A 60948-nucleotide genomic window follows, 5' to 3' on the forward strand; every position below is an offset into this window, starting at 1 on the left:
ATTAACGACAATCCTTCACACCACCATGAGAGATGTGCATCAATTAATTTTTATTAACAAAATCTGTTGCACCGAGTTTGAAATGATAGCTTATTTCAAGTGACTTTCAACTCTCTCCATGCTGTTAAAAAAAGAAATTTATCAACATCAAATTAAGAGGAAGAAGAGCGTGAAAATTAGATCTGGCCAGCACACCTTTAAACCGAAAAACGGCGGCGATAGTGAGGAAGGTGGTTGCCGGATTTGAGAAGGAGATGGGTAAGAGGTGGAAGGCCGAGAGACACGAAGAAGAAAGAACAAAAGGGAACCAGAATGAAAAAAATGATTGCGTGAGTTTGGGCATTTGGAACACACACACACTTCAGAATCTTACTCTCATGAACTAACTTCTTTACCCACGCTTCATGAAGATGTAAGAATCCTTACTTATTTTTCACTACATCCATGTAGCAATGCAACGACCCTTGCTCACTCGACACCGTACTCGAGCTATATGTGTTGCTTTTGGACAACGACCTAACATTCACACTATTATGTATTTGATTTATGTCATAAAGATCTCTTTCATTGACTTCCAAAGGATGTGAAGTTTTAGAAGAGAATACATACAATTTGCCATAATAATATAATTTCCACTCAAATCCATCTAAAAACTTCAACACACACTAACTAAGAAAACATACATGCATGATGCAAATAGGTGTGGTTCAGAATCCTGTCCGTGTGAACATAAAACGCAAGTGGTACCATTACCAATGAGATCCTTGATGAGTTTCCTCTTATAAATATTCAACTAAATAGGGAGCCAATGTATTAACAGCTGCCAGGAAAAAGTTGTAATCTTGAAGAAATCCGTGTAGAAAAGGAAAAATAAGTAAATCTTCCTCGAACATACTATAATTGGAGATAGTGACAACTTTAATTTGTAATAAATTCTTCAATATCTTGATAAAATCAATAGTTTGTACACTATTACAAAATTGAGAAACTACATGTGCTTAATGTGCAAATGAAGTGAGCGTTTTTTTACCAAATATTGAAAAAGTCAGTGTAGAAAAGTGATTTTGTATTTGTTTTTTCAATTATCAATGTAAAAACTATAAATAAAACACATTAAAAAATACGGTTTGCTGTTTACATCATCGGCTCCCATCGTAACAAATATAAAATTTTCTTTTTTATATTTGTCTTCTTTTAGTCGATGTAAAAACTTCTTTCTCGTTTAGATATTTCTTTCATTTTCAATTGCACTTTTCTCATTCACCGGAAACCATTTGCTCTACCTAAATTGGTTATCCCTCGCCCATATGTGTGTCGCAGTACTAATTAGGACCCTCCATCCTCATATCTCATTTTTCTTGCTAATTAGGACCCTCCGTCCTTGACCTCCACTCCTCCTTTATTTGCATATGATTGAATGCATTATTATTGATGGATATATAAAATCTTTTTCCTATATATTTTACCTTTGGCCTTTGCCTGTGGATTTTTCTAATTTATTGAATGTATATTTTTTTGAAAAGACAATTTATTGAATATGTTTATTTTGTTGTGTTTGACTCAAATCGTTATCGCATATATATGTTTTTGTCTTATTGCTATGTGTGCATTTTTGTTCTTAAATGCATGATTTATATCATGTCCGCCTTTGATTTTTCTTATACTACATACAATGAAGAATTAACCAGAATTTAGTCAAATTAAAGAATTAGAGACGTACACCATGTAATCACTCAAGAAAGTGTATCGATGAAGTTGTGCACTTTGTTGATAAATTCACCTGATGTTTTCAATTCTTTAACTTTCAATTTTAATTTTTGTATACTTTGTTACATTGGTTACTAGGACATAACTGATATAAAAAAATCATGACTTAAATGCATTTTTAGTCTTCTCAATTTCAAATAAAAAAAATGAGGCTTTTTCCTCCATTTTAAAATTTTACTTTTTGGTCCTTCTGTTTTAATTTTTTAAGTTTTGGTCCCCACCTCAGGTTGGGGATAAAATAAAAACTATTTTTTATAATGGGGGACCAAAACCTCTTTTTCTTAAAAAAGAATGAAGGGATCAAAAGTTGTATTTAAACAAAAAAAAAACTTTTATGCATCGGTTATAATCTTATAATCGACATAAAAACAGTTTTTTAAATCAGTTCTATCCAAGTAAAATATCCTCAAACACGACATCAAAAGACTGAAAACTGATGAAACAAGTTTTTCTTACTAGTGATATACTACCTGCATCAGCAGTACTATGGGAATTCTTAAAATTGAACTCACCTAAACCGTTGCGTTTACTGGAAAAATAGTCTGAGATACAAGTTTAATTTTGCTTGGCAGTTGGCACTAATGGGACTTACCATCTAGTTTGGAGAATAGCCTAATTCCTTTTAACCAAATCTTTTTTGGAGGCATATGTAAGAAAGTTTACTGTGATCGCATGTTTGCACAATAATAAGTCGTCTAACACATTTGGCTTTGAATCCCCTCCATCAATCAGTTTTTTGTTTATTGGATGTATGGAATAGGTGAATTTGATAATTTGAATTATGAATAGATCACTCCTACTTTTTATTTTACCTGGATAAAACTCATTGCATTTCATTCATGATAATAAAATTCTCAATATCGGAGGAACACAATCAAGGAAGTTGATGGCTAGCATAATAACGAAATGCACTTGCCAAAGAACGATCAATTCTATTGGCTTGTCTTCTAATCAAACTATTACTCCAAAATTGTTATAATTAGATAAAGAAAAATCCCTACATTTATCAATCAGCTCTCCAAAGTCAGTATTGTCCAAAATCCATGCTTTATTCCTCACTTCACTTGTGCACAATCTGTCTATATTTATGTGATTAATTGGTTCATGCTTCTCTTGGTTCAGCCCTCCCTTGGAACCATGTTGTGTAAGCTTTGACTGGCTCACCTTTGTCATTCCTTCCGTTCCGCAAGCTCCAATTTCGTAGCTGTTTCTTCGAGTATTGTTGCGTCGATGTTGTACTTGAATACCACCAACAAATAATATGCATACATATATGCACATTAATGTCAGCAAAAACAAAGACTTTGTCAATAACAGAGACATTGCTATATATAACATTATCATGTTCAAAAGGGTTAGACCATTTATAATATAAATATGTATACAAACTCACATTTAGAATCATAACAACTCAACAATTTCTTTTTTATACATAATATATAAACATTGTATTTGACAAAAACAGAATATATAACAATATTTTTGACTGGACATAATATATATAAACATGACTATATAGTGATTGCAATGTCTCTAACCATGCTGTTTATCTCCCAATAGCTAGCTTTTGATAATGTTTAATTAATTTTCTTTTGCTAACACAGGTGTGCATTCTGAGTTGTGACCTATTCTACTTTTAAAACTTAAACAACTGATTAGAGACATTGCAATCACTGTTACCAAAAACTAAAGTTACATTATAATAAATGTTAGACAAAACCGTGTTTAATTTGATCATTCCATTCCATACAGGAAAATTCAATCATTTTGACTTTTCTATTATTAAGGTTACAAGGAGAATAAATACATACTAAACAAAATCAAAGGATTTGTATACCGATGAACCTGAAAAAAAATAGCAAAGCCATGGCTGTGCACTCAAAACAGTTGCTGCTGATGGTGGCTGCTGTCATTTATATAAAAGCAGCGACTCAACCGATGTCACTACCAAACTGCCCAACAAAATGTGGTTCCGTCACCATTCCCTTTCCATTTGGAACCACAAAGAATTGTTCCCTCGACAACACCTTTCTAGTTAATTGCAACAAAACATCTTCAACTCCAACCTCAACACATGTTCCCTACTTGGATAAGAGTAATCAAAGTGTCCTAAATATCTCACTCAATGGTGAATTGCACGTTGCATGGCCAGTATCCAGCGATTGCTACGCAGAAAAGGGAAGACTCATAAACCAAACGCTGCGGGATATGAACATGACGCATTTTTACATCTCGCCAACTCGAAACAAGTTGACAGCAGTTGGCTGTGACACGATTGGAGCACTCTCAGCGATTGATTCTGGGGGAAACAACTACACCACAGGATGTGTGGCTTTGTGCAACAGGCTTGGTGATATTGTGGCCAACCAATCTTGCTCCGGTACTGGTTGTTGCGAGATTTCAATACCCCAAGGTCGTGTGTTGAGAGAAGTAGCCTATACTTCTGCAGGTATATTCAGCAATCACTCAGACGTACATGATTTCAATCCCTGTGGTTATTCTTTTGTGGTTGAAAGTGGAGCCTACAGTTTCGCATCCACAGACCTCCTCGAGTTAAAGAAGAAGGAGTTTCCTGTGTTGTTCGACTGGGCAGTAGGGAACCAAACATGCCAGCATGCTAAGAATGATCTTTCCAATTATGCATGTAAGGCCGACAAAAGTACTTGTTACAATTCAGCCGAGAGATCTGGCTACCTTTGTAGATGTGTGCATGGATATCGGGGAAATCCTTACCTCATTCATGGTTGCCAAGGTACTATATATTTCTTCTCCCTTGTTATGATCCGTGTTCACCATGAGGCTCAAGTTAAACTTGTCCAAACCTTCCTAGACATTATTTTTTTCGTTTTGTTCCTGATTTTATCTTGTTGACAGGCTTAGAGAAAAGACTAAGAGATTCGTGAAATGCTTGAGTGATTTGCACTCAGCTGGTTCCTCATTTATATACACTCCTAGAAATAAATACAATTTACATTTACATTTACAAGCAGATTAAAATAATGCTATTTACTGGGGGCATGAATGATATTCCGTGTAAAAGGATACAAACAGTTATGTGACGTTTAAATTAGTTAGCCAAAGACACCTAAGTTTCTTATGATCATAAGTTCATCTCTGAACTGAGATATGAATATGATATAGTCGGAATAACTTGAAGTTGAAATTGGTCTTTGTATTTTGTTGCTTGACGCTTAATCAAGGAAACTTGCAAATGTTTTCTCAGTGTCATTTTAATTTTTCTAGCACTTTTTGTACAAATTTCAATGTTTCTGGCTAAAAGTTATTTGTTTATAATTTTAAATAATCTAAAACTCGACAGTAAAAGGCAACTATTGTTATTTGAAAACTCCACTATCCATCGTGAAAACAGAAATCGAAACTGACAAATTATTCTTTAGATATTAATGAATGCATGGAATCCAACAATTGTGTTGATGGGGCAACATGCGTCAATTTTCCTGGAAGCTATCACTGTTTATGCCCGGAAGGATATGAAGGAGACGGGAAAAATAATGGAACAAGATGCAGTTCAAAATCCAGTACCAAACAAAGGAAAGAGATCATATTGATCATTTCATTGAGTGAGTACAACACATTCTATTCTGGATTCATTCATAACAAAGATCATGCAAACAAAGTTTATTTTCACACTTAAAATTGTTGAAACTTGGAACATTTCATTGACAATCAACAACATATTCCATGTTATAAATTGGTGTTTTGCACTGAAACTCATGCTCAATGTATTCATTCCTTCAAGACCAGAACAGTGGCGTTTTGAGATGTTGACAACATGAAACTGACTTGAAACATCAACAAGCTACGAAAAGCAGAAAGGAAATGACTAAGTTTCCATTTGTTTATGTCCAGGTGTCAGCGCAAGCCTCGTTTTACTACTCGTGGGTAGCTTTTATGCGTATTGGGCATTGAAGAAAAGAAAGCTCATTAGACTTAAAGAACAATTTTTTCAACAAAACGGTGGCTTACTGTTACAACAACAGATAGTTAGGCATGGAGAGTCAACTGAAACAGCTAAAGTGTTCACTGTTGAGGAGCTAAATGAAGCAACCAGCAACTTTGATGAAGGTAAGATCCTAGGCCAAGGTGGTCAGGGAACTGTTTACAAAGGAATTTTACAAAATAAAAGAATTGTAGCAATAAAAAAGTCCAAAGTCAGTGATCCAAACCAGATTGAGCCGTTCATCAATGAAGTGGTCGTTCTTTCTCAAATCAACCATAGAAATGTGGTAAAGCTCTTGGGTTGTTGTTTAGAGACAGAAGTTCCCTTGCTTGTATATGAATTCATTCCCAACGGCACTGTTTACGAGCATCTTCATGATCAAAACCAAACTATAAAACTTACATGGAAAACAAGATTAAGAATAGCAAAAGAAACTGCTGGAGTCCTGGCATACTTACACTCTGCGGCTTCTACACCAATCATACATAGAGATGTCAAATCTACAAATATACTCCTAGATCACAATCTCACTGCAAAGGTTTCTGACTTTGGAGCTTCAAGGATTGTTCCTCTTGATCATAGTCAGATAACCACTCTAGTACAGGGGACATTAGGGTATCTTGACCCAGAATACTTCCTCACAAGCCAGTTAACAGAGAAGAGTGATGTTTATAGTTTTGGGGTGGTCCTAGCAGAGCTACTGACAGGGAAGAAGGCGCTATCTTTGGCCAGGCCAGAGGTTGATAGAAACCTTGCCGCGTACTTTGTTTCTTCAATGAAAGAGGGACGGTTACTTCATATTTTGGACAAAAGTATAGCTGACGCTGATATTGAGCAACTAAAGGAGGTTGCTCTTATTGTAGACCGGTGTTTAAGGGTGAAGGGTGAGGACAGACCCACCATGAAAGAAGTGGCAATTGAATTTGAGGGAATATTAGTTACTGAAGAGCGTCGTTGGGGAAGCGACAATTTATCTTCAGAAGAGACTGAAAACTTGCTTAAAACAGCACGGTCCATCAAAAACGTTGAAGATGTCGTTGGTGGAAGTGGCATTAATTCTTCTGAATCATATAGCTTAAACCAGATTTCAATGTCATTGATTGGTGGAAGATGATTAGTTGATATTAGTATTCAGGATTAGATGTTAATCTATCTTCATTATAATAGTGTTGTCGTATATGTTGTATTTCCACCTGTATTGGTCTATTGCGCATGATATTCATATTTGTATTGATGTAAATATAGGATTTGCAATTGAGTTTGTGTTATGCTTTGGTAGGTTTCTCAAGCAACATTAGTTCCACCTGTAGAAGCATATTAGTTCAGTAATATTTATTTTCATTCTTATGTGACAAATTTCTTCATATGCATAAATTTAATGAACTTAACTATTGTTTTGCTTAATATTAAAGGTTCATACAACTTAGATTTCTTGCTCTATGAAACTAATACAAGCACAAGACATCTGAGTTATATGGCAGTAAATCTTCATAAGAATTTATGACTGCTTTAAAATACACTTCTTTTACTAAAAAGTCACTTCTTTAAAATACATTTGAGTTATATGGTACAAAATTTTCATAAGGATTTATGTGATGTAAATATGAATATGAACAACAAGAAAAGATGCAAAGTATTTCACGGCTTCTTCCTTTAAATAAAATGATTTACACTACTAGAACTCAATATAGGGATTGGAAGTGGAAAACTCGTTAAGATTTTGAAACAAACGTGAAATTTGAGTTAATCAGTGAGTTCCAATTTATTCTGATGCCAGTTTGATTGAACAATTGGCATAATAAAATAGAAGATTAAATAAGAAGGGAACAAAATAAATGTGTGAAAATAGCACACATAGCAGGAGTTGTTTAATTTCCCTGTCATAAACCGATAAGTCACCCCTCGTTTAACATATACTATGTTGCACTTAAAAGTAAATTCACGGAGATGGACAACATAATTTGTAGCATGATACTAGATGTCATTACTGCATTTTGAATTCACAAGCTCACTTACATCACATCAGCATTTGACATTCAAATAAAAACTCCGACTTGAATAATAAACTTTATGCACTATACGACATTTGCAGATACATGCATATAACATATCTATGACTATGATTATGATTATTATCCGAAAAACAACAAAACAGAATAAAATGAAGGCATAGAGAAAATTAAACCAACTAACCATAGCAAGCTTCCTGTAAGCCTATATCTCGTCTACGGATGAATATAAACTCTCTATAAACATCCACTGTTGTCCTCTGTATTGACCTTTCAAGATTAGCACAAAGTTTGAAAATAAAAGTCATATTTTGTGGGAAAAAAAGTAAATACAACTCATGTTTCGTAAAAATAAACAGGAACACTGATTTTTATTTTGTATACTTTGTTACATTGGTTATTAGGGCATAACCGAAATAAAAAGTCATATTTTTGCATCAGTAACAAATTAAAATATTGTCAAACAATACATAAAGAAATTCTACATCAGTAATGAAAACTAATAAAAAAAAGTATTTTTTACTAGCGATATTTAATATAATATGTGAATTCTTAAAATTCAACTCACCTGAACTGTTGCTTTTATATCATTATTATATTATCATGATCAAAATGGTTAGACCATTGATAATGTAATATTTATACTAATTCGCATTTAGGATCATAACAATTCAACGGTTTCTTTTCTATACATAATATAAACATTCTTTTTGATAGAAACAGAATATATAAACAATATTTTTGACAGGACATAATATACAAACATGACTATATACATTTACTATTATAATGTATTTTTAGTTTTAAATAATATTAGTGATTGCAATGTCTCTAACCATGTTGTTTAAGTTTTATAGGTCGAAAGACAGAGTTATCTATCTCCAGTAGCTAGCTTCTGATAATGTTAAAAATCTCCTTTTGAATAAAGTGTGACATTGCAATCACTGTTGCCAAAAACTAAAGTTACATTATAATAAATATTAGACAAACCATCTTAATTTGACTTTTTTATTTTTAAATAGCATCACAAGAGGAATAAATACTAAACAAATCAAAGGATTTGTGTAACGATGAACCTGAAAAAAATAGCAAAGACATGGATGTGCACTCAAAACAGCTGCTGCTAATGCTGGTTGCTGTCATTTATACAAAAGTAACGACTCAACTGGTGTCACTACCAAACTGTCCAACAAAGTGTGGCTCTGTCACTATTCCCTTCCCATTTGGAACCACCAATAGTTGTTCTCTAGACAATACCTTTCTCATCGATTGCAACAAAACATCTACCTCAACACACGTACCATTCTTGCCGCAGAGTAATCAAAGTGTTCTAAACATCTCACTCGATGGTGAACTGCATGTTGCATGGCCAATAGGCAGTGATTGCTATGCTGAAAAGGGTAAACTGGTGAACCAAACATATCCGGACATCAACATGACACATTTTCAAATCTCACCAACTGGAAACAAGTTGATAGCAGTTGGTTGTGACACAGTTGGAATATTCTCAGCAATTGATTCTGGAGGAAACAACTACACCACAGGATGTGTGGCTTTGTGTAATAGGCTTAGTGATATATTGGCCAATGAATCTTGTTCCGGCACTGGCTGTTGCGAAATTGCAATACCCCAAGATCACGTGTTTACTAGAGTAGACTATGGTTCTGGAGCCATAACTAATCACTCAGCAGTACATGACTTCAATCCATGTGGTTATGCTTTTTTGGTCGAAAATGGAGCCTACAACTTTTCATCCACAAACCTCCTCAAATTGGAGAAGGAAGAGTTTCCTGTGTTGTTGGATTGGGCAATAGGGAACCAAACGTGCGAGCAAGCTCAGAAGGACTTTTCAAGTTATGCTTGTAAGGCAAACAAAAGTATATGTTATGATGCAGCAACCGACAGATCTGGTTACCTTTGCAGATGCTTTCAGGGATATTGGGGAAATCCTTACCTCATTAACGGTTGCCAAGGTATTATATATATTTTATCTCTTGTCTGGATCGTAATTTTGAGACATTTATATGATTCTTCTCATCAAAATATAATTTTATTGGAGAAATGAAGAAATGTAACTTCATTGATCCATACTTTATATTATCTATATAAAATGTTACCGTCAACGGTTGTAATGAAATATGGATAGGTTTATCATACGAATAGCGGCAATATTGAGGGTGTCAAACGGACACCTATATGTGTCCTGTAGAAATATAGAAACAAATATGTGACTTTCAAAGACATTGATGAGACTTGTGATTATAAATTCATCTCTGAACTTAGACATGGCCGAGTCAAAATAACTTACAGTTGGCTCTTAATCAAGCAAGCTTCTATTTTTTTTTTTATCATTTTAATTTTTCTATATTTTTTTGTACGAATTTTCAATTTTCCTGGCCAAATTGGATTTATTCAAAATTTTACATAATAAAAGATAACCAGTGAAGTGCCTCAAAATCTGTTACAAGCCGATATGCTATAGTATTTGGACTTAGAGTCGGTTACAATTCAGTTACATCAGTTTATGGCCATTATCGATTTAACTGATTCACTTGGGACTGCTATTAGTTCAGAGCTTGTATTCATGGGTCTATATAAATAGCGTGAGGTATCTCTATAGATGTGAAAAATCTAAGAATCTAAGAAATATAGATACGAGGCGTATTCATTCAACTCTCTTGTGAAAGGAAAAAAATTGAGAAGTTGAGGGATCAAAGGGAAGTGTGAAAAATAGGCGTATACATAACAGTAACTATTGTTCTTGGAAAACTCCATTGTCCATTGTGAAAACATAAATCAAAACTGACAAATTATCCTTTAGATATTAATGAATGCATGGAGTTCAATGACTGTGTTCCGGAGGCAACATGCATCAATCTTCCTGGAAGCTACCATTGTTTATGCCCGACGGGATATGAGGGAAACGGGAAGATGAATGAAACAAGCTGCATTCCAAGATCCAGTGCCAAATCAAGGAAGCAGATCATATTGATCATTGCATTGAGTAAGTACAATACACTCTATTTTCGATTTCAATTCCTTATCATTGCATTGAGTGAGTAAAACACCTTCTATTTTCGACTGTCAACATGTTTACTATCAGAAAGAAAATTGTTGAAACTTGAAAGACATTTTATTAGAAATAAACAACATAAATCCGTGTTGTGAATTGTTGTTCTGAACTGAAACTCAAAGCCAAGGAATTCAGTCCTTCAAGACCAGAACAATAGCATTTTGAGATTTGAATAATGTATTTGATGAATACATGAAGTTGACTTGGAACATCCATAAAGCATAGCAGAAAGAAAGTGATCATGTTTCCATTTGTTTATGTCCAGGTGTCAGCATAAGCCTCGTTGCACTATTGGTTGGAAGCATTTATGTGTATTTGGCATTGAAGAAAAGAAAGCTCATTAAACTTAAAGAACAATTTTTTCAACAAAACGGTGGCTTACTGTTACAACAAAAGATTGTGAGGCATGGAGGGTCAACTGAAACAGCTAAAGTGTTCACTGTTGAGGAGCTAAATGAAGCAACCGACAACTTTGATGAAGGTAAGATCCTAGGCCAAGGTGGTCAGGGAACAGTTTACAAAGGAGTTTTACAAAATAAAAGAATTGTCGCAATAAAGAAGTCCAAAGGCAGCGACCCAAACCAAATTGAGCCATTCATCAATGAAGTGGTCGTTCTTTCCCAAATCAACCATAGAAATGTGGTAAAGCTTTTGGGCTGTTGTTTAGAGACAGAAGTTCCGTTACTTGTTTATGAATTTATTTCCAATGGTACTGTTTATGAGCATATTCACGATCAAAACCAATCTATAAAGCTTACATGGAAAGCAAGATTAAGAATAGCAAAAGAAACAGCTGGTGTCCTGGCATACTTACACTCTGCTGCTTCTACGCCAATCATACATAGAGATGTGAAGTCTACAAATATACTCCTAGACCACAATCTCACTGCAAAGGTTTCTGACTTTGGAGCTTCAAGGATTGTTCCTCTTGATCATAGTCAGATAACCACTTTAGTGCAGGGGACATTAGGGTATCTTGACCCAGAGTACTTCCACACAAGCCAGTTAACAGAGAAGAGTGATGTTTATAGTTTTGGGGTGGTCCTAGCAGAGCTGCTGACAGGGAAAAAGGCACTATCTTTGGTCAGGCCAGAGGTTGATAGAAACCTTGCCGCGTACTTTGTTTCTTCAATGAAAGAGGGTCGGTTACTTCATATTTTGGACAAAAATATAGATGAGGCAAATATTGAGCAATTAAAGGAGGTTGCCCATATTGTAGAGCGGTGTTTAAGGGTGAAGGGTGAGGACAGACCAACCATGAATGAAGTGGCAATGGAATTAGAGGGAATACTAGTTTTTGAAGAGCGTCGTTGGGGAAGCGACAATTTATCTTCAGAAGAGACTGAAAACTTGCTTAAAACAACACGGTCCATTAAAAACGTTGAAGATGTCGTTGGTGGAAGTGGCATTAATTCTTATGAATCATATAGCTTAAACCAGATTTCGATGTCATTGATTGGTGGAAGATGATTAGTTGATATTAATATTCAGGATTAGATGTTAATCTATCTTCAGTATAATAGTGTTGTCGTATATGTTGTATTTCCCCTGTCTTAATCCATTGGACATGATATTTATATTTGTGTCGATGTAAATATGGGATTTGCAAGTGAACTTGTGTTATGCTTTGGTAGGACGTTTCTCCAACTATGTTGCTAAATGGCTTTTCACTCTCAAAACAACATTAATTCAACTTTTATAAGCATATCAGTTCAATAATATTTATCTTCGTTCTTCTATGACAAATTTCTTAATATGCATAAATTGTTAGAACTTGGGGTCTGCTACAATAATTTGATCAAGAAGATGATAAAAATGAACATGATGAAGAGTGCACATAAATTCCAAAGCGTGTGGGACACACTAACCTTTAAGTTCGATTCATCCCCACCAGCTATGTTAACCGGATGCAAAAGGGTGTATTAGCGAATCCCCTTCAGAATACTATGACTTGCATATTCACATCAAGCGTATAGATCAATGATAGTTTACAAAAGTAGGGTTGGAAGTGGAAAACCAGTAAATTTGACGGAGATGGACAACATAATATGTAGATATGCTAGATGTCATTACTGCATTTTGAAATCCCAAGCTCACTTACGTCAGCATTTGGCATTCAAATTAACACTACAACTTGAATAACAAACTTCATGCTCTATACGACATTTGCAGATACATGCATATAACATCTATGACTATGGTTATCATCATAAAAGCAAATTACTAAGGAGTTTTTCTTATAATATATTTTACGATTTATTACTGTGTATTTTTTCAATTCTTTCAATCTTTTTTTCTCGTGTTATTAACAAGAGACAATTTTATAAAATTACTCATAATTTTCTTTGGAATATAAAATTAACTATATTTTTTAATATGTGTGAAAATATCAAAACGATTTGTACTAAAATTTAATATGTGTGAAAATATCAAAATAACTTGTACTAAAATAGAGAGACAATATCCTAAAAATAATATAGGGAGGGAGGGAGTATAATATTGTAAAAATGGTTGGAAAAGAAAGAAAAAGATTGGATATTTTTTCAACTATCAATTAGTTTATCCCCTAAAAAAACTATCAATTTATTGGTTGGAAAAGAAAGAAAAAGATTGGATATTTTTTCAACTATCAATTAGTTTATCCCCTAAAAAAACTATCAATTTATAATTTTTTTTTGCCGCTAAAAAAACTATCAATTTATAATTTTCTTTTTGGCCGGGGTTTGAACCCTAGACCTTGCATATATTATGCAAGGTCCATACCAATTGAGCTAAGTGATGACCAATTAGTTTATAACTTAATATTATAAAAAAGAGTCCGGATTCTAAGTTTTGTGGTATTTAATTGATACACTCATTTTTCTTAAAAAAAAAAAATTGATACACTCATTTTTTTTAATAGCGAACAACAAAATCTAATGGTATTTAATTGAAATTGCTTACATTTTATAAAATTTTGATTTTAAAATAAGGTTAAATATGTTTTTGGTCCCTACAATTATACCAAACTTTCGTTTTAGTCACCCTAAAATTTTTCTTTTACTTTTAGTCCTCCGTAAATTGTCTATCACCACTTTTGGTCCATACATTTAAGACAACTCATGCGTAGTCTTCATATTTTTGAATGAAATGTGTATGAATGTTTAAAATATTATAAGAGTCTCTTTAAAAAAAATTAGAATTTTTAGCCAAAACATGGATTAAATATAAATTTTTAAGCGCTAAAAACATAAAAAATAATATTTAATTCTTGTTTTGTTTAAAATTCTTTTTTTTTTTGAGAGATTCATATAATATTCTAAACATTTCTTGAAATTTTCATTCAAAAGTATGAAAACTAGAGACGAGTTGACTTAAAAATAAGGACAAAAAATGGTGATTGAAATTTTTTGAGAGACTATAAGTGGAAGAAATTTTTTAAAGGGACTAAAAAGAAAAATTGGTATATTTATAGAGATAAAAATATATTTAACTCTTTAAAACATATGGATTTTGAGAAATTATTTTGTGAAGTGGGTGTTACAATGCATTTGCATTCATTCAAACCCTCTAGAATTTCTAGACTCACGCAATTTTTTCTGTTGTCCTCCTTATATTATATGCCACCTTTATTTTTGTTCCTTTCTTTCTTTTCATTTTTTTTTCTTTCTAAAAGTCATACCTCCTAATTCTTTGTTTTTTATGCCACTCAACTTCCTAATTGTTTCTCAACTTTATACTCACCACATAAATCATATTGACTCTTCTTGGTCTTCTGATCTGAAAATACTAACAAACAAAAAAGAAAACATTGAATCTATGGTGAACCGTGCACCTTATGATTAATTACGATCGAGTCTCATACATCTGTCCCATATTTATATTTATTCTTCACTTGCAATTGCTTTCAATTTGAATCCATACAAAAATAACTTATACATGTCACTAAGTACATATAAAACATGGACAGAAAGACATTGACATGTTTGAAATAATAACACAAATTACAATTCCACGTTCATATATGAATATATATTATTTCTATTGTTCAAACATCAAATTGTGTGTTTAATTGGAAAATAAGTCATTTTGACTTTTCTGTTTTTAATTTTAAATAGCATGACAAGGAGTATATAAATACTAAACGAGGTTGAAGGATTTATTTTTAAAAAATAGCAAAGCCATGGCTGTGCACATAAAACAGCTTCTACTGGTTACGGTTTTTGTTGTCCTTTATACAAAAGCAGAAACTCAACCAATGTCACTACGAAACTGTCCAACAAAGTGTGGCTCTGTCACTATTCCATTCCCATTTGGAATCACCAGTAATTGTTCTCTAGACAATACCTTTCTCATCGATTGCAACAAAACATCTTCAACCTCAACAGACGTACCATTCTTGCCACAGACTAATCAAAGTGTTCTAAACATCTCACTCAATGGTGAACTGCGCGTTGCATGGCCAGTAGCCAGCGATTGCTATTCAAAAAATGGCACACAAGTGAACCGAACAGTTCAGGAAATCAACGTGACACATTTTCACATCTCAACTCAAAACAAGTTTATAGCAGTTGGCTGTGATACGGTGGGAATACTCGCAGTCGCAGAAGCTGATTCTGAGGAAAAAACCTACGCCACAGGATGTGTTGCTTACTGCAACAATCGTACTCATATCAAGGCCAATCAACCTTGCTCTGGTATTGGTTGCTGTGAGAGTTCAATACCCCAAGGTCAGATGTTAACGCGAGTGGCCTATGCTTCTTCTGGACGCGTATTTTACAATCATAGTCACTCAGAAGTACATGACTTCAATCCATGTGGTTATTCTTTTTTGGTTGAAAATGGAAACTACAGCTTGACACGATCAGACCTCATGTTGAAGAAGAAGGAGTTTCCTGTGTTGTTGGACTGGACAGTAGGAAACCAAACATGCCTGGAGGCTCAGAAGAATCGTTCCAATTATGCATGTAAGGCCAAAAATAGTAGATGCTACGAATCAGGAATCAGCAAATCTGGTTACCTATGCAGATGCTCTGATGGATATGGGGAAAATCCTTACCTCATTGATGGTTGCCAAGGTATTATATATTTTTTTTTCTCTTTTGTTATGATTCATGTTCATCGTGAGATTAATCAAGTTGGTTTTACCACGTTGGTCTAAACCTTCCTACCAACGTAATGATTTTTTGTTTAGCTCCAGAACTTATCTCTCTATTTCTGCCTGCAGATCTTAGAAATGTTGTCTTTCCTAGAGCTTTAAACTGTTAGTACTCTTTGTTTCTGTTTAGGGCTTTTACCTTTCTTTCCACCCAAATGAATAAGATTTTAAGACAATTGTATGATTGTTCTCAAGTGCAATATTATACTTTTATTGGAGAACAGAAAGAAAAATAAATATAACTTCATCTCTGAACTGAAATATAAAAGTCAAAATTACTTAAAATTGAAATTGAAACTTCTAAATTTTTTTTAGTATCATTTTAATTTTCCTAGCATTTTATGTATAAATTTATATTTCTCTGGCTAAAAGGGATTTATTTATAAATTTATATAATTGAAAACTCCACGGTAAATATTGTAAAAACAAAAAACGAAACTGACAAATTATCCATTAGATATTGATCAATGCATGAGGCCCAATGATTGTGTCAAGGAGGCAAAGTGTAAGGATCTTATTGGGAACTACCACTGTTTATGCCCGAAAGGACATGAGGGAGACGGAAAGATGAATGGCACAAAATGCAGTCCAAAATCAAGGAAACATATCATCTATATTATTGCATTGAGTGAGTACAACATGTTCTATTCTTTATTTCAATTCATTCATAACATGATCATGTCAACAAGTGTATTATCACAATGAAAATTGTTGAAACTCTAAAGGCATTTCATTAGCAATCAACAACATTAATCCATGTTGTAAATTGTTGTTCTGAACTGAAACTCATATACTAAAGGTACTCGGTCCTTCAAGACCATTGTATCATTTTGAGATTTTGACTAATTTATTCGGAGAGATGAAGTTGACTTGAAACATCAACAAAGCAGAGAAACAAGAAAATAATTATGTTTCCATTTGTTTATGATCAGGTGTCAGTGTAAGCCTCGTAGCACTGCTGATTGGAAGCTTTTATGCATATATGGCATTCAAGAAAAAGAAAGTTCATTAAACTTAAAGAACATTTTTTTCAACAAAACGGTGGCTTACTGTTACAACAACAGATAGGGAGGCACGGAGGGTCAACTGAAATAGCTAAAGTCTTCAAAGTTGAGGAGCTAAAAGAAGCAACCAACAACTTCGATGAAAGCAAGATCCTAGGCCAAGGTGGTCAGGGAATTGTTTACAAAGGAGTTTTACAAGATAACAGAATTGTAGCAATAAAAAAGTCCAAAATCAGTGACCCGAACCAGATTGAGTCGTTCATCAATGAAGTGGTCGTTCTTTCCCAAATCAACCATAGAAATGTGGTAAAGATTTTGGGCTGTTGTTTAGAGACAGAAGTTCCCTTAGTTGTTTATGAATTTATTCCCAATGGTACAGTTTATGAGCATCTTCATGATGAAACCCAATCTATAAAGCTTACATGGAAAACAAGATTAAGAATAGCAAAAGAAACTGCTGGCGTCCTGGCGTACTTACACTCTGCTGCTTCGACACCAATCATGCATAGAGATGTGAAATCTGCAAATATACTCCTAGATCACAATCTCACTGCAAAGGTTTCTGACTTTGGAGCTTCTAGGATGGTTCCTCTTGATCATAGTCAAATAAACACTCTAGTGCAGGGAACATTGGGGTATCTTGACCCAGAATACTTCCACACAAGCCAATTAACAGAGAAGAGTGATGTTTATAGTTTTGGGGTAGTCTTAGCAGAGCTACTGACAGGAAAGAAAGCACTATCTTTTGGCAGGCCTGAGGTTGATAGAAACCTTGCCGCATACTTTGTTTCTTCAATGAAAGAGGGTCGGTTACTTCATATTTTGGACAAAAGTATAGATGAGGCAAATATTGAGCAACTGAAAGAGGTTGCCCATATTGCAGAACAGTGTTTAAGGGTGAAGGGCGAGGACAGACCAACCATGAAAGAAGTGGCAATGGAACTAGAGGGAATATTAGTTATTGAAGAGTGCCGTTGGGGAAGTGACAATTTGTCTTCAGAAGAGACTGAGAACTTGCTCAAAACAGCGCAATCCGTAAAAAATATTCAAGATGGTATTGGTGGAAGTGATATTAATTCTTCTGGTTCATATAGCTTAAACCAGATTTCGATATCGATTGGTGGAAGATGATTAGTGCATATTAATAATACTCATGGTTAGATGTTAATCTATCTTCACTATATTTGTGAAGTAGTATTTGATGTAATTCATTTGTATTGAACATACCTAATATATATATATATATATTGATCAAGAATAACATGGAACTCTCTAGAATAATAAAGAACAATGTGGAAGTCTCTAGAATACTTAAGAATAATAAGGAAGCTACTAGATACTCTACTAAATAAAATAGAATTAAGCACTAGGAAAATCTTGATGTTTCTAGGCCCTTCTAGTCATATGAACTATGATATCCATATCTCTAGACTTTTCTTGTAATAAATGCTTCTAGATCTTTCTACTTTGTAATGGAGAGCCTTCATAGAGTAGTATAAATAAGGCTCACCACCAAGTGTTTAGACACATTCAAATCATCAAGCATTGAAGAATTCCAATAATAACAACTTTCTTTGAGAATATTAGAGAATTTCTCTATTTTCTCTACTTTTCCCTTTGTCCCTGAGCCATATATATATATATAATCCTAGTAAATATAGGCTGTACAATTGAGTCTGCTTTATGCTTCAGTAGGTTTCTTCAGTTACGATGCCAAATGATTTTTCACTCTCAAAACAACATAATTCCATCTTTAGAAGCATATCAGCTCAATGATATTTATTTGTCATTCTTATATGGCAGATTTCTTCATATAATGGTATGCGTGACTTCAGTTCTGATATATAAGTATAGTTTTGCTTAGTATTAAGTTTTCTTAAAAATCATATTTCTGGCTCTGATCGAGTCAGAAAACACTTTTTACCATTAAATCTTCGTAGGAATTTATGTCTGCTTTAAAATACACTTTTTACCATTAAAAACTCAAATTTGTTAGGATTTACGTGATGCATATATGAAAATGAACTCTAAGAAACAATTCAAAACTTTTTACAGAACTACTTTCATTAAAAAAACAGATTTACACTTCTAGAATTCAATACTGTTAGGACTTTGAAACAACATTGTTCACATGAAAATTGAGTTAGTCAATGTATTCAAATTAATTCTGCCACCAGTTAGATCAAATCGCTGGCATAATAACGTAGAATATTAAATAAGAAAATACCTAAATAGTAATAAATGTGTGAAAATTGCACATAAAGCAGGAGTTATTTAATTTCCCACACATAACCAATAATCACTTCTGGTTAACATAAATCATGCACTTAGGGCCTGTTTGAATTGGCTTATTTTTATGTTGATGAAAAATATCTTATGCAAATAAATAAGCTTTTAAGTTAATTCATAAGTTCTCACTAACGAAAATTGTTTCTTCATAAGCTGTTTTTTTTCATAAACTACCTTACAAGCTTATTAATAATACATAAAGCTTATTTATTTGCATAAGCTCAAAGATAAGTCAATCAAAATGGACCCTTAAAAGTAAATGCACGGAGATGGATAACATAGTAGATGCTAGATACCATTGCTGCATTTTGAATTCTCAAGTCACTTAGATCAGCATTTGCCATTCAAACAAAAACTTCAATTTGAATAATGCTTTAAAGACATTTTCAGCTATCTGCATTTAACATTTTATCATCCTAAAAACAGTAAGTCATAAAACATAAGTTAGATGGAATAAAAGATCTGCACCTCAAAAACCTAATACCAGGAAGTCAAAATATATATTTAGTGTGCAGCTTGCTCCTCAAGATTTTATTTTATTTCCATCCCCATCTCAGTAACTGCTATACTGTCTCTCATATATCATCATATACCTCAACTTCATTGCATCAAACCACTTTGACAATTGCAAACACGAGTTCGAAAGTTTCCAGTGGAACCAGACAAGCTAGCACTGAATGGAAGGGGCTGTTCTGAAGGATATTATATTCTAAGTTGAATTGAGATGATTCTTCATAAATGTTCTTCCAATAAGGATGCCACAGTTACATGTGATGGACTTGAGACATGCTGCTACGGTCATAAATGAGTCTTGTTTGAACCATGGTTTTTTCCAAGTCATTAATCATGGTGTTGATCCACGTCTCAAATTAGCAGATAAGGTGGTGAGACCCCCTCAAGATATTATTATTTGCAGGGGATGGGTCCAAACAGTATCTAGATTTCACATGGTCAGATTTGCTTGAATTCACTTAAAAATATTGTATACCAGATGAAGCTACACTCAAATTTCACCAACTGGTTGCTATCCTCCAAAAAACAAAACCTTTAATCAACAAATAGATTCTGTTAATAAGACACGGGGACTCTGTACTCTATTTCTTAAATTAAAGAGAGTCAATTACTTCATGTTATGGACAAAAATATAGATGAGGAAAATATTGAGCCACTAAAGGAAGTTTCCCATATTGAAAAATGTTGTTTCAGGGTGAAGGGTTTGAAAAGCCCCACCATGAAAGAAGTCGAAATGGAACTAGAGGGTATGTTAGTTATTGAAGAGCACCTTCGGGGAAGTGACAATTTGTGTTCAGAAGAGACTGAAAACTTCCTCAAAGCAGCACCATTCATTATCAATGTTGTAGATGGAATTGGCGGAAGTGGAATTAATTCTTCTGATTCTGGTATCATAGACCAAATTTCAATGTCATTGATTGGTGGAACTCTAGTCCTTTATCTGCTTCAACTTCTTAAATACTTAGCCCAAAAATTGAACACTCCTACCCCCGATTAATTGATACTACTACTTGGAATTTGATGTTATTCTATCTTCATTATAACGGTGTTGTAAATTTAGGAATGCAATTTCTGTCCTTGGATCATGATTGGTGATTTTAACGAGGTTCGCAATTGCATAAAAATATCTGGTGGGAACTTCAATTTGTCTGAGGACAATCTTGTCTCTCAGATGATTGATGCTTGTGGGGTCGTAGACTTAGACACAATTGGTGGCATCTTTAGTTGGAGGAAAAGTTCTCAATATGGCGGCGATATTCATGAAAAGCTTGATAGATGTCTAGTAGATGTGGCTACCTTTAGTTCAATAGAGTGACATTGTTGTTAATGCAATCTCTAAGCTTAAGGCAGTCCACAAATCTTCAGAGAGATTTAATCCTGATATCTTTGGCAACATTATAAAAATAAAAGACAGTTGGGGGCTAGGATGGAAGGAACATAGTCACATAATTCGTGTAATCAAGGGAGAATTGCGAATTGGTACGTGAGTACCGAATTCGGGTACTTCGGCGTATTGGTACGCACAAACCGCCGAACCAAGCGTACCAAAGCATGGTTACCGCTGATTGGTTGATAAAAAGGTTTAGACTACAAAGTAAATATAAAATGAATCACCATGAGTTGAGGACTGAGTGAGAAGAACATGAACAAAGAGTGGAGAGTGAGAAACTTGGTAGAAGAAATTAGGTAAAAAAAATACTTTTTTTATAGCTCACTATATTTATTTAGGTATTATTACTACTACGAACCGGAGCGTACCGAAGCCGTATACCCCTATACGTACCGAATTCTTCTCCCGTCGCGTACCGCGAACCCGTACCCGTACCGCGTACCGGAACGAACCGCGAATTATGTGACTATGGGAAGGAATGCATCAACAACTTGATTATTGTCAATCTTCTGATCTTGTCAATTTTGAAAGACATTTGCCAAATGAGTATAACAAGGTTTTGGCTCAAGACAAGATGTTATGGTATCAAAAATCAAGAGAGAATTGGGTTAAATTTGAGAATAAGAATACAATATCTTTGTCAATCTTTGTCAAAACTGTTATTCGTTGAAGGAGAAATAAGGTGGTTGGCCTGATTATAGATGGTATTTTATGCACAAGTGAATATTCGTTAAGAAGGGGAAGTTTTGTCTTCCTTTAGGAGCTTATTTCAAGACGGGATCAACTAGTTTTGCTAGCATCCAGTTCTCGAACTTTTCTCATATCAGCACTGATCTTTACGACTCTCTTTGCCTTAACCCAAGTCTTCAAAGAGGTCAAGTCAGCTCTTTTATCGATGAATTCATATATGGATCCTTTTCCAAATGGGTTCCAACTTATTTTCTTGAAAACATTTTGGAATATTGTTTCCTTACAAGTTCATAAATTGGTTTCCTCTGCTTTTCAATCAGGTACTATTGATCCAAAAATGATCGCGACTCTTATAATCTCAATTCCTAAAATTGATTGATGCTCCTTTGTTTTGAATTTTTTGTAGGCCTATTAGCCTTTGCAAATATTATGCTTAAAATTATTTCAAAGGTGTTGGCTATGCTTAAAATTACTTCAAAGGTGCTGGTGATGAGGATTATACATCACTTAAATAGCCTTATCAACCCAATTCAAAGTGGTTTTATTCCTAAAGAGGTACGGTTGATAATGTTTTTTTTTAAAGGACGGTTGATAATGTTATTATTGTCCAGGAAATAGTTCATAACATGCTTAAGAAGAAAAGGAAAAAATTTATTTGTTGTTCAAAATTAATTTCGAAAAAGCTTATGATATAGTATATTGAAATTTCATTCGCATTACTTTTTAGGCTTTTGGTTTTCCTACTTCCATTGTTACTCTTATGATGAACTGCATAACCTCTTCTACTTTATCTTTGAAGCAGAGACAAACTATCGAGTTTTATTCTAAAAAGGCTTAAAAGTAAATGGATCTTATGTCTCCTTACCTTTTTATCAGTCGCATGGAAAATTTTCCATGTTACATGGAAAATTTTCTTTGTTGATTCAAGAGAATTAAGGTTCAATACAACGAATGGTACCCAATCAAAATCTCCAATAATGGTATGACTATTTGTCATTTATTTATTTTATTTACTCAAGCTAAATAATACTCTCAAGCCATAATAATGAAAGAGGTGTTAGATAGTTTTAGTAATGCTTCTCGGTTGAAAGTTAATATTAAAAAGAGTAAATTACACTCCCTCCCTTCAAAGATGCTTGAATTACACTCCCCTCCCCTCTTATGTTAAAATATACACTCCCCTCCCCGCTTATTCAAAACTTATTAGAAAACTTTTCATTCCCCTCCCCTAAGAGAAGCTTGAATTACATTCCTCTTCCCTCTTATGTTAAAATCTACGCTTTACTCCCTCAATATTTTTTTATTTTTAATAATCTAGCAAAAAAATATAATCCGACACACTTCGAAAAAAAATAGTATTGCGGGTCTATATTAATATAATAAAAAATTTAATACATATTTTTGGCTACTTTTTATTCACAATTTCATTAACATGTAGTTTTAAACCCTATCATAAAATATGAAACAACCCAAAATAAAATTAAAATATGCGAAAAATTACTAAAGACAATTAAGCATGGTTATTTAAAAGTTAATTTTATACTCTAAATTATAAAATCAATAGCAAAATATTTAAATTTAATTATCATTGACATTTAAATTATAAAGAAATGAATTAATTTTTCTTAAATGGTGGTTCAAAATTAATATATATCATAAAAATATTTATTTATGTTAAAATAGATTAAATTGTAATGCATATTTAATTATTAAGGGAGGGTGTTGTAATTCAAGCATCTTACAAAGGATGAGAGTATAAATTTTACTTTGCAAGGGAGGGAAGTGTATATTTTAACATAAAAGGGGAGGGGAGTGTAATTCAATCATATTTGAAGGGAGAGGAGTGTAATTTACTCTAAAATATACACTCCCCTCCCCTCCCCTCTTATTCAAAACATATTAGAAAATATTTCACTCCCCTCCCCTAAGAGAAGCTTGAATTACATCCCCCCCCCCCCATGTTAAAATCTACACTTTACTCAATATTTTTTTAATTTCTAATAGACTAGCAAAAAAAAAATCTAACACACTTCGAGAAAAAAATAGTATTTCGGTCTATTTTAATGTAGGGTTAAATATGTTTTTGGTCCCTATAAAATTGCGACCTTCTAATTTTAGTCCTTACTTAATTTTAATAGCTTTTTTAATCCCTACAAAAAAATCTTATAATTTTAGTCCCCGCTAAAACAAATTTTGTTTAATTATCCTTAAACTCTTCAATTTTTTAACTATTCTTTTTATACAAGATTAGAACACTATCAAAAGTTTATTTACTAAAATCTAGAATTTTTTAACATGAAATAAATTAAATATGAATTTTTTAAAACGACAAAAGTTTAAGATATAAGTAACAAAAATATGGACATAAAAATCAAATTTTTGCGATATTTTTTCGGAGGAACTTTTAATAACGTTCTTAACACGCCCGTAAAAAATTGTTGAAAAACTCAAGAGTTTAAGCATAAATTAAACAAATTTGAATTGAGTAAGGACTAATATTGAGTGCAGAAATTTTTTGTAGGGCTTAAAAAAACTATTAAAATTAAGTGAGGACTAAACTTAAAAGGTCGCAATTTTCTAGGGATCATAAACATATTTAACCCTTTAATATATTCAAAATTTGAATACATATTTTTCGCTATTTTTGATTCACAATTTCATTATAATATAATTTTAAAGCCTATTATAAAATGGGAAACAACCCAAAATAAAATTAAAATATGCGAAAAATTACTAAAGACAATAAATTATGGTTATTTAAAATTTCATTTTATAATCTAAATTATAAAATTAATAGAAAAATATTTAAATTGAATTATCATTGACATTTCAATTATAAAGAAATGAATTTATTTTTCTTAAATGGTAGCTCAAAATTAATATATATCATAAAAATATTTATTTATGCAAAAATAGATTAAAGTGTAATGCATACTTAATTATTAATTAGGGAGGGGGAAGAGGCCTTGTGGAAACAAGTGTTGGCAAAGAAGTATGGGGAGGAAGTCTATGGGGTGTTGGAGGATAGGAATATAGTGTGGCCGAGACACGCATCTATTTGGTGAAAGGAAGTGGTGAAACTAGGAAACTATGGGGGCCTTAATTGGTTAAACTTGGCGGTGGAAAGAAAGGTGGGAAATGGGTTGGCTACAAGTTTTTGGAATGATAGGTGGAGAGGCGATAAATGCTTCCGTTTAAAGTATCCTAGGCTTTATTCGGTTTCAAATCAAAAGGAGGCTTTGGTAGGGGATATGAGGGAGGTTATGGAGGGAGGTCCGGGATGGAGATTCCTTTGGAGAAGACATCTTTTTATGTGGGAGGAGGAGTTACTTTTAAGCCTTAGAGAGGACTTGGAAGGGATTGTGTGGTCCCAAGAGGTGGATGTGTGGAGGTGGAGTTTGGAAGATTCCGGAATCTTCACGGTGAAGTCGGCCTATCTTAGGGTGGAAGAGTTAATGTTGAGCGAAGATAGGTGGCGGGAGGAAGAAAAAGGGGTTTTCAAGCTTCTTTGGAAAATTCGGCACCTTCTAAGGTTGTGGCTTTTGCGTGGAAGGTTTTCCTTAATAGAATACCTTCTAAGGTTAATCTTGCCTTGCGATATGTGTTATCTTTGGAAGATTCCTCTTTGTGTGTGGTGTGCGCAAGGATGGAGGAAACTTCGCTCCATATTTTCCTCCATTGTGATTTGGCAATGCTCTGGTGTGGTTGAATATTATGTCGTGGCTAGATTGGTTTTTTCCCGCCCCTCCAAATCTCTTTGTACATTGGGATTGTTGGGGAGGTTGGGAAAGAAACAAGAAGGTTAAAAAGGGTCGTTACCTTATTTGGCTTGCGACGGTTTGGGTGTTGTGGAAGGCCCGGAATGATAACATCTTCAACCGTAAAATCCCCGTAGTGGAGGAGATTGTGGAGGAAATTAAAGTCCTTTCTTGGAGGTGGTTATTGAGTAGGACGCAATTCCCGATTTGTCTTTTCTTTGAGTGGAGATGGGATCCCATTTTGTGCCTCGGGAGAGTAGGGAGGAGGCAATGATGGCAGCTGCCGGTGTGTTTTCCGGTTCGGCATCGGTGTGGTTAGCGGGTACAACATTGTTGTTTTCACCGTGCCGTCGCTAGCACCGATCGGGGTGGGTTGGCTCCGCGGTTTTGTTGCCGGTTTCGCTTGCCGTTCACGTGTGCCATGCGTCGGGCCCCGCCTCGGTGGTTTTTGTTTGTGCCGACAGCCCACGCTTAGAGTGGGTGTGTCACTTTGGTGTTGACGTAGGGGTATGCGTGTGTTTCGTCAAACGTATATCCTTGCGTCATTACTCTTTTGGGTTGTTTATTAAGATTTTGGGTGGTTTTTAAAGGGGTTTTTGTTCGTGCTGGTGATTGTATGGCAACCGATTTCCCTTCATTGTATTTTTTCTCCACCCGAGCTTATTAGTGCCTCGCACGGGCTCGTCGGTTAATAATATTTTGCCGTTCAAAAAAAAAAGGGGGAGGGGGTTGTAATTTAAGCATCTTATAGGGGAGGAGAATATAAGTTTTACTTTTCAAGGGAGGGGAGTGTATATTTTAACATAAGAGGGGAGTGGAGTGTAATTCAAGCATCTTTGAGGGGAGGGGAATGTAGTTTACTCTATTAAAATACCTATATTCATGTCTTCTGTCAATATCTCCAGGAACAAAGTGAATAAATTTGCTTTTATTTTACATTTTGCTCATCTGTCATAGTCACTCGCTTAAGATTTTAGTTTTGTGTTGTTTTGTCCTTTCTTTGATAAAAAAGTGTATTTCTTATACATTTTGTACTTTGTATTTTTTTTTTAAAATATTGGGGGAAAGGGTACTTTTTTTATTAATTTAAGTGACATTAATAACCATTTTAAAATATTGACCGAGGCGATTTAAGCACTTAGTACTTTGTTGTTACAATGTTAAGCTTGAACTAACACCTCAAGTATTAGAAATATGTTTTAACAAATATATTTAGTATCTATATTTAAAAAAAAAAAAAAACTCAATATATTTTCTTTCCACTAATCCACTGCAATTAATGTTGGGAAGAATATTTTTATCAAAAAAAAAAATGTTGGGAAGAATCTAACTTAAGACCTTGAAAGAAGCACACCGCAAGGTCACAAGTCAATTCCACCATACCTATACTTAGATAGAATTTAATATATATTTTTTGATGTACTAGGGAGTCAATGAAGTTTGAATCTATGAGCTCATACATACTACTCAAATTTCTCCCCACTAGACCGATTATATGGCTTTATTATTATTATTTTTTTGACAAAATATGGCTTTAATATATTTTCTTATTAACTCCTTTTTTATATAGGCAAGAATTTTTCAGAGTTTTGGTAACTAAACTCGTAAGTTCCTTTCATGGTGTGTCTAAATCTTAGACCTCTAAAAAATGTTTTAAAGATGGATGGATCCCCTTTTTTGTAAAAGAATAACTTATATTAAAAAAAAGAGAAATAAATATAATATTTTATTAAATTTATTAAAACAATAAAGTTCACTTTTTAATCGGGTTCATAGTATACACTATTTCCTTTAATAGAGGATCTGACATTTATATGAATTATTTGCAGTTAGCATTGATTGTGATCAAATCAATTAATTGATAATTGATATGAATTATTAACCTCAAAAAAATTGATGGTGATCAAATCATTTGATTATTGCCAAAATATCACTTTGTTTAGGGAGGAAAAAAAATCAGTTGATTGTGATCAAATCAATTAAATGATAGTTAGTTGTTTTTTGGGTGATTGTCCGATATTGGTTTCATAAACAGATTATTATATCACCATAAGACCCATTTATTAATTACTCGGTGAATGCAGGCCCTGAAAAAAACTTTTGATAAGGGGTATCTTACGAAATTAATTTTGTAACTTTTTGGTTTAGCCATAACACGGATAATCAATTGTGTGGAGTTATTAGGAACTTTAATACACTAGACTAGATTGTGGTCCGCGCTATGCGCGGATGCAGAATGTCATTGTTGACGAGAAACGGATGCTAACTTACATTGTCTGGAAAAATTTGATATATTAGCATGAGGCAAATTCAAGCATAAACTTTAAAGATATTGTTAGAGTAAAGTTTGGAAAAAGATATAGGGAATGATGTTGAATATTTTGAATATAATTATAAGAAACTTAACGACATACAAAGTAGAAACTCTTTAATTTAATACTCGGTAAATTAATAAACTCTCTAAAATAATAAATTTATCCGGTCCCGATTTGGGCCAATGTAAAAAATTGAAAAACTTGATAAAATAATAAGATAATAATTTTTTGGGAGATCCCTTTATAATTTTCGGTCCCAAGAAAATCATAAATTAATAATTCATAGAAACCGAAAAAAATATATTAAGAATACATTGAACATATTTGTTCCTCTTGTTTACATTTAATGTACTTCAAAAGTCATTATTGATTTCCAATGCATATGAACACAAGTAGTTACTAATTTACGTTGAGTCCCAAGGTTCGCCGCAACGTAATTCTAAGATAAGATAGACTAATTTGTCTTTTTGTTTGGTATGTACAATATAATTACTTAAAAACTCTTTAAATTAATAATTATTAATTTATCGATAAATTAAGAGGAAATTGCATTCACCTCCCCTAAGGTTTATGAAAATGACACAACCACCCCCTCTAGTTTTAAAACCTACACTAACCTCCCTTGAGTTCTCATAAAATAGACAGACACATCCCTTACTTGTTAACACCGTTACTTTTCCGTTAATTTTCACACATATTCATCCCTCTTCCGTTAATTTTAACACATTTTTTATTTGAATAGCCAAATTATATTAAAGCCAAACAAATCCTCTAAAGGAAGAAGGATCGGCCAAAGGGAGAAACAAAGCACATGCCATGTAATTCTGTACACAACGTGGGAAAAAATAAAATAAAACTCCCTAAAGCTGATGAAGCAAAAGCGCTTCCAGCAGGAAAGCCAAACACCAACAAACTGCATAGCAGAAGAAAAGCTCAGCCGAAGCACACAGGCTGCTACCGCTGGATCAACACAGCACACCCTACAAAACACCCGACCCCCGCCATTGATCCATCTTCAGTTACATTGAAGGACAAAGTTGTTTTTAATGAACAGTTGGAACTTGGAAACAAAGAAAACAAAAAGGAAAGAGTTCATAAACAGGAGAAAATCAGCTACAGGAATTTCCCCAATTGCCACAACTAGCGGTGGGAAATTTGACAAAAAGATTACCAGGTGAAAAGCCCCCACAATATAAAGGAAAATATCAAAAGTAGCTTTTGGTAGAAGAAGGAACACGAATAGGATCACCGGAGAGGGAACAAAGTTAAACAATATTGAAGAACCTCGGTTAAATATTAATGGAAAATTCTCTAAAGAAATTAACAGAAAGTTAACGGTGTTAACAAACAAGGGATGTGCTTGTCTATTATATGAGAATTTAAGGGAGGTTGGGGAAAGTTTTAAAACTAGAGGGGATGTTAATGTCATTTTAATAAACCTCGGGGGAGGTGATTATAATTTTCCCATAAATTAATAACTCTCTAAATTAATAAATTTCTCCGGTCCCGACATTATTAATTTATAGAGTTTCCACTGTACAATGAAAGTGATAATGAGTCATTGGATCAAAAATCGCTTTAATGAATATAATAGCTAAATTTGCTAAGGAGACAACTTCTGTTCTTTTTTCTTTTTTATTTTGATTTTTCTCCCTGTTCTGTATTCTCTAGCTTGAAATACAAGCCAGAGACCAATTGGTTTTATTTTTTATTTTGATTTTCTGCGTTTCTATATAGATTTTAAGTTCTCTGGCTAGTAATACCTGCATCTTCTGACTTTTACAAATCTAGTCATGTTAACAAATCAAATATAAAAGTACCAATCGTTCTTCTTGAAAAAGAACTGACAGATATTTATTTTTGGATATTGATGAATGCAAAGAACCCAACAACTGTGTTGATGAGGCAGCATGCATTTACCTTCCTGGGTGCTACTATTGCAAATATTCTAATTTTAACTAACCTTACCATAGCTGTGTATACTTTAGAATAAATATATGGAAATTGCTAAGTCTAGCGAGACACTATTCTAAAAGTCATAACCAAAAAAAATTATATAAGCTGATTTTGTTGTTGATGTAAATTTTTATTTATTTTTTAGATTGTGAGAAATTATAGGAATCAAATCAAAGAAAAAGGGCTATGAATGCATTCGAAAAAGGTAAATGTTACTATTAATATTGATTGATATTGATTATGAATTAATTGCCTTCCAAAACAAGATATATTGATTATGGATTGATTGGTTACTTCCATTTTAGTAATTCACCAACATAAAAGCATGAACCTGCGTGTGAACTTCATTGTTAGATCAAAGAAAGTGGTTGTAAGGCAGACAAAAGTAGTCATGGCTGTGCACTCAAAACAGATGCTTCTGATGTTGCTTCTTGTTCTTTATACAAAAGTAGCAACTCAACCTATGTCACTACCAAACTGTCCAGAAAAGTGTGGTTCCGTAACCATCCCTTTTCCATTTGGATTCACCGAGGGTTGTTTTCTCGACAGCACATTCCTTATCAATTGCAACAAAACATCAAACTCAAAAAAACTCGTACCTTTCTTACCAAACACTAACCAAACGGTCTTAAATATCACACTTAACGGTGAACTACGCGTTGCATGGCCAGTAGCCAAGGATTGCTATTCAAAAATAGCATACGAACGGAACAAACAATTCAGTATATCAACATGACACATTTTCACATCTCTCCCACTCGAAACAAGTTGGTAGCAGTTGGCTGTGATACATCTGGAATACTCGGAGTAATTGATTCTGAAGGAAACAACTACACCTCTGGATGTTTGGCTTGGTGCAACAGGCACGCTGATCTCGTTGCCAATGAGTCTTGTTCTGGTCCTGGTTGTTGCCAGATTTTGGTACCCCAAGGTCGTGTGTTAACGGAAGTATTCTATTTTCCTCTTAGCTCGTCGAGTCACTCAGCAGTATATGATTTCAATCCGTGTGGTTATGTTTTTATTGTTGAAAATGGAGACTACATTTTCACAACCACAGACCTCCCCAAGCTAAAGAAGAAAAACTTTCCTGTGTTGTTGGACTGGGCAGTAGGAAACCAAACCTGTCAGCAAGCTCAGAAGGATCTTTCAAGTAATTATGCTTGTAAGGCAGACAAAAGTATATGTTACGATGCAGCAACCATCAAATCTGGTTACCTTTGCAAATGCTTTGATGGATATAGGGGAAATCCTTACCTCATTCATGGTTGCGAAGGTATCATATATTTTTTTATCTCTTCTCTCGATCATAATTTTGACATATTTGTACGATTCTTCTTTAAGGGACATTTTTTTTGTTCTTTTTTTTTTTTTTTTATTTCCCGGCTAAATTGGATTTTTTCATCATTTTACATAAGATAAGATAAGTGTCTCAAAATATGTTACAAGCAGATACGGTATAGTATTTAGATTTAGGTATGCTACAATTCTGTTACATTTGTTAATGGCCAAAATTGATTTAACAAATTTACTGAGGGAAGTTGCTTGACAGCAGTTTTTCTAGGCCTGATGCATTGTGGTGTTGGCGGGCAGGGCAGATTTTTGGTCCTTTGTTTGAGGCATTGTGTTGCATCTTATTTAATGTTAGAGCTAATAATTTTCTGTTTTGTTCTGTTGCTTACAAGATGGTTTGTTGCTGAGTTTTTTGGTCGCTACAACCTGCTGTTTTTTGTATTTTTAGAGCTCCTTGGTTTGTTGTTTTTGGGTCATGTGATGTTTCTGCTTTAATGAAGTGAGGGGTGGGGGTAATGTCCTTTGATTTGCCTTTTGCATTAAGTTTTTCAGGCTGGTTTTCTTTATGTCTCAAATTCGGGTATGTCTTGAGCTCGGATTTGAGTCAATGCAATTTTTTGGTTGTTAAAAAAACTGACAAATTATTCTTTAGATATTAATGAATGCACGGAGTCTAATGACTGTGTTCAAGAGGCAACATGCGACAATCTTCCCGGAAGCTACCATTGTTTATGCCCGAAAGGACATGAGGGAGACGGAAAGATGAATGGCACAAAATGCAGTCCAAAATCAAGGAAAGATATCATATACATCATTGCATTGAGTGAGTACAGCTAATTCTATTCTCTATTTCGATTCATTCATAACATGATCATCATGTCAACAAGTTTACTTCCACAAGGAAAATTGTTGACACTTGAAAAACATTTCATTGGCAGAATAGTAGCATTTTGACATTTTGACTAATGTCTTTCAATACATCAACAAATCAGAGCAGCAAGAAAGTGATTATGTTTCCATTTTTTATGTCCAGGTGTTTGCATAGGCCTCGTAGCAATACTGGTTGGAAGCAATTATGCTTATTTGGCATTGAAAAAAAGAAAGCTCGATAAACTTAAAGAACAATTTTTTCAACAAAATGGTGGCTTACTGTTGCAACAAAAGATAGGGAGGCATGGAAGGTCAAACGAAACACCTAGAGTGTTCACTGTTGAGGAGCTAAATGAAGCAACTAACAATTTTGATGAAGGAAATATTCTAGGCAAAGGTTCTCAGGGAACAGTTTACAAAGGAGTTTTACAAGATAAAAGTATTGTAGCAATAAAAAAGTCCAAAATCAATGACCAAAACCAGATTGAGCCATTCATTAATGAAGTGGTCGTTCTTTCTCAAATCAACCATAGAAATGTGGTAAGAATTTTGGGTTGTTGTTTAGAAACAGAAGTTCCATTGCTTGTTTATGAATTCATTCCAAATGGAACTGTTTATGATCATCTCCATGATCAAAACCAATCTATAAAGCTGACATGGAAAACAAGGTTAAGAATAGCAAAAGAAACTGCTGGAGTCCTGGCATACTTGCATTCTTCTGCTTCTACTCCAATCATTCATAGAGATATAAAATCTACAAACATCCTCCTAGATGGAAATCTCATTGCAAAGGTTTCTGATTTTGGAGCTTCAAAGATTGTTCCTCTTGATCAAAGTCTGATAACCACTCTTGTGCAAGGGACATTGGGGTATCTCGACCCAGAATACTTGCAAACTAGCGTGTTAACGGAGAAGAGTGATGTCTACAGCTTTGGGGTTGTCCTAGCAGAGCTACTGACAGGAAAGAAAGCACTATGTTATAGCAGACCAGTGGTAGAAAGAAGCCTTGCGATGTACTTTGTTTCTTCCATGAAAGAAGATCGGTTAGTTCATATTCTGGACAGCAACATTGATGCGGGAAATGTTGAGCATCTAAAGGAAGTTGCCCTAATTGCAGAAAGGTGTTTAAGGGTGAACAGTGAGGAAAGACCATCCATGAAAGAAGTGGCAATGGGACTGGAAGGAATATTAGTTATTGAAGAGTAGGATTGGAGAAGCAACATAGTGTTTTTCCATTTATATATAACTTGAATTAGACCCGCGTGTTGTGCGGACCGAATTATTTTATTACAAGCTAAATTATATTTTCTCATAGTGTTTTTGGTTTTTCTAGGCTTGATTTTTTGAGATAACTTAACTTCATTTACGGGTTGAGTGCTCTCAACATATGTTTGTCATTGTAAACAACCAGGATTCGTTTCTAAATTGTGTTTGTTTTGTTTATTATTAAAACATATTGTGCAGAAACTTATGATATACTTAGAACCAGAACCTCTGTCACAAACATATCTTTATATATACTACAATATTATAGTTACATTTTAATTTTTGAGAAACAAAAAATAGCTACTGAAAGGGTTGAACAGTTGTATTTTGAATGCCAAGATGCAAGTATTTTAGAAATGAAAAAATTATAATCCTAATTGTCTCTTTTGAAATGAAATGACATGTTGAACAAACATAGTATTGAATTTGAAATGAAATGCAATAACACCGTGTATTTCTTTTTGGTCAAAACAGAAACACCATGTATTGCATTTGACATGGATTTATTTGATCAATCTTTTTCTTTCTTATTGGTCATACACACTAAATGTAGAGAAAATGAGTATTGTAGATTCGAACCCGCACTACAACATATCAAATGTCTCTGAAATTTTTTACCATTTAAGTTGTACTTCCAAGATATTTCATCACTTTTTCATCTAGTATTTATAGCAGCTATATGCCTTTTTTAACGTGATGTACTATTGAAGGAAAAAAAATCATGATGTGCTTGTACAAATCATATTTATCGTGGCTTAGTGGCACATGTATTAAATTAAACCGAGCCAATAATGAGCATGTATACAAGTGTACTATAAAACTGCACATTGGGAATTTAAGTGTGAATAGTAAAGTGTCCCACATTATTAGTAATAGATTTAATGGAGATGTTGTTAACAAAAATCTGATAGTGATGATATACAAGAAATCAGAGTCATATACTCACAATTTTGGAAAAAGATCAATGTTTTGATTTCCAATATCAGATCACTTTGCATATGCAGTGTTAAAAGCACAATAACCATGTCTATCTCTTCGTACCAAATAGCTTTTTTCAGCTTACAATAAAGATTAGACAAAACCATGTTTAATTTAATCATTCCAATCCGTACAACAAAAATCATTCATTTTGACTTTTCTCTTTTATATATCATTGCAATTGTACTAATTAAATAAAATCCTAGGATTTGTATATATATAACGATGAACCAGAAAAATTAGCAAGTTAAGCCATGGCTGTGGAGTACTCAAAACAGCTTCTTCTCATGGTGGTTGCCGTTGTCCTTTATACAAAAGCAGCAACCCAACCGATATCACTACCAAACTGTATAGGAAAGTGTGGTTCCATCAAAATTCCCTTCCCATTTGGAATCACCCAAGATTGCTCCCTAGACAACAGTTTCCTAATCAATTGCAAAAAAGCATCTTCAACTACATCAAACTCAACAACACACGTACCTTTCTTGTCAAAAACTAAACAAAGGGTCCTAAATATCACACTTAACGGTGAACTGAGTGTTGCATGGCCAGTGGCCAGTGTTTGCCATCCAAAAAAGACAAAACCATATCAAGATATCAAGATGCCACATTTTCATGTCTCGACAACTCAAAACAAGTTGATAGCAGTTGGATGTAACACACTGGGACTACTCAAAGCAATTGATTCTAATGGAAACATGCACACCACTGCATGTGTGGCTTTGTGCAACAGGATTAGTGATATTGTTGTGGCCAATGGATCTTGTTCTGACCCGGGTTGTTGCGAGATTTCAATGCCCAAAGGTCATGACTTTACGGAAGTATCCTATAATATTTTTGAAGGAAATTTGAACCCTCAACCATTAGTACATGACTTCAGTCCATGTGGTTATGCGTTTTTGGTGGAAAATGGAGCCTACAGCTTTGCAATCGCAGACCTCCGCAAGTTGAAGAAGAAAGAGTTTCCTGTGTTGTTGGACTGGACAGTAGGGAACCAAACGTGCCATCAAGCTAAGAATGATCTTTCAAGTTATGCATGTAAGGCAGACAAAAGTAAATGTTACGATGCAGCAACCCACAAATCTGGTTACCTTTGCAGATGCTTGGATGGATATCGGGGAAATCCTTACCTCATCCATGGTTGCCAAGGTATGAATATAATATTTCTTGTCTCTTGTTTGAATCGGATTTTTAGGCCATTTATTAAAAAAGTGATTTGTTTACCAACCGGTTGCTATCCTTCAAATCAAAATTACTCACAGATGAATTTGATCTTTGTATTTTGTTGTTTGGTACAAAACAAAGGAAACTTCCATATTTTTTTATCATTTAAATTTTTCTAGATTTTTTTGTACAAATTTCAAATGTTGTTTGGCTAAAAGGATTTCATTTATAATTGTACACAATAAGATAACTATTATTCTTTGAAAGCTCCATTGTCCATTTTGAATACGAAGATCGATACTTACAAATTATCCTTTAGATGCTAATGAATGCAAGGAATCCAATTACTGTGTTGAGGGGGCGAGATGCATCAGTCGTCCAGGAAGCGACCATTGTTCATGCCCAGAAGGATATGAGGGAGACGGGAAAAATAATGGAACAGGATGCAGTCCAAAATCCAGACCAAAATCCAAACCAAAATCCAGTACCAAACCAAGGAAAGATTCTACAATGATCATTGCATTCAGTGAGTACAACACATTCTATTATATGTTCATTCATAACGAAGTAATTATTAATCCTTGTTATAAATTGTTGTTCTGACCTGAAGTTCATAGCCAAGGAAATCAGTCCTTCAAGACCAGAAAAGTGCCATTTTCAAATTTCGACTAATGCCGTAGACAACATGAAGTTGACTTGAAACATTAACAAGCTAGGCAAAACAGAAAAAAATGAGTTTAGATTGCTTGTTGTAACTGCATCATATAGTCACAGATCTCAACCTTCTGATCTCAAATAAATGGCCGAGAATGTTTAAAATTAATTTCCTTACGATGCAATTTGAACTGGCTAATCTCTAATCAATGAGTGTAACTGCGTGATATTTTTATAGTAAGGAATCCGAATCCAGATGCAATTTGAACTGGCTAATCTCTAATCAATGAGTGTAACTGCGTGATATTTTTATAGTAAGGAATCCGAATCCAAAGTAAATGATTATGTTTTCTTTTGTGTATGTCCAGGTGTTAGCGTAAGCCTTCTAGTGGTACTTATGGGAAGCTTTTATGCGCATTGGGCATTAAAGAAAATAAAGCTCAATAAACTTAAAGAACAATTATTTCGACAAAATGGTGGTTTAGTGTTACAAGAACAGATAGTGAAGCATGGAGGGTCAACTGAAATAGTTAAAATCTTCACTGTTGAGGAGTTAAATGAGGCAACCAACAACTTCAATGAAGGTAAGATCTTAGGCCAAGGTGGTCAAGGAACAGTTTACAAAGGAGTGTTACAAGATAAAACAGTTGTAGCAATAAAGAAGTCCAAAATCAATGACCCAAGCCAGATTGAGCCATTCATCAATGAAGTGATTGTGCTTTCCCAGATCAACCACAGAAATGTGGTAAAGCTTTTGGGTTGTTGTTTAGAGACAGAAGTTCCATTGCTTGTGTATGAATTTATTTCCAACGGTACAGTTTATGACCATCTTCATGATCAAACCCAATCTTTAAAACTTACATGGAAAATAAGATTGAGAATAGCAAAAGAAACTGCTGGAGTCCTAGCATACTTGCACTCTGCTGCTTCTACACCAATCATACATAGAGATGTGAAATCTTCAAATATATTACTAGATGGAAATCTCACTGCAAAGGTGTCTGATTTTGGAGCTTCGAGGGTTGTTCCTCTTGATAAAACTCATATAACCACTCTAGTGCAAGGAACATTGGGGTATCTTGACCCCGAGTATTTCCACACAAGCCAGTTAACAGAGAAGAGTGACGTTTATAGCTTCGGGGTTGTCCTAGCAGAGCTACTGACAGGAGAGAAGGCGTTATCTTTTGGCAGGCCAGAGGTAGATAGAAACCTTGCAATGTACTTTGTGTCTTGGATGAAAGAGGATCAATTACTTCATATTCTAGACAAAAATATGGATGAGAATGAGACAAATATTGAACATCTAAAGGAAGTTGCCCTAATTGCAGAATGGTGTTTAAGGGTGAAGAGTGAGGAAAGACCAGCCATGAAAGAAGTGGCAATGGGACTAGAGGGAATATTAGTTGTTGAAGAGCAGCGTTGGGGAAGAGACAATTTGTCTTCAGAAGAGGCACCAGCCATTATCAATGTTGAAGATTGTGTTGGCGGTAGTGGCGTTAATTTGTCTGAATCCTATAGCTTAAACCAGATTTCAATGTCGTCATTTGGTGGAAGATGATTAGTTGATTATAATACTTTGGATTAGATGCTAATCTATCTTCACTGCAATGATGTTGTAGTATATGTTGTATTTCGCTTCTATATTGGACATGATATTCATATTTGTATCCATTTCAATGCAAGCTTTGTAATTGAGTATGCTTTATGCTTCCATAGGTTTCGCGACTCTTTTTTGAAATAGCATTGTTCACGAGAAAAATGAGTTGATCAAGTTGTTCTTATTTATTCAGCCACCAGTTAGAATGAACCATTGACATAAATAATGGTAGAATATTAAGTAAGAAAAGAGCAAAATAAATGTTTGAAAATAGCCCACAAAACAGGATTTATTTAATTTCCCAAACATAACCAATAGGTCACCCTTGATTGACATAAATTATGTAGTCAAAAGTAACCACAGAGATGGACAACATATCCATGACTACTTGACTAGTATGATTATTAATATTATCCTAAACAGCAAAACATAGAGTGAAATGAAGTCATAGAGAAAAGATAACCAACTAACCATATAGCAAGCTTCCTGTGACCCCTTTTTTTAAGTATTCATTGTTGGTTTCCCTCTGCATGCACCTTAATTAGTACTCCATCTGTTTATAATGAGTCTCGTTTAAGATTTTGGCCCAAAAATTAGGAAATGGAATGAAATAATCAAAAAACATAACACCTTTACTAAACTACCTTTACTTTATAAAAGAGAAACAAACTTAAAGTTGCAATGGAAATTGTGAGAGAGAGAAAAGTTGGAGTATTTATTGAGGGCAAAGTTGAAAAAAGAAATTAAAGTTGCAATGAAAATGTAAAGTGACATTATCTTACAAACATAATGAGAAGAGAGATCTTGCCATTTAATTAGAAAACGCAAACACGACTGCAATGAGCGGTCATTCTTGTTTTATATCAGGCCTGTAGCCAGCGATTGCTACACTAAAAGAGGAAAACTCATGAACCAAACAAATCGACAACTTTAAAAAACTTTCACTTCTCTTCAGGTCGAAACAAATCAACCGCAGTTGGTTGTGACACGGTTGGAGCAGTTAAAGTATTTGGTTCTGGTGGAGAAAAATGAGTTACCTGTTGTGTTGAATTGGGCAGTAGGGAACAAAATGTGCAAAGAAGTTAAGAAAGATGTTTTGAATATTGCTTGTAAGAATGATAGACATGGTAACCATTGCAAATGCTCTCTTGGATTTAGAGGAAATCCTTACCTCCTTCATGGTTGCCAAGGTTATATATAATTTCTCGTTACAATTTTTAATTTGTTTAATGCATGAGGACAGAATTTTGAGATGTCAAGCTGGCAGCAATGTGCATGTCTTAGAAGTACAGGTGTGTCTTGTGTTAAGTTCTTAATGTGCTAAATTAGCTAAGGAGAGACAACTTCTGTACTTTTTTTTATTTATTTTTCTGCCATTTTGTATAGATTTGTGTTAAGTTCATAATGAATTGACAGATACTTATTTTTAGATATTAATGAATGCAAAGAATCCAACAACTGTGATGATGAGGCAACATGCATTAACCTTCCTGGGAGCTACTATTGCACACGTCCAGAAGGATATACGCTGAAGATCGAAAAAGGATGGAACAAGATGCAGTCATAAAACCAAAGCAGATCATCATATCACCCTCATAATTTCATTGAGTGAGTGTATTAATTGTTTTCCATGGAATAAATCACACCACACTCTATATATTATCAGTTAGATTACCAATTTAATATTACTAATTTGTATATTTGTCTAATAACAATCATTCCAATTAAAAAATAATGATGAAGTTCCAACTTGTTTATGTTCAAATGTACGTGTAAGTGTCGTAACACTACTAAATGGAAGCTTTTATGCATATTTGGCATTGAAGAAAAGAAAGCTCATAAAACATACACAACATTTTTTCCTTCAACACCAATCATAAATAGAGATGTGAAAACTTCAAATTAAATACACTTCTTGATCAAAATCTCTCCGCCAAGGTTTCTGATTTAGGAGCTTCTAGGATTTCTCCTCCTGATCAAAGTCAAAAACAACCTTGAAGAAAAGGGACACTAGAGTATCTTGATCCAGATTATTTTTAAACAATCCAGTTAACAGAGAAGAGTGATGTTTATAGAGTTGGAGCAGTTTTAGTAGAGATTTTAACAGGAAAGAATGCATTCTCTTTTGGTAGGCAAGAGGATGACACAGAAGCCTTGGATTGTACTTTGTTTCGCTGATAAAAGACAGACGGTTACTTCATATTGTGGAGAGACGGTTGCTTTGTTTTACAATTACAAGTAACCAGGTCAAGCCAGCACCATTTATTAAACTGTTGTCATTATTAAACTTATCTAATAAAGAGTTATTTTATTACACAATCATGTAAGAATAATTTATTCTATTTAAATTATTATAATTATGACTCGTGTGACATTATCTTATTTAAATTATTATTCATTTGAAACGGTGCACTTAAGGGGTGCAAGTGAATTTCTATAAATACATATAACTGTATTTTATTTTTGGTGGTGTTCGGGTCGAACCCCGGACCTTGCATATATTATGCATTGTCCTTACCAACCGAGCTTGAGCTAAGCTCACGGGGACAAATATATATAACTGTATGAAAGTTAATAACAAATGTCCGAGGATGTAACTTGATGGAAATTAATAACAAATGTTTGAAGATTCTGTCTCTTCCCTAAAATTTCTCTGCCATATTACAAAGACTTATCTTCGAACACAAACCAATAAACCTACAAAAATGTTATTGAGTTGCATATTAAACACATCTAAGGGATTCCATGACAAAATTTGGATGCTTTCTTACCAAGCGTCACTCTAAATAACTATACTACTCTTGAGAGATGTGTAAATGGCAGACAAAGAGGTGAATGATAATTCAAAGCCATAATGCAATGCTTTCTGTTGCTCTCATTGTGTACTAAACTTAATGAATCTTAGTGTGCATGAGTGAGAAATTTTTGTTAAGTAAAATAAATTTTTTGAGGAAACTATTCTAAAAGTCAAAGCCAAAAAAATTCTATAAGCTGATTTTGTTGTAGATGTAATTCTATATGGAAATTTTATTTATTTTTTAGACTGTGTGAGAAATTATAGGAATCAAATCAAGTATGATTGCATTCGAAAATGGTAAACGTTACTATTAATATTGATTGATATTGATTATGATTTAATTGGGTTCCAAAAAAAGATATATTGATTATGAATTGATTGATTACTTCCATTTTAGTAACTCACCAACATAAAAGCATGAACCTGCGTGTGAACTTCATTTTTAGGTCAAAAAAAGTGGTTGTAAGGCAGACAAAAGTAACCATGGCTGTGCACTCAAAACAGATGCTTCTGATGTTGCTTCTTGTTGTTCTTTATACAAAAGTAGCAACTCAACCTATGTCACTACCAAACTGTCCAAAAAAGTGTGGTTCTGTAACCATCCCTTTTCCATTTGGATTCACCGAGGGTTGTTTTCTCGACAGCACATTCCTTATCAATTGCAACAAAACATCAAACTCAGAAAAACTCGTACCTTTCTTACCAAACACTAACCAAATGGTCTTAAATATCACACTTAACGGTGAACTACGCGTTGCATGGCCAGTAGCCAAGGATTGCTATTCAAAAAATAGCACACAAACGGACCTAACATATCAGGATATCAATATGACACATTTTCATGTCTCAACCACTCGAAACAAGTTGGTAGCAGTTGGCTGTGATACATCTGGAATTCTCGAAGTAATTGATTCTGAAGGAAACAACTACACCGCTGGATGTTTGGCTTTGTGCAACAAGCATGGTGATCTCGTTGCCAATGAGTCTTGTTCTGGTCCCGGTTGTTGCCAGAGTTCAGTACCCCAAGGTCGTGTGTTAACGGAAGTATTCTATTTTTCTCAAAGCTGGTGGAATCACTCAGCAGTACATGACTTCAATCCATGTGGTTATGCGTTTTTGGTGGAAAATGGAGCCTACAGCTTTGCAATACCAGACCTCGGCAAGTTGAAGAAGGAAGAGTTTCCTGTTTTGTTGGACTGGGCAATAGGGAACCAAACCTGTCGGCAAGCTCAGAAGGATCATTCAAGTAATTATGCATGTAAGTCAGACAAAAGTATATGTTACGATGCAGCAACCAGCAAATCTGGTTACCTTTGCAAATGCTTTGATGGATATAGGGAAATCCTTACCTCATTCATGGTTGCGAAGGTATCGTATATTTTTTCCCTCTTGTCTCGATCATAATTTTGAGATATACGTACGATTCTTCATTAAGGGAGATATTTTTTTTGTTCTTATTTTTTCTATTTCCCGGCTAAATTGGATTTCTTGAATATTTTACATAATAAAAGATAACTGGTTAAGTGTCTCAAAATATGTTACGCTATAGTATTTAGATTTACCGTCTGCTACAACTCTATTACATTTGTTAATGGCCAAAATTGATTTAACAAATTCACTGAGGGAAGTTGCTTGACAACACTTTTTCTAGGTCTGATGCGTTGTGGTGTTGGTGGGCAGGGCAGATTTTTGGTCCTTTGTTTGAGCCATACTGTGCATCTTTTTTAATGTTAGAGCTAGTCATTTTCTGTTTTGTCCTGGTGCTTGCAAGATGGGCTGTTGCTGATTTTTTTGGTCACTACAACCTGCTGTGTTTTTTGTATTTTTAGATCGCCTTGATTTGTTGATTTTATGTGGTGTTTCTGCTTTAATGAGGTGTGGGGTGGGGGTAACGTCCTTTGATTTGTCTTTTGCATTAAGTTTTGCATAGTGGTTTTCTTTACCTGCTAATGCAAATATCATGTAATTTATGTCTTGAGCTCAGATTTGAGTCAATGCAATTTTTTGGTTGTTAATAAAAACTGACAAATTATTCTTTAGATATTAATGAATGCACGGAGTCTAATGACCGTGTTCAAGAGGCAACATGCGACCGATAGAATATGTGTTACTTAGTCATGTAATTTTATTATTAAAAGAATATTAATAGGTATTCATTTGTATTAATTAGTCATTCATTTTGTATTCATTTTCTATTCATTAGTCATTAAGAGAATGATAGCAAATTGATGTATATAATGTACTCATATTATCAATGAAAAGCATTTAGCTATTTTCCTATATGGTATCAGCTAGGTTTTAGATCCTCTCCTACTTCTCCTAGCCGCCCACCACCACCTCTTCTTCTCTATACTTCCGCTATCAACCGCCATCCATGGCTACCTCCACAACAGTTGAATCAACCCCTCTCTCAACAAATTCCTCTCCCGTGACAGCACATCCGTCTCAACGGGACCATCATCAAAAATTCACTCGGCCTTCACCATTAACAACGTGAAGTCTATCATTCCCGTAACCTTGGACAACGATTCAAGCCTCTACCTTTCATGGTCTGCCCTCTTCATGGTTCAAGCACGTGTTCATAATGTGCTTGATCACATCATCCCCCCAACCGATGTGAAGGTTATGCAGATTGCCGCCGATGTCAAAACCAATGATCCCGATCTTTGGAGCAGGCTCGATGCGGTCGTCCTTCAATGGATGTACGCCACCGTATCACAAGACATTCTCAACTCGTTCGGGTGATAAATGACTCACGGAAGAATGTTGGAAACGAATTGCTTCGTTGTTTCACGACAATAAACATTCAAGGGCTGTCCACCTTGAAAATCAATTCACCAACACCAATCTTGAAGATTTCCCATCCACCAAAGCCTATTGCACTCGCCCGAAGCTTTTAGCCGATCAGCTAGCAAATGTTGATTCTCCCGTCACTAACACCCGATTGGTCCTAAAAATGATCTCCGGCTCACGGTACTCGTATGCCGGTTTTGTTACTTATATTCAACAACATGACCCGCTACCTACTTTCGCAATTGCGAGATCGCGATTGGAACTCGAGGGAGTCCACTATGATTCAACGAGTTGCTCGTGAATCCGGCTCATCACCAGAGCCTTTGTTGCCAAAACACCAACCTCTCCCGATGAAACGGTTACCCAACCCTCCTCCCCGTAACTGAATCGCATCCTCGATACAACAACAACAACCCACGCAACAACCGTGGAAAGAAAAATCGTAAAAACTCGCTGCCCGGAACTCGCGGCAGGTGGTCGGAATGGTACCGGTAATTCGCGGTGGCAGAGGTCAATTTTTCTCCGGAATGGTGGTCGTGGTCAAAACCCACCTTGGCAACAATTCAACCCATGGCAACAAGGGACTCCATGGAACATGCCTCCATGCCCTTATCCTTCATATAATTGGGCAAGGCCCAATGTTGCAAACAACACTCGGCAACCAGGCGTTCTTGGCTCAAGACCTCAACAAGCCGCCTTCACCGCCGCGGCACCCCCCCCAACGTACATAGAACAAAGGCGATGCACACTCGAGTATGGCTCAACCCGATCCGTCTTGGTACATGGACACCGGAGCAACATCTCATATGACATCCACCAATGGTAATCTCTCGTCTTATTTTAATTTGAGCAAAAATAATGGTATAATTGTTGGCAATGGTCATTCTATTCCTATTCGTGGCTTTGGTAGTGCTAAATTACCCCTCCCTCATCCACCATTAGTATTAGACCATGTTCTACATGCTCCTAAATTAATCAAAAACCTTATTTCGTTCGTAAATTCACTACGTATAACCATGTTTCGTTGAATTTGACCCGTTTGGTTTTTCCGTGAAGGATTTTCGTACGGGGATGCCTATAATGAGATGTGAGAGTCAAGGAGAGTTATATCCTATCACCACCACCAATAAAGTTGTGTCTCCCGTTTCCTTTGCAGCATTGTCTTCTTCCATTTGGCATGATCGATTAGGTCATCCGGAGCCCCCGTTCTAGACTCCCTTAGGAAAAATAAATTAATCAAATGTAATAAAATTTCGCATTTGAATTCATCTTTTTGTCATTCTTGTCCTCTTGGTAAACATGTTAAATTGCCATTTATTAATTCTCATAATTCTACAAATATGCCATTTGATATTTTGCATAGTGATGTATGGACTTCTCCCGTTATGAGCTCTTTGGGTCACAAATATTATGTTTTTTTACGGATGATTACTCAAATTTTTTATGGACATTTCCGATTTCAAACAAATCTCAAGTCTATTCAACATTTCAAAAATTAAGAGCATATATCAAAACTCAATTTCAACGGGAAATTAAATACATTCAAAGTGTGACAATGGTGGAGAATATGTAAATGATAAATTTCAAAAACTTTGTGAAGCAAAAGGAATTTCTTTTCGCTTATCGTGTCCTCATACGTCACCACAAAATGGTAAAGCCGAAAGAAAAATCCGATCTATTAATAATATCATTAGAACATTATTAATACATGCTTCACTTCCACCGTCTTTTTGGCATCATGCTTTGCAAATGGCCACATACCTTTTAAACATTTTACCAAGTAAAAATCTTCATTACCAATCACCTCTTAAAATCCTATATCAAAAAGACCCGGCTTACTCTCACTTACGTGTTTTTGGTTGCTTATGTTATCCTTTATTCCCGTCCACTACCATACATAAGCTTCAACCACGTTCAGCCCCATGTGTCTTTTTAGGATATCCATCAAATCATCGTGGATACAAATGTTATGATATATCCTCAAATAAAATTATCATTTGTCGTCATGTCTTGTTTAATGAAAATGAATTTCCATTCTCAAAGTTGCATACTCCCTCTTCCACATCTTACAACTTTCTTGACATTGGTCTATCACCATATATGATTAACCATTTGTTAGAAGAGACTGACACACACATACCTGCTCCTTCCCCGTCCCAACCTATTCACACAACCACACCTCAGCCCCCCACATCAAACAACGAACATTCCCCAATATCTCCTCACATAGTCCAGCCCACCTCTCAAACCAACACACATCATCACCAAAACGTACCAAAACACCCCTCAAAATGAACGCCCAATTCACCTTCCTCCCATTTACCAACCAACATTGAGTTCGTACGACAAACCCGTTACGAGAAGCCAACATGGTATTTTTAAACCAAATCAAAAATATTATGGTCTTCATACTAATGTAACAAAATCACCCCTACCTCGTAACCCAGTTGTCCGCACTCAAAGACTCGAATTGGAAAATGGCTATGGTTGACGAATATAATGCTCTTATTAAAAATAAGACGTGGGATTTAGTGCCCCGTCCTCATGATGTTAATGTTATTCGTTCTATGTGGATTTTTAGGCATAAAGAAAAATCTCGATGGTTCTTTTGAGCGGCATAAAGCCCGACTTGTAGGTGACGGTGCAGTCAACAAAGTTGGTGTAGATTGTGGAGAAACGTTCAGCCCAATTGTTAAACCGGCAACCATTCGAACCGTTCTTAGTCTTGCTTTATCCAAAGCATGGCCAATCCATCAACTTGATGTGAAGAATGCATTTTTGCACGGGAACTTAAAGAAACCGTATACATGCATCAACCATTAGGTTTCAAGGACCCCGAGCGTCCACATCATGTATGTCTTCTCGCGAAAATCATTGTATGGGCTCAAACAATCCCCTCGAGCATGGTACAAACGATTTGCAGATTATGTTTCTTCTATTGGATTCTCTCAAAGTAAGTCCGACAACTCTCTCTTCATCTATCAAAAAGGTATTCATTTGGCCTACCTCCTACCGTATGTAGATGATATCATTCTTACTCGCTTCCTCTAATGACCTTCGAAAGTCTATCATATCACTCCTTAGCTCTGAGTTTGCTATGAAAGATTTGGGATTGTTGAATTATTTTTTGGGTATTGCCGTCACACGTCATCCCGGTGGATTATTTTTGTCTCAAAAAAATATGCAGAAGAAATTATTGAACGTGCCGGAATGGCTTCTTGTAAACCATGTCCTACACCGGTTGATACTAAACCAAAGATGAGCGCCAAAAGTAGCACCCCATTTGAAGACCCTTCTCTATATCGCAGCCTTGCCGGCGCCCTACAATACCTCACCTTCACAAGGCACTGATATTTCTTATGCAAGGCAACAAATATGTTTATTTATGCACAATCCGATGGATGATCACATGCACGCCCTTCGACGCATCCCGAGATATATTCAAGGCACACGTGAGTATGGGCTGCAACTTTACTCTTCTTCTACATCATCATTGATTGCTTACACAGATGCAGATTGGGGAGGTTGCCCAGATACCGTACGATCCACCTCTCGGTTACCGTGTATTTCTTGGTGACAACTTACTCTCATGGTCTTCCAAACGACAACCTACATTATCTCGTTCAAGTGCTGAAGCAACGAATATCGAGGAGTTGCCAATGTGGTTTCGAATCTTGTTGGTTACGAAACTTGCTTTTGGAATTACATGTCCCCATTCACAAGGCTACTTTAGTTTATTGTGATAATGTTAGTGCCATATGTCTATCCGGAAATCCCGTCCAAAGCACCAAATAAGCACAAAACATATCGAAATGGACATTCATTTTGTTCGTGAAAAAGTAGCTCGTGGAGACATCCGCGTCCTACATGTTCCATCCCGCTATCAAATTGCAGATATCTTCACTAAGGGTCTCCCATTGGTTTTATTTCAAGATTTTAGGGACAGCCTCAGTCTGACAACCTCCCGCATCAACTGCGGGGGAGTGATAGAATATGTGTTACTTAGTCATGTAATTTTATTATTAAAAGAATATTAATAGGTATTCATTTGTATTAATTAGTCATTCATTTTGTATTCATTTTCTATTCATTAGTCATTAAGAGAATGATAGCAAATTGATGTATATAATGTACTCATATTATCAATGAAAAGCATTTAGCTATTTTCCTATAGCGACAATCTTCCTGGAAGCTACCATTGTTTATGCCCAAAAGAACAGGAGGGAGACGGAAAGAGGAATGGCACAAAATGCAGTCCGAAATCAAGGAAAGATATCATATACATCATTGCATTGAGTGAGTACAGCTAATTCTATTCTCTATTTCGATTCATTCATAACATGATCATCATGTCAACAAGTTTACTTCCACAAGGAAAATTGTTGACACTTGAAAGGCATTTCATTGGCAGAATAGTAGCATTTTGACATTTTGACTAATGTCTTTGAATACATTAACAAATCAAAGCAGCATGAAAGTGATTATGTTTCCATTTTTTATGTTCAGGTGTCTGCGTAGGCCTCATAGCACTATTGGTTGGAAGCAATTATGCTTATTTGGCATTGAAAAAAAGAAAGCTCATTAAACTTAAAGAACAATTTTTTCAACAAAATGGTGGCTTACTGTTGCAACAAAAGATAGGGAGGCATGAAAGGTCAACCGAAACACCTAGAGTGTTCACTATTGAGGAGCTAAATGAAGCAACTAACAATTTTGATGAAGGAAAGATTCTAGGCAAAGGTTCTCAGGGAACAGTTTACAAAGGAGTTTTACAAGATAAAAGTATTGTAGCAATAAAAAAGTCCAAAATCAATGACCAAAACCAGATTGAGCCATTCATTAATGAAGTGGTCGTTCTTTCTCAAATCAACCATAGAAATGTTGTAAGACTTTTGGGTTGTTGTTTAGAGACAGAAGTTCCATTGCTTGTTTATGAATTCATTCCCAATGGAACTGTTTATGATCATCTTCATGATCAAAACCAATCTATAAAGCTGACATGGAAAACAAGGTTAAGAATAGCAAAAGAAACTGCTGGAGTCCTGGCATACTTACATTCGGCTGCTTCTACTCCAATCATTCATAGAGATATAAAATCTACCAACATCCTCCTAGATGGAAATCTCATTGCAAAGGTTTCTGATTTTGGAGCGTCAAAATTTGTTCCTCTTGATCACAGTCTGATAACCACTCTAGTGCAAGGGACATTGGGGTATCTCGACCCAGAATACTTGCAAACTAGCGTGTTAACGGAGAAGAGTGATGTCTACAGCTTTGGGGTTGTCCTAGCAGAGCTACTGACAGGAAAGAAAGCACTATGTTATAGAAGACCAGTGGTAGAAAGAAGCCTTGCGATGTACTTTGTTTCTTCCATGAAAGAAGATCGGTTAGTTCATATTCTGGACAGCAACATCGATGCGGGAAATGTTGAGCATCTAAAGGAAGTTGCCCTAATTGCAGAAAGGTGTTTAAGGGTGAACAGTGAGGAAAGACCATCCATGAAAGAAGTGGCAATGGGACTGGAAGGAATATTAGTTATTGAAGAGTAGGATTGGAGAAGCAACATAGTGTTTTTCAATTTATATATAACTTGAATTAGACCCGCGTGTTGTGCGGACCGTAGTATTTTATATTTCAAGCTAAATTATATTTTCTCAGTGTTTTTGGTTTTTCTAGGCTTGATTTTTTGAGATAACTTAACTTCATTTACGGGTTGTGTGCTCTCAACATATGTTTTTCATTGGAAACAACCACGATTCGTTTCTAAATTGTGTTTGTTTTGTTTATTATTAAAACATATTGTGCAAAAACTTATGATATACTTTGAACCAGAACCTTTGTCACAGACATACCTTTATATATACTACAATATCATAATTACATTTTAATTTTAGAGAAATAAAAATAGCTACTGAAAGGGTTGAGCAGTTGTATTTTGAATGCCAAGATGCAAGTATTTGAGGCCTAAACATGTTCCAATATTGGTAACTAAGTGTCATTTAGTCAAAGTGAGGAATAGACTAATAGCAAAAATGAAAATGAATATCAAAACATATAATTCAATTTGTATATTTACTATAACCATTAACATATATTAGAAATGGACTAAACCTCAAACACAATATATCCACAATTCTAACCGAAGTATTTTTTTTTCTTTTGATAAGCAAAAAACTATTCACTTTGGTAAAAATAATTTTCAGTCCTGAATATAGAAAGTTGGAACATCTTTGTCCCTAGTTGAAAATTGTTTACTTTTTTATAGTTACCATACTATCAGTAAGAAGTTTCTACTTTTGTTTATAAGTGACTAATCTTCGTCGAGTAAAATATTCCAGAGTAATCAATTCATCTTGTAAAGGTATTAAGCCTCCAACTTTCTGCAAATATGAAATCCCTTTCCATTGCTGAGCTAAAACCAAAACAGCTACAGGTAATAACAACACCATGTATTGCATTTGACATGGATTTATTTGATCAATCTTTTTCTTTCTTTTTGATCATACACACTAAATGAGAGTAGAGAAAATGAGTATTGTAGATTCGAACCCGCACTACAACATATCAAATGTCTTTACAACTTTTTACCATTTAAGTTGTACTTCCAAGATATTTCATAACTTTTTCATCTAATATTTATAGCAGCTATATGCCTTTAACATGATGTACTAATGAAGGAAACAAAAATCATGATGTGCCTGTACAAATCATAATTCTCTTGGCTTAATGGCACATGTATTAAATTAAACCTATTAAAAACTAGCCAATAATGAGCATGTATACAAGTGTACTATAAAACTGCACGTTGGGAATTTAATTGTGAATAATAAAATGTCCCACATTATTAGTAACAGATTTAATGGAGATGTTGTTAACAAAAAATAAGATAGTGATGATATACAAGAAATCTGAGTCATGTACTCACAATTTTGGAAAAAGATCAATGTTTTGATTTCCAAAATCAGACCACTTTGCATATGCAGTGTTAAAAGCACAATAATCGTGTCTATCTCTTAGTACCAAATAGTTTTTTTCAGCTTACAATAAAGATTAGACAAAACCATGTTTAATTTCATCATTCCAATCCGTACAACAAAAATCATTCATTTTGACTTTTCTCTTTTTAAGCATCATTGCAATTGTACTAATTAAATAAAATCCTAGGATTTGTATATATATAACGATGAACCAAAAACATTAGCAAGTTAAGCCATGGCTGCGGAGTACTCAAAACAGCTGCTTCTCATGGTGGTTGTCGCTGTCCTTTATACAAAAGCAGCAACTCAACCGATGTCACTACCAAACTGTACAGCGAAGTGTGGCTCTATCGAAATTCCCTTCCCATTTGGAATCACCAAAGATTGCTCCCTATACAACGCTTTCCTCATCAATTGCAACAAAACATCATCTACCGCATCAAACTCAACAAAACACGTAGCTTTTTTGTCAAAAACTAATCAACGTGTCTTAAATATCTCACTTAACGGTGAACTGCGTGTTGCATGGCCAGTAGCCAGTCGCTGCTATTCAAAAGAGAGCAAACTTACACCTCAAGATATTGAGATGTCACATTTTCATGTCGCCCCAACTCGAAACAAGTTGATAGCAGTTGGATGTGACACAATTGGACTACTCGAAGCAATTGATTCTGAAGGAAACACATACACCACTGCATGTGTGGCTTTGTGCAACAGGCTTAGTGATATTGTAGCCAATGGATCTTGTTCCGGCCCGGGTTGTTGTGAGATTTCAATACCCAAAGGTCATGTGTTTACGGAAGTTGCCTATATTTCTGAACACGGATGGAACAATAATCAGGCATTAGTACAGCCCTTCAATCCATGTGGTTATACGTTTTTGGTGGAAAATGGAGCCTACAGCTTTGCAATCACAGACCTCCGCAAGTTGAAGAAGAAAGAATTTCCTGTGTTGTTGGACTGGGCAGTAGGGAACAAAACGTGCCAGCAAGCTCAGAAGGATCTTTCAAGTAATTATGCATGTAAGGCAGACAAAAGTATATGTTACGATGCAGCAACCAACAAATCTGGTTACCTTTGCAGATGCTTGGATGGATATCGGGGAAATCCTTACCTCATCCATGGTTGCCAAGGTATGAATATAATATTTCTTATCTCTTGTTTGGATCGAATTTTTTAGACAATTATATTATATTTCTTATCCATGGTTGCGCAACTGGTAAAGTTGTTGTCATGTGACCGGAAGGTCACGGGTTCAAGTCCCGGAAACAGCCTCTTGTGTAAAAAACAGGGTAAGGCTGCGTACAATACACTAAATGGTGGGACCCCTTCCCGGACTCCCTGCGTATGCGGGAGGCTTTAGTGCAGCCGGTTGCCCTTTATATTATATATCTCCAGTGACATTTTATCCTAAGAACATAAAAAAAAAAAAAAAAAAGTTAATTCACTGATCCATACATTGTTATTTATATTGTAGCTTAATTTTACCAAACACACCCTATGTTATTTATATTATATACAATTGATTTACTTACCAACTGGTTGCTATCCTTCTAGTCAAAATTACTCGCAGATTAACTTGGTCTTTGTATTTTGTTGCTTGGTACAAAATTAAGGAAACTTCCATATTTTTTTATCATTTAAATTTTTCTAGATTTTTCGGTACATTGAAAGCTCCATTGTCCATTTTGAAAACAAAGACCAAAACTGACAAAATATACTTTAGATGTTGATGAATGCAAGGAATCCAATTACTGTTTTAAGGGGGCGACATGCGTCAATCTTCCAGGAAGCTACCATTGTTTCTGCCCAGAAGGATATGAAGGAGACGGAAAAAGATGCAGTACAAAATTCATTACCAAATCAAGGAAAGAGTACATATTGGTCATTGCATTGAGTGAGTACAACACATTCTATTCTCTATCGTTCATAACAAGATAATGTCAACCAATTTTATTATAACAATGAAAATGGTTGAAACTTGAAACATATTTCATATGCAATCAACAATATTATTAATCCATGTTACAAATTGATGTTCTGACCTGAAACTCAGCCAAGGAATTCAGCCCTTCAAGACCAGAAAAGTGCCATTTTAAAATTTGACTAACATCATAAACAACATGAAGTTGACTTGAAACGTCAACAAGCTAGGCAAAGAATAAATTAAATGACTTTCGATTCCTTGTTGTAAAGCATCATGTAGTCACGTATCTCGATGGTCTGATCTCAAATAAATGGTCGAGAATGTTTAAAATTAATTTGCTTATGGTGTAATTTGAACAGTCTGATCTCAAATCAAGGAGTGTAACTACAAATATTTTAACATCGGGGAATCAAGTCCAAAGAAAATGATTATGTTTCCATTTGTTTATGTCCAGGTGTCAGTGTAAGCCTCGTAGGACTACTGGTGGGAAGCTTTTATGCTTATTGGGCTTTGAAGAAAATAAAGATCATTAAACTTAAAGAACAGTTTTTTAAACAAAATGGTGGCTTACTGTTAGAACAACAAATAGTGAAGCATGGAGGGTCGTCTGAAACACTTAAAATCTTCACTATTGACAAGTTAAATGAAGCAACCAACAACTTCGATGAAGGCAAGATCCTAGGCCAAGGTGGTCGGGGAACCGTTTACAAAGGAGTTTTACAAAAATAAAAGTATTGCGGCAATAAAGAAGTCAAAAATCAGTGACCCAAACCAGATTGAGTCGTTCATCAATGAAGTGGTCGTGCTTTCCCAAATCAACCATAGAAATGTGGTAAAGCTCGTAGGTTGTTGTTTAGAAACAGAAGTTCCATTGCTTGTTTATGAATTTATTCCCAATGGTACTCTTTATGAGCATCTTCATGACCAAAACCAAACTTTAAAGCTTACATGGAAAACAAGATTGAGAATAGCAAAAGAAACTGCTGGAGTCCTGGCATACTTACATTCTGCTGCTTCCACACCAATCATACATAGAGATGTCAAATCTACAAATATACTACTAGATGAAAATCTCACTGCAAAAGTGGCTGACTTTGGAGCTTCAAGGATCGTTCCTCTTGATAAAACTCAGATAACCACTCTAGTACAAGGTACATTGGGGTATCTTGACCCCGAGTACTTCCACACAAGCCAGCTAACAGAGAAGAGTGATGTTTATAGCTTCGGAGTTGTCCTAGCAGAGCTACTGACAGGAGAGAAGGCATTATCTTTTGGCAGGCCAGAGGTAGACAGAAACCTTGCAATGTACTTTGTGTCTTGGATGAAAGAGGATCAATTACTTCATATTCTAGACAAAAATATGGATGAGAATGAGACAAATATTGAACATCTAAAGGAAGTTGCCCTAATTGCAGAATGGTGTTTAAGGGTGAAGAGTGATGAAAGACCAACCATGAAAGAAGTGGCAATGGGACTAGAGGGAATATTAGTTATTGAAGAGAATGAAAACATGCTCAATGCAACATCGTCCGTTATCAATGTTGAAGATGGCGTTAGCGGAAGGTATTAATTATTTGTACTCTTAACATAAACTAAATTTCGATGTTGTTGATTGGTAGAAGATAATTACCTGATATTGACTGTGAAATTATAGTAATTAATAAATCTATCTCTACTCATGACTAGATATTGATAATTCAACCGGCTTTCAATTGTAAGGGGATGTCGTGAAGGATATATCTTCTAAGCTGGATTGGGGATGATGTTGTCACAAATGTTCTTCCAATAGGGAATTACAATGTAGTTACAATGGAGTATTATTTTTTTTTATTATCCAAATAGCTACAATGTATTATTTTTTTTTCTTTCTATTGTGTACTACTTCAAATTTAATAAGACATTAGTTGGTGTTGTCTCTTGAGATACAGACATTAATCTTCTGCCTAAAAATTTCATAACAGATACAGAATGTTCCGATAAATTTAACCTTAAGTTAAGCCATAAATTTCAACACCTTTATTTAGTGTCAATATCATTATCCAGCACAATAACATTGGTTAGAATAAGATTTTAGCCATTAAAAAAACAAGGATTTGTAAAAGAAGGTGGTTTGGCAAAAGAATAAGACAAAGATAAAACGTCTAAAACTAAATTTTTCTCACTGTTGATATTGTTGTAAGAATCTGAACCAACTGCCCGTAGCAAGCTTCCTGTAAGCAAGATTTATCTAGAAAACTTGCATGGAAAACAAGGTTAAGAAAAGCAACAGAGACTGCTGGAGCGTTGGCATACTTTCATTCTGCTGCTTCAACACCAATCATACATAGAGATGTGAAAACTTCAAATATACTACTAGATGGAAATCTCACTGCAAAGGTTGCTGATTTTGGGGCTTCTAGGATTGTTCTTCTTGGCCAAAGTCTGATAACAACTTTAGTGCAGGGGACACTAGGGTATCTTTGTAAGAGATTCCTTTACAAAATTTGGATGCTTTCTTCAAAATCATCACTCTACAATAACTGTACTATACTCTTAAGAGAGATGTGTAAATGGCAGACAGAAGGTGTTTGATAATTATAAGACGTTAAGCAATCCTTGTTATTGTTCTTAATAAACTAATTGAATTTGAGTGTCCATGTGTGAGAGAATTTTTTGTTGAAGAAAATCTATGTCTTTCATGAGAGATTGTAATTTTTTACTTTAGCCACAGTATTCTTCAATGCCGACCCAAAGGTAAGGCTACTAAAGCTAGCCTTAGTTTTAGACCCACAAACAAAAAATTATTTTTCATAAGAGTTTATAAACAAAAAAGTCTCGTATGTAGACAAAAAGGCCCCAAATATAAAAACTTATATTAGGCCTCACTTAATATTAAAAATTATTCGATCGGCCTTAATATACCTTATACAGTAAGCTAGAGATTAATATTCCAGTTGTCCAAAAAAAAAACACTGAGATAAATATTCCAGGTATGACACTCAGTCAAGGTACATGATGATATATATATTCTAATTAGGTGTACATAGTTAAAGGTCACTTTTTTTTTTTTTTTTGACAAAAGTTAAAGGTCACTTAAAATTTGAATATTTATCGGATATGTATAACACAAATTAAGGTTCTTATTAACTTTTTTTATTACGAATGTAGGATATCCCTCAAAAAACGAATGTAGGATATGACAAAGAAATTTCATGATACAAACTCCAAATGCTTTTATGGCAATAATATATTCTAAAAAGTCATAGTCAAAAAATTCTAAATGCTGATTTTTTTGTTGGTGTAAATTTTTTATTTTTTTAGTTCGGAGAAATTATAGGGAGGTAAATCAATGAGAAAGGGTAATGATTAGTGCTGAAAATGGTAAATGTTGCTTCTAATATTGATTGATATTGAATATGAATTGATTGATTAGTTCCATTTTAGTAATAATGAACACAAAATAAAAGCACAACCAGTATCAAAACGTGAACTGCATTGTTATTTGTTAGACTCCTTAGATTTAACAAAAAAAACCATGGCTTTGTCAAAACAACAGGTGCTTCTGATTGTAGTTTTTGCTGTTTTTTATACAAAAGTAGCAACTCAACCTATGTCACTACCAAACTGTCAAACAAAATGTGGTTCTGTCACCATTCCCTTTCCATTTGGAATCACAAAAGATTGTTCCCTCGACAGTAAGTTCGTCATTAGTTGCTACAATACATCTTCAACACCAAAATCCACAACATACGAACCTTTCTTGGCAAACACTGACCAAAGGGTCCTAAATATCTCACTCAATGGTGAATTGCGTGTTGCATGGCCAGTAGCCAGTCATTGTTATGCAGAAAGTGCCATGCTCGTGGCCCAAACATCTCAAAATATCATCGTGACGCATTTTCAGGTTTCACCGACTCGAAACAAATTGATAGTAGTTGGCGATTACATAGTTGGACTACTCACAACATATGATTCTGATGGACGCAACTATACCACTGGATGTTTGACTTTGTGCAACATGAATGATAATATCACGGTTCATGAACCTTGTTCTTGTGAGAGTTCAATACCCACTGGTCATGCGACAACGGGAGTATCATATGATTCTGAAAGTGTAGTGAATAATCACATAGTAGAAAATAACTCCCGTTCATGTGGTTATGCTTTTGTGGTTGAATATGGAGCCTACAGCTTCAATTCCACAGACCTCAGGTTGATAAACAAGGAGTTTCCTGTGTTGTTGGACTGGGCAGTAGGTAACCAAACGTGTCAGCAAGCTCAGAAGGATCTTTCCACTTATGCATGTAAGGCCGACAAAAGTACATGTTACGATGCAACAACTGACAGATCTGGTTACCTTTGTAGATGTCTTTATGGATATCGGGGAAATCCTTATCTCGTTCATGGTTGCCAAGGTATTATATTATTTTTGAGACATTTGTATGATTCTTCTTAAGCGACATATTATGCTTTTAACGAAAATAGTTCTAGAATTTTGGTGCAAATTTCAATTTTTCTGGCTACATAGGATTTTATTTATAGTTTTACATAATAAGATAACTATTATTCTTTGAAAACTCTACTGTCCATTGCAAAAACTTAAATTGAAACTGACAAATTATCCATTAGATGTTAATGATTGCATGGAATCCAAATACTGTGTTGAGGAGGCGAGATGCATCAATCGTCCCGGAAGCTACCATTGTTTATGCCCAGAAGGATATGAGGGAGACGGGAAAAATAATGGAACAGGATGCAGTCCGAACTCCAGTACCAAATCAAGGAATGATATCTTGGATATCATTGCATTGAGTTAGTACAACTAATTTTATTCTCTATTTCAATTCATTCATAACATGATCATCATGTCTACAAGTTTACCATCACAATGAAAATTGTTGAAACTTAAAGGCATTTCATTGGAAATCAACAACATTAATCCATCAGAACAGTGGCATTTTGAGATCTTAGCTAATGTCTTTGAATAAATGAAGTTGACTTGAAATATCAACTAAGCGGAGCAACAAGAAAGTGATTATGTTTCCATTTTTTTATGTTCAGGTGTCTGCGTAGGCCTCATATCATTACTGGTAGGAAGCATTTATGCATATTTAGCATTGAAGAAAAAGAAGTCTTGTTAAACTTAAAGAACATTTTTTTCAACAAAACGGTGGTTTACTGTTACAACAACAAATAGTGAAGCATGGAGGATCAGCTGGAACACCTAAAGTCTTCACTATTGAGGAGCTAAATAAAGCAACCAACAACTTCAATGAAGGCAGGATCCTAGGCCAAGGTGGTCAGGGAACAGTTTACAAAGGAGTTTTACAAGATAACAGAATTGTAGCAATAAAAAAGTCCACAATCAGTGACGAAAACCAGATTGAGCCGTTCATCAATGAAGTGGTCATTCTTTCTCAAATCAACCATAGAAATGTGGTAAAGCTTTTGGGTTGCTGTTTAGAAACAGAAGTTCCATTGCTTGTTTATGAGTTTATTTCCAATGGTACTGTTTATGATCATCTTCATGATCAAAACCAATCTATAAAGCTGACATGGAACACAAGATTAAGAATAGCAACAGAAACTGCTGGAGTCTTGGCATACTTACATTCGGCTGTTTCTACTCCAATCATTCATAGAGATATAAAATCTACAAACATCCTCCTAGATGGCAATCTCATTGCAAAGGTTTCTGATTTTGGAGCTTCAAAGATTGTTCCTATTGATCACAGTCAGATAAACACTCTTGTGCAGGGGACATTGGGGTATCTTGACCCAGAATACTTCCAGACAAGCATGTTAACTGAGAAGAGTGATGTCTATAGCTTTGGGGTTGTCCTAGCAGAGCTATTGACAGGAAAGAAAGCACTGTGTTTTAGTAGGCCAGATGTAGAAAGAAGCCTTGCAATGCATTTTGTTTCTTCAATGAAAGAAGATTGCTTGCTTCATATTCTGGACAGCAACATTGATTGGGAAGATGTTGATCATCTAACGGAAGTTGCCATAATTGTAGAAAGGTGTTTAAAGATGAACAGTGAGGAAAGACCCACCATGAAAGAAGTGGCAATGGAACTAGAGGGAATATTAGGTATTGAAGAGCAGCCTTTGGGAAGTGAGTCTTCAAATGAGACGTCATCCATTAAATGTTGAAGATTGTGTTGGCAGAAGAGGTGGCATTCATTCTTCCAACTCATGTAGCTTAAAGCAGATTAGGATATCATTGGTTGGTAGAATATAATTAATTGATAGTAAAACTCAGAATTAGATGTCAATCTATCTGGTGTAGCTTGGCATGTTTTCTTTTTTTGCTAGGGACGTTGTTTTGATTTTAGAAATTGTTTGATGTATTTTCTTAGTCTAAGCCTTCCCCCATCAGCTGCTGGATGATTTCATTCACGATTGGGTATGAACAAACAAGACGCCTTCTTTCCTTCCCTTCTCTTTTTCTCAATGGTAGCGAGTGTGGAACGAAATAAAGAGCAAGATCCTCCAAAACGAAACTAAATTTCAATGTTATTAAGTGGTAAAGATTATTGGCTTAGACTTGAGTGGTAAATGAAATCACAACTCTAGTTTTACTGTACTTTGGAACAGAAGTATTAGAACTAAGAATAACGAAAAAGAAAGAAAAAAAAAAACTGATGATTCTATGAAAATACACGGAACAACCAAAACATTACTTGTGCATTCAGGGAAACATGACAATGATGATTTCTCATAATTGAAATACTTCTCAAGGGATTTTACAATTACAAGTAACCTGGTCAAGCCAGCAATATTTATTCATGCTAAATTACTGCCATCACTAAACTTATCTTATCAAATAAAGAGTTATTATTACTCAATTATCTTTACAAGGAACTATCTTCAAACACAGATCAATAAATCTAAAAGAGTGTGATTGAGTTGTAAGTACTAAGCAGCATATCAGACACATCTAAGGTATTCCTTTACAAAATTTGGATGCTTTCGTCAAAATCATCACTCTACAATAACTGTACTACTCTCAAGAGAGAGATGTATGAATTTTGATTCACATTAAACTTTTCCATCTGATGAAGGAATGCTCTCTTTTTTCAAGGTTGTGAAAGATGTGGAAGACACAGAGTTTGTGCCTTTGGAGGGAGAAGAAGAAGGACTTGGTAGCTTCTTTGGAAGCATCTGTTCCCAATAATCCTTTGGAAATCTTGATCCATGTGATACAACAACAAAAGTAAGCAGAATGAAGAACAAAAACTGGTTCCTTAAAAAACATGACATTATGATGAATAGTAAGAGTTAAGATTATTCCTACTCAGAAGAAGTGCACATTGGCTTAAAAAGGAGCAGCAGCTTTAGGAAGCTGACATGTTCAGTAATGTAAGAAGAATGCCAACTTGTTTGGTTGGGAAAAGATGTGTCAATGGCAGACAAAGAGGTATTTGATAATTATAAGCCGTTAAGCAATCCTTGTTGTTGCTCTCATTGTGTAATAAACTAATAGAATATGAGTGTGCATGTGTGAGAATATTTTGTTGAATAAAATAATAGTAATCACTTTGACTCCTCATTACTTGAATGCTAATGATAATTAATTATCAATGTCTTTCATAATCACAGTATCCCTTATTCAGTAAGCTAGAGATTAATATTCCATTTGTCAAAAAAAATAACATTCATATTCCTGGTATGACACACATTTAAGGTACATAATAATGATATATATTTGTTGTCAGACAGATTTTGTTCTAAATTGTATAATTAGCATTCTAAAGAAAAATTTCCTATATTTATGCATTAGAGTGCATGCTAGGAAAAGATTATAAAAAATGCTTAAAGAGTTATTATTTTTTTCCTGAATTTTAATCATGCAAACATGAGGAGAGGGCTCATTTTCAGTGGTTAATGAAAAAAGTTAGGTAGTTAGAATAAGTGTTCACAAAAGGAAAAGTGTACTTGACACTTTATATGCTGTTTTCCCGACAACAGTGTATTTAAGTATATGAAGATAATTGAATCAGTGGTGTCAGTGAAGTGTGTATAGTTTATAGCATTCAAGGGATATATACATTTAAAATTGTTGAAAAATGGATTTAAAAATGAAAGTGGTATGTTAGGGTGGTTCAAGTTTGATTAGTGGCTATTAGCTAGCTTCATAGCTCTGTAATGTTCTTTGTTTCTTTGCCTCCTCAACATCCAGAAAAAATGGAACCTTCCAAGGAAAAACATAAACGTATTTTGCAAGTAACTAAAAATAGTATTAGGAATTATATGATGGAGATATATTCCAACATATAAACACATCTCAGAAATAACGGTTATAGTAGGCAGAATAAATAAATTTTTGACGTAGGTAAAATGAATTAATTTAATTATTGAATCTCATATATCACTTCTTTTACCAGGTTTAAAGACTAATATGGATAATTTCTTTTTACGGGATTGGGTCTAGCAAAGGGGCTAAACTCTCATGTTGAGGCGAAGTAATGTTCAAATTATAATTGAAACGGTATTGATATGTAGTGTCCGACATGTCTCGTATAGGATTACCTCTCGTTGGGGAAAAAAGACTAATATCCTTTATTATAAAAGCTAGACTTGCTTGGCTATCATGTTTGCCCTAATCCTCCTCACTTTGCCCTAATTCCCTAGCTTTTTTCCCCTCCTAAACATGTACTAATTGCTCGAGTAATCTCATCCGTTCAAGCACTTGATCACATCCGTTTATTCAAACTTGAAAAAAGTTCTCTCACTTCGTTAATGCAATTGAATACGTATTAAAGCCTAATCAAGTCGGTCAACATTCCCCTAC

General features: G+C 34.8%; 3 protein-coding genes and 6 pseudogenes across 5 annotated transcripts; all 9 read left to right on the top strand.

The window, feature by feature from the left end:
- Positions 1-3243: 3243 nt before the first annotated feature.
- LOC146941170 (putative wall-associated receptor kinase-like 16) lies at positions 3244-6907 on the top strand. Its single transcript, XM_085758001.1, has 3 exons — positions 3244-4519; positions 5166-5348; positions 5638-6907. The coding sequence occupies exons 1-3, from the start codon at positions 3607-3609 to the stop codon at positions 6840-6842; spliced, it is 2301 nt and encodes a 766-aa protein (XP_085614127.1). The 5' UTR covers positions 3244-3606; the 3' UTR covers positions 6843-6907.
- A 1899-nt stretch (positions 6908-8806) lies between these two features.
- LOC146941171 (wall-associated receptor kinase 5-like) lies at positions 8807-12405 on the top strand. Its single transcript, XM_085758002.1, has 3 exons — positions 8807-9710; positions 10559-10741; positions 11076-12405. Exons 1-3 carry the CDS (start codon positions 8834-8836, stop codon positions 12278-12280), a joined length of 2265 nt encoding a protein of 754 aa, XP_085614128.1. The 5' UTR covers positions 8807-8833; the 3' UTR covers positions 12281-12405.
- Positions 12406-14957: 2552 nt separating this feature from the next.
- On the top strand, positions 14958-18175 carry LOC146941172 (wall-associated receptor kinase 3-like; annotated as a pseudogene). Its single transcript, XR_015032264.1, has 3 exons — positions 14958-15867; positions 16405-16575; positions 16880-18175. The product of XR_015032264.1 is annotated as a wall-associated receptor kinase 3-like (transcript).
- Positions 18176-30253: 12078 nt separating this feature from the next.
- LOC146941173 (putative wall-associated receptor kinase-like 16) lies at positions 30254-33228 on the top strand (annotated as a pseudogene).
- Positions 33229-34444: 1216 nt separating this feature from the next.
- On the top strand, positions 34445-37799 carry LOC146941174 (wall-associated receptor kinase 1-like). The gene is made up of 3 exons (XM_085754953.1): positions 34445-35415; positions 35750-35956; positions 36453-37799. Exons 1-3 carry the CDS (start codon positions 34521-34523, stop codon positions 37640-37642), a joined length of 2292 nt encoding a protein of 763 aa, XP_085611079.1. The 5' UTR covers positions 34445-34520; the 3' UTR covers positions 37643-37799.
- Positions 37800-40961: 3162 nt separating this feature from the next.
- Positions 40962-48984, top strand: LOC146941175 (putative wall-associated receptor kinase-like 16; annotated as a pseudogene).
- On the top strand, positions 42582-44483 carry LOC146941176 (uncharacterized; annotated as a pseudogene).
- Positions 48985-50483: 1499 nt separating the features above from the next.
- Positions 50484-54014, top strand: LOC146941177 (wall-associated receptor kinase 2-like; annotated as a pseudogene). The gene is made up of 4 exons (XR_015032265.1): positions 50484-51381; positions 51975-52145; positions 52630-53738; positions 53862-54014. The product of XR_015032265.1 is annotated as a wall-associated receptor kinase 2-like (transcript).
- Positions 54015-55689: 1675 nt separating this feature from the next.
- On the top strand, positions 55690-58395 carry LOC146941178 (wall-associated receptor kinase 3 pseudogene; annotated as a pseudogene).
- The last annotated feature ends 2553 nt before the right edge of the window (positions 58396-60948 follow it).

The sequence above is a fragment of the Medicago sativa genome, chromosome 3 (assembly GCF_051527215.1).
Source record: "Medicago sativa cultivar Bolivia chromosome 3, Bolivia_mono, whole genome shotgun sequence".
Classification (NCBI taxonomy): Eukaryota; Viridiplantae; Streptophyta; class Magnoliopsida; order Fabales; family Fabaceae; genus Medicago; species Medicago sativa.

Coding starts and splice junctions, on each gene's coding strand:
- LOC146941170 (XM_085758001.1), top strand. CDS start 3,607: ATGAACCTGAAAAAAAATAGCAAAGCCATGGCTGTGCACTCAAAACAG. Junction 4,520..5,165: donor CCTCATTCATGGTTGCCAAG/GTACTATATATT, acceptor ATTATTCTTTAG/ATATTAATGAATGCATGGAA. Junction 5,349..5,637: donor CATATTGATCATTTCATTGA/GTGAGTACAACA, acceptor GTTTATGTCCAG/GTGTCAGCGCAAGCCTCGTT.
- LOC146941171 (XM_085758002.1), top strand. CDS start 8,834: ATGGATGTGCACTCAAAACAGCTGCTGCTAATGCTGGTTGCTGTCATT. Junction 9,711..10,558: donor CCTCATTAACGGTTGCCAAG/GTATTATATATA, acceptor ATTATCCTTTAG/ATATTAATGAATGCATGGAG. Junction 10,742..11,075: donor CATATTGATCATTGCATTGA/GTAAGTACAATA, acceptor GTTTATGTCCAG/GTGTCAGCATAAGCCTCGTT.
- LOC146941174 (XM_085754953.1), top strand. CDS start 34,521: ATGGCTGTGGAGTACTCAAAACAGCTTCTTCTCATGGTGGTTGCCGTT. Junction 35,416..35,749: donor CCTCATCCATGGTTGCCAAG/GTATGAATATAA, acceptor ATTATCCTTTAG/ATGCTAATGAATGCAAGGAA. Junction 35,957..36,452: donor TACAATGATCATTGCATTCA/GTGAGTACAACA, acceptor GTGTATGTCCAG/GTGTTAGCGTAAGCCTTCTA.